Here is a 71,304-nt window from a genome sequence, read left to right as displayed (position 1 = left end):
TTGAAACAGGCAAAAAATACAGAAATTTTGGAAGGGGCAGTGGAAGTCATTGATTCAGTGTCAAAGGAAGAATGTGACTGGTCAATCGCTGTCGAATGTAACAGAGGCAACGGGACACCTGCAGGATAAGCATACTCAGGATCATCAGGCAAACCACCAGCAGTAGGCGGCATAGAAGGAGCAGTAACTGCATGCATCTCAACGGCAACCTCAGGCATGATGTTCGAGGGCGGCATCACAACAGAATTTCGCAGAATGGAAGGGCAAGAAACTGAAGGTGTCATACTATGGAGAATCGGCCACCCGCTGTAGCTTGACATTGTCAATCGAGATGTACCTGTTATCCTTGCGACCAGGAAGTGGAGGTAAAATAACTGTACGTGTACCCTGGACTCCAAGCACCGGGAGCGGTGCACGATAAGAGGGGCCAAACTCCTTCTTGTTCTCCACCTTCTCACGGACCAGGTCACCAACTCGAGGTAGCCAGCCGACTACCAGAATCTGGAGCTCAGCTTCGCATGTAGAGGGTACGCTTTCTTTTGCTAGAGTGTCTCTGGCTTCTTGAAGATTCTGCAATACAGCACAGTGATCATCTAGGTCAAAAGGCGCGGCAGCCGCCGCCATGTCTAGACCCTCAAGGTCCGGAACAAACATTCGTACTCCAAAGAGCATCATGTACGGGGTCCGCCCACCCAGAGACCTTCTAGGGAGATTATTAAGTGCACGTTGCACGTCATACAAGTGGGTTAGCCAGCTTCGGCCTGTACCTAAAACCCTTGCTGTCAAAGATTGCTTTAGGTCACGGTTTATTCGCTCCACAACACTATTGCCCTCAGGCCGGTATGGAGACGAAAATTTGACTTGGACCCCCAAACTTCTCATGGCTTCTTTGTAAGCCCTAGAGGCAAACGCAAGGCCCTGGTCAGAATGAAGGGTACCACATGCAAAACTCCCAATAAAGACGCGCAAATCCTTGATGACCGTCCGGGCATCAGTACTCCTTTGCGGCCACTGTGAGAAGTTGGCCTGATGTATGATGTCACTAGTTATAGTGTACACCTTATATCAGTCCAAATACCCTTATGGTGATTGGTTGTAAAGTCAACCTTCTAGACCAGCTATCCTAGTGGTAGCATGGACAAGAGCAGTCTTAGGCTAAACTCTGAATGGCATGTGAAGCCAGCTGTGATACCATATATAATCCCTTGAATACCAAATGAAAGGACACCACAACAGATATATATATAAAATAAAGTGTATTTATTCTAAGCAAACCCTCAGCACTCTTTATGAGTTTAGAGGTAAGTACAACACAGTCTTATTAATGCATACAGTAAGTCACACAGGTAAGTAATACAGTTAGGCCCTAGGGGCCACGCAAACCATATACTAAATAAGTGGTATAAGAACCACTGTCACGGAAATAGAATAGGCCTAGGCCTAGGGAATCGCTGGGGCTACACTACACTAGCGTTAGTTAGGAAGTGGGAGGCCCACGGGATTCGTGTGCAGAGTGGAAACACTCACGCGTAATGCGTAAAAGTCAATAGCAATGTTACAGTTTAGAAATAGATAGATTTAGGACACTTCCGGAGTAGCTAGGAAGTTGAGACTTGAAAACTAGACACTAGGATAGTCACTATCCTGATGAGCACCGGAGTACCCAAGTTACCTAGCCCACAGGCTGCGGGTGCATAGGGGTGAAGATGCGTCGTTTTCGTCGTCGACTCCTATGGATGCCTGAAGAAAGATGCTGACAGGCAGTCAGTGAAGAGTGTCCGGTGGATCCCAAGGCTGGGATCAAGAAGAGAAGAAACCTGCAAGCAGAAGGGACAGAGTCAAGGTCACTAGCCAGTGACCACGTGGAACCAGGAAGGAACCAGGCGATGTCGTGAAGAGTTGCAGGTGAAGGTGAAGCTTGTCGCTGTAGCCAGGAGGACCAGGAAGCGTCGAGGACGACCAGGACCAGGAGGCGAGCTGTCCCACGAAGGCTCTTGCTGTCGGCGGCGTCGAAGTTGGACTAGGACTCACCAAGCCTTGGCAAGCGGAACCCACGAAGAACAAGGGACTTGCTTCTGGTGCAGACCAGGAAGGTCTGGGGTGCTTCTTCTTTGCAGAGAAGCGGGAGCCAGTCTGGAGGAGCCAAACCAGCGCAGAAGATTTCAGGGAGCGTCGTCACAGAGGCCACTAGCCAGCGGGCAAGCAACCGGACAGACGCGGCAAGCAGGAAAATGCTGAAGGGCCCCACGCAGGACTCGTGGAGTGTGGGGGGCTGGTCTTCGGTGCAGATGGTGCTTGGGGTTGGGGCTTCTCAATCCCCGGTGCACAACTTCGAGGGTACCTCAGAAGCTGCGCTGTAAGTTACTAGCCACTTTTCCCAGGTAGCCGGTCCCACGTCGCTCGTCGCCTCCACGGATCTCAGCTCTGCTGCAGATGTGGATGAGGGTCGGAGAAGTCTGGAAATCAAGGCTCTGGTCGGGCTCTGCAATCGGTTCCTCGTCGAACGTTTCACAAAGCAAAGGGTAGTCTCTTGATGGTGCCTGTTTGCACAGGGTAGCCACTCCTTGGCTACAAGGGAGATTCTTCAGTCTTCTTCTTTCGTCGAACGTCGAAGGTCCAGAGTTTCTGTTCAGTTTTGCAGGTTCAGGATAATCTAAAGTCTTGAGGCCCAACTCCCACTCTTATACTAATCTGGGGGGCTGGGATACCTGCTAGGTCACGCCTTATGGGTGGGACCTGGGAGGGGGTGGTTACACCCACTTCCCTTTGTCCAGTTTCGCGCCAGAGCTGGGGCTGGAGTGCCCCAGCGCCGGTTTGAACTGGACTATGCAAGGAACACCTTGTGTGCCCCAGGCATGTCTCATTCCTTTCAGCCCACCCTGCCCCAATACACTAAAGGCTGTCTGGGGAGGTGCTAGCACCTCCCCAAGCAGGAAACCTATTGTCCAGGCCTCCCTGGCTGGGATCACTCCCAGCAGCAGGAGGTCAGACTTGTGTCTGTGGCAGCAGCATCCATTTTGTGATGCTGAGGCTCTGGTCAGAGGTTACACAGCAAAGTAGGATTTTAACATGTCTCTCCCTCTAGAAGGGAGGAATAATATCCTCATCACCAGAAATGGTATGGGGGTATTATTCCAAAGTGTTAGACACCTTACACGACATGTTTTGATACAGCCCAACCATAGTTACCATAACCGTTTAAGATTATAAGGCACTTTAAGAGTATATGGTAGGCTATATCATAGAACAGCTATAAGGACATGGTTCCGAAAGCTGCAGACAGGCTCAGCTCATGCTAGAGCACCATCTCACATGTTACCAAGCACTCTGCCTCCAGGATTGTTAAGGCCTGCCATAGGAGTGACTGATAGGTACACATGTGTCTATATATAAGTTAGGTATAGGAATACTACACCTAAGCAAGGGGTGATTACACGACCTTGCCCCAGCTGAGTGATCAGCCAGTTGTGTCTGATTGGAAGGCCAGCCCAGGGGTGGCATAATACATGCTGCAGCCCCTGGGAGGCCTAGGGTACACCTATGCCCTGGGTACCTAGGGTACACTGTACAGGGTCCAATAAGGTGATCCTTACCAATTGGTTATGCACCTAGGGTACATGGAGTCCATTTTAAAGAGAGAGCAGACAGCCTGAGACCCTGAATGGCAGGATCTCAGGCCAACTAAGTCGAAAACCAGCTAGACACTAGGCAAAAAGTTGGGGGTAACCATAGTCAGATATCCACCTTCCTACACAACCCCCCCCCAAACGAAAGGAGATAAGGCTGGCCTTGACAAGGTAAGCCTCTATTGCCTGAGTGGCCATATAAGGAAGAACCAGCACTGGCATGGTTACCCCCTGTCTCATGGTCCACTAAGCAATCCCTCATCCTAAAGATATCATAGGGTCTCCACCATAGGGAATCTCTACCTTTGGTGTGTCTTTGCAAAGTAAAAGGCTGGTGTTGAGATGGAGTACTGAAGTGAGTGTCCTCAAAGTGAGGCCTCTGCTTCCTCCAATCATCCTCCACCATGGATGCCTTTCTTTCTCTAACTGAGTTGCACTGTGCTCTCAGGGTCAGCCTCTGGCTACCTAAAGCTGGAGGCTGGGTCCCTTTTGTGGGCTTACTGGAGGGACAGGTCAGGTTTGGGGCCCTAAGGTCCCAGGTTTGCCTGTGCCCAACAGAATCCCTCTGGGGGAGGTCCCTAACTACCTGTAAAGGGGATCCCTCAGGAATGTTTTTACCCATCACCTGGCTAGGGCTACTAGCCAGGCAATCCTCATTCTTTTGATTGGGGGGTTCTTGTGGACAGGGGCCCTCTTGGGGTCCACTGGCCTCCCTGACCTCTGCAGCCCTGGGCTGACTGAGGCAGGGTAGAGAGAGGCAGGCTACCTGCACCAGACTGGGTCCCACCTTGGAAGGGGCCACTGACATCAGAGGCTCTGCCAGGCCAGGCCTGGCTACCTCTGGGGCAGTTCCTTCACAAGGGGTGAGGTCAGATCCCTGAGGAGGCTGACCTTTTCCTAATGTCTGGGGAGAGGGAGACTTTTCTTCCTCCCCACTACTCTCTGTTTGTGTGGAGTGATCCATAGTTTCAGGCTTCACTACACCTATGTCAGTCTGAGTATAGGCTGAGACCATTACAGCCTTGCCAACCTTTTCAGGGAGGCACTCAGTTTGGGTTTGAGCTGTGACTGTCACAGCTCTGCCAGTCTCTACAGGGAAGTCTGTCTTTGCCTGGGCTGTGGCTACCACTGCCCTTCCAACCTTTTCAGGGAGGAAATCTACTTGGACAGGGGTTGTGACTGGCACAACCCCACTACCCTTTTTGGAAAGGCCTACCATTTTAGAATGGGTGTCTTGTTCAACTCCAGCCCAAGCTGAGAGTTCTAAGTCATTCCCCAGCAAGCAGTCCACAGGCAAGGTTGGAGACACTGCCACCCTTTTAGGGCCAGTGACCCCTCCCCAGCTGAGACATACCTCTGCCATGGGATGACTGTTCTGTTTGCCATCAATGTTAGTTACCTGGTATGAGAAACCAGGCAAAAGCTGCTCAGAGGGAACTAGCCTATGGGCCACCATAGTGATGCTAGCTCCAGTGTCTCTGTAGGCCTCAGCTTTTCTACCATTGATGTAGGGTTCCTGTCTGTACCTACCCAAAGTGTTGGGACAGGCAGTGAAGTTGGCAAACCCCATGCCACCATCACAGACAAGAGTAGTTGCTGTAGGGGAATTGGCTAAGCCAGGATCCCCCTGTGTTCCCCAAGAAAACCGAACCAAATTTTTGGGGGCACTCCCACCACCTGGGGGATTACTGCTGACAGTAATAGGTGGTGTGACAGGAGTAGTTGGAGGAACAGTTTTGTTTTTAGCCTGTGGGCAACTGCTGTCAGTTTTCCAATGCCCAGGTGTTTTACACACATGGCAGTAAGGCTTTTTAACTGTGGTAGAGGAGGGAGCTTGGGACCCACCACCCTGTGTGGAGTTTTGGGGCCCTGAGGAAGATTTCTCTTTTGCTTTATCCCCACCCTTCTCTTGAGGCTTGGTGGTATCTTTCTTTTGGTCACCACCCTGATTTTTAGGCCTAATCCTGGTCCTGACCCATTTATCTGCCCTCTTTCCCAATTCTTGGGGAGAGGTCAAATCTGAGTCTACCAGGTGTTGATGGAGAAGCTGGTTCTGACAATTACTAAGGATCTGCTCCCTCATAATCAAGTTGTACAATCCTGTATAGTCCTGCACCTTGCTGCCATTTAACCAACCTTCCAAAGCCTTAGTGGCACAATCCACAAAATCAGACCAGTCCTGTGTCTGTGTCTTCTGGGTGTCTCTGAACAACAACCTATATTGCTCAGTGGTTAAGCCAAACCCATCTATCAGAGCACTCTTCAGGACTTTGTAATTGTTTGCATCCTCATCACTGACTGTGAGGAGCTTGTCTCTACCTTTGTCAGAAAAGGAGAGCCACAAGATAGCTGCCCACTGACTTTGGGGTACCTGTTGTACTTTGCAGGCCCTCTCCAAAGCAGTCATCCATTTGTGGATGTCATCCCCATTCTGATATGGGGGGACTATCTTGCTTAGGTTTCTATGGTCATAAGACCTATCCCTATCTCTAGGAATGTTGCTGCCACCAGTGGGTTCTGACCCACACAATTTTTGCTCTCTAGCCAGAGCAAGCTTCTCTTTGGCAAGGGCAATTTCTTCCCTCTGAATCCTCAGATTAGCTTCCCTCATTCTGGCTTTATGCTCCTTTCTCTCAGGTGAAGTCATTCCCCTGTGAGAGGAAGCATTAGAGATGCTAGAAACATGGGAGTGGATGGATTCCCTTGAAGGGGATCTGTCCCTCCTGCTTCTCTGTGAAAGCCTACTTGGGGGTCTGTATGGGGGGACCCCATGCAAACTCCCATGTAAACTTAGGTTAGCCTGGCTAAGTCTTCCTACTTGGCCCTGGCTGTCTACCTCTTCCTCTGAAGTCCCATCTGACTCATCTGTGGTGGGTAGACCCTCCTCTGTGCCTAGGGCACCTTCCTGAGATGCCCTCTGAGCATCATACTCCTCTAGGAGTTGTCTTAACTGAAGGAGGGTAGGGTTTGCACCCTGTTTTATTCCTCTGGAGGTACACAATTGTCTCATCTCCTGGAATGTTAAGGTATCATACCTAGAGGGGGTCTTCTGCAGACCTGACCCTCCTGGGAGAGCATCTACTTGATCTCCTCCCAGAGGCATGATCTAGTGAGGGTGTGGTGTGTGCACCTACCTACACTAGTTGTTTCTACTAAACCTCTCTAGTAGTTGTAGTCAGGGTGTGTTACTCCCTTCAACCTACCACTACTAAGTCCAGTAGGACTTAAGTATTATAAGCTATGTTATATGTACCTAGACAATATCTGTGTGATCTTTCAATTTAGTTATCTCAAGATTACAATGGTATTACAACAGCAAGCTCAGATCCCAACCGCTGCTCACCAATGTGAGAAGTTGGCCTGATGTATGATGTCACTAGTTATAGTGTACACCTTATATCAGTCCAAATACCCTTATGGTGATTGGTTGTAAAGTCAACCTTATAGACCAGCTATCCTAGTGGTAGCATGGACAAGAGCAGTCTTAGGCTAAACTCTGAATGGCATGTGAAGCCAGCTGTGATACCATATATAATCCCTTGAATACCAAATGAAAGGACACCACAACAGATATATATATAAAATAAAGTGTATTTATTCTAAGCAAACCCTCAGCACTCTTTATGAGTTTAGAGGTAAGTACAACACAGTCTTATTAATGCATACAGTAAGTCACACAGGTAAGTAATACAGTTAGGCCCTAGGGGCCACGCAAACCATATACTAAATAAGTGGTATAAGAACCACTGTCACGGAAATAGAATAGGCCTAGGCCTAGGGAATCGCTGGGGCTACACTACACTAGCGTTAGTTAGGAAGTGGGAGGCCCACGGGATTCGTGTGCAGAGTGGAAACACTCACGCGTAATGCGTAAAAGTCAATAGCAATGTTACAGTTTAGAAATAGATAGATTTAGGACACTTCCGGAGTAGCTAGGAAGTTGAGACTTGAAAACTAGACACTAGGATAGTCACTATCCTGATGAGCACCGGAGTACCCAAGTTACCTAGCCCACAGGCTGCGGGTGCATAGGGGTGAAGATGCGTCGTTTTCGTCGTCGACTCCTATGGATGCCTGAAGAAAGATGCTGACAGGCAGTCAGTGAAGAGTGTCCGGTGGATCCCAAGGCTGGGATCAAGAAGAGAAGAAACCTGCAAGCAGAAGGGACAGAGTCAAGGTCACTAGCCAGTGACCACGTGGAACCAGGAAGGAACCAGGCGATGTCGTGAAGAGTTGCAGGTGAAGGTGAAGCTTGTCGCTGTAGCCAGGAGGACCAGGAAGCGTCGAGGACGACCAGGACCAGGAGGCGAGCTGTCCCACGAAGGCTCTTGCTGTCGGCGGCGTCGAAGTTGGACTAGGACTCACCAAGCCTTGGCAAGCGGAACCCACGAAGAACAAGGGACTTGCTTCTGGTGCAGACCAGGAAGGTCTGGGGTGCTTCTTCTTTGCAGAGAAGCGGGAGCCAGTCTGGAGGAGCCAAACCAGCGCAGAAGATTTCAGGGAGCGTCGTCACAGAGGCCACTAGCCAGCGGGCAAGCAACCGGACAGACGCGGCAAGCAGGAAAATGCTGAAGGGCCCCACGCAGGACTCGTGGAGTGTGGGGGGCTGGTCTTCGGTGCAGATGGTGCTTGGGGTTGGGGCTTCTCAATCCCCGGTGCACAACTTCGAGGGTACCTCAGAAGCTGCGCTGTAAGTTACTAGCCACTTTTCCCAGGTAGCCGGTCCCACGTCGCTCGTCGCCTCCACGGATCTCAGCTCTGCTGCAGATGTGGATGAGGGTCGGAGAAGTCTGGAAATCAAGGCTCTGGTCGGGCTCTGCAATCGGTTCCTCGTCGAACGTTTCACAAAGCAAAGGGTAGTCTCTTGATGGTGCCTGTTTGCACAGGGTAGCCACTCCTTGGCTACAAGGGAGATTCTTCAGTCTTCTTCTTTCGTCGAACGTCGAAGGTCCAGAGTTTCTGTTCAGTTTTGCAGGTTCAGGATAATCTAAAGTCTTGAGGCCCAACTCCCACTCTTATACTAATCTGGGGGGCTGGGATACCTGCTAGGTCACGCCTTATGGGTGGGACCTGGGAGGGGGTGGTTACACCCACTTCCCTTTGTCCAGTTTCGCGCCAGAGCTGGGGCTGGAGTGCCCCAGCGCCGGTTTGAACTGGACTATGCAAGGAACACCTTGTGTGCCCCAGGCATGTCTCATTCCTTTCAGCCCACCCTGCCCCAATACACTAAAGGCTGTCTGGGGAGGTGCTAGCACCTCCCCAAGCAGGAAACCTATTGTCCAGGCCTCCCTGGCTGGGATCACTCCCAGCAGCAGGAGGTCAGACTTGTGTCTGTGGCAGCAGCATCCATTTTGTGATGCTGAGGCTCTGGTCAGAGGTTACACAGCAAAGTAGGATTTTAACATGTCTCTCCCTCTAGAAGGGAGGAATAATATCCTCATCACCAGAAATGGTATGGGGGTATTATTCCAAAGTGTTAGACACCTTACACGACATGTTTTGATACAGCCCAACCATAGTTACCATAACCGTTTAAGATTATAAGGCACTTTAAGAGTATATGGTAGGCTATATCATAGAACAGCTATAAGGACATGGTTCCGAAAGCTGCAGACAGGCTCAGCTCATGCTAGAGCACCATCTCACATGTTACCAAGCACTCTGCCTCCAGGATTGTTAAGGCCTGCCATAGGAGTGACTGATAGGTACACATGTGTCTATATATAAGTTAGGTATAGGAATACTACACCTAAGCAAGGGGTGATTACACGACCTTGCCCCAGCTGAGTGATCAGCCAGTTGTGTCTGATTGGAAGGCCAGCCCAGGGGTGGCATAATACATGCTGCAGCCCCTGGGAGGCCTAGGGTACACCTATGCCCTGGGTACCTAGGGTACACTGTACAGGGTCCAATAAGGTGATCCTTACCAATTGGTTATGTACCTAGGGTACATGGAGTCCATTTTAAAGAGAGAGCAGACAGCCTGAGACCCTGAATGGCAGGATCTCAGGCCAACTAAGTCGAAAACCAGCTAGACACTAGGCAAAAAGTTGGGGGTAACCATAGTCAGATATCCACCTTCCTACAGCCACACCCACAGAAAACGTGTGTACGAATCCACTGCAACCAAGATGTACGCAGTATCAGAGGAAAAAGGACCGCAATGATCTAAATAAACACACGCAAGTGGTTGATTAGATATATACAGCTGCGTTTGTGGTGGACGCGTGACAGAAGAAGGTTTAATCTGTTGGCAAATGTCACATAAAAGGACATAAGCCCGCGCTTGTTTGTACAAACCGTACCACCAGTAACGTTGCTGCAAAAGAGATACAGTCGCCGAAACGCCGGCATGCGCAGACGCAACACCTTCATGGGCAGCTGTAATCAGAGATGGTCTGCAGTCCGCGTTGGGAATCAATCTGTCACCAACGTCGTTAAACCTCACTAATGGGACCTTATCAGGACTTAAACGATAATGGTAGCGAGAAGGGAATCCTTTCAGAAAGCCCGTCCCTGTCTCGGACGCAGCAATAGCTGCCAAGATGTCATCATCAATCCTAGTTTTGGATCTTGTAACTGCTGCTACTAAATATGTCGCCACTGCGGTTTTTGCTGCCTCGTCAGCCAAACTGTTACCGACAGCATGGACACCAACTCGTTGGTGACCAAGAGTGTGAATTACATTCACGAGGAGCAAACCTTCTTTAAGTTCTGCCACTCGAACCCAAAGCGTTTTGTGCTTTACTGTGCTACCTTTCGAATCACGAAAGTCATTGTGACTCCAAAAGTGTAGATTCTCGTTGTATGATTGAACACAATAGTACGAGTCACTCACTATAAGAGTGGTGACTCGAGGATCAGCAAACTCCAGTGCAAGCACCAGAGCTCTCAGTTCTCCTAACTGCGCGGTACAATCACCCAATGACTGCGTATGCATGACATTAGACTGGAACTCACCGTTCACGAAAGTACCCACCACAATTGCGCAGGCCGCTGAATAGGCGTGCTTTGATCCAGTTGCGGGTTGCGCAGACCCATCAGTGTAAATGACACAATGGTACTCCTCGAGCGGGCGCAAAGTCAGAGGAGCCGGATGAACAAATTCATACTCCAAAAACTCCTGTGTCTGTAATGCCGCGTCAAAGATATATGTGACGTCAGGCGAGGTCAAGGAGGCTGCCCATTGTATCCACCTTGGATGCAAAGCCTTAGAATTTGGTACACTGGCTTTAGTGACCGCCTCAAGGGCAGGGTACGGTGTTACCACCAGCATGTGTTTCCCCTGTGATAGCGCTCGCTCTTTCAGGACCGCCATCTGAACTGCTGTCAGTACTTTTTCGACATCGGAGAAGTGCAGCTCAGCCGAAGTGTACAGATGAGATTTGTATGCAATGGGGACGGTGTCGCCCTCATTGAACGTCAAGTAGGTGAAACCCACTGCACCCGGTACGATTCTAATGACCAGGTTAGTGTGGTTATCACGAGTTTGTAAGAATTTTGAAGCAAGAAGATCAGACTGCAAAGATTGCAATGCAGCCGAATGCTCAGGCAGCCAGCAAGATTTGGTCAAAGTAGGTTGTACCAAGGCATAAAGCGACTTGATACGCTGGGCATAATCAGGAATGTAGCTATGACCGAAATTCAGAAAACCCAGCAAAGATTGTAATTTATCAGTGTCGTAGGAGTACTAAGGCGTGCGCATTTCTCAAGGAACTGCAGAGCCAAGCCTCGACCCTCATGATTGAGTTCGTACCCCAAGAACAACACTGTGAACTCGGCAATGTGGGACTTCGCAAAGTTGAACTTGTAACCGAAGTCAGCAAACATAGTTATTATGTCATCCACGCGAGCAAGGTGTGGAAGCAACTCGTAGTCCGTTAGGTAGATGTCATCTGCATACGAATATGCTTCCGGGTCAATCATCTCCAAGAGAGAGACCACACGAGCAGCAAAGACCCCGGGGCTATTTTTATAGCCCATCAGGAGCCTTTTGAACTTCTTTTGTTTGCCACCCGAGGTAAACGCCGTCCACTCATAGCTGTGAGGGGACAGATTATGGCTGTAAAAGCCATTGGAGATGTCAAGTGTGGTTTTAAACCGTTTTCTCACTAGACTGTCGACGAGAGCCGAACTATGAGTATTTTGTACCGCACATGTCCGGCAGTGCAAATTTAAGTGCCGGTAATCCAAAACTAGGCGGTACGATCCGTCAGGCTTCGTCACAGTGAATAAAGGATTATTCATGGGTGACACACATGTTTCAATTACTCCCTGATATTCCAATTGTTCAAGGATGGACGCGACGTGAGATCGAGCCTCGCGACGCATGGGGTATTGGGGCTGTGGCTGGGGTTCCGACCGCAACGGAATCGTATGATTGGGAGAAAATTTGTCCCAGCCCACCTGAGTACGGTATAACGCAGGTGCGAGCACCTGCGCCCACTCCCCGGCTAACCTGTTAGAATGTTCCAGTGGCACTGTGTGCCCAAAGGACGGGAGGATCACTACCTCCCCTCTAGGAGCCTCTAAAACGAAAGCCGGGGGCCAATCAGCCTCCGCCAAAAGGATATCATAGGTGGAGGTTAGATTATCCCAAAATACCACTTTAATTTTACGTAGTATGTCACCCTCAATTATAAGGATAATTTCAAACATCCGTTCAGGGGGAGATACGCGAGTATCAGCAGTTTCAACACTTACAAATGTATCAGTTGCTGTCGCCGCCAGAAATGGACGCAGCACTTGTCGCACTACTGTAACTTCCGCCGCGCTGTCTAGCAGCGTTAGTGCCCATGTCTGGTTCAGAAGCTGTGTCCTTACCAACTGAGGCATATCTCGCAGTCAGAGCAGCAACTTTTTTCTTCTGAAACGGGGGTCTTTGACGTGCAGATTCGTCCTGCTTGCTTTTACTGTCAGTCTGACGGGGCTGCTCACGACCTTGAGCACCCCTTCCCTTCCCACGATCTCCGCCACCGGATTGAAAAGTCGATGTTTCCTGTGAAGAACGAGGAGAGCGTTGTTCAGGAACCTGAAATCTATCAGGTGACTTAATATTAGAACGATCACGCAAATCATAAATGCGTTCACTTTGTATCTGCACCGGCGACGCAGAATAAGACCTCCGTTTCTCTTGCTGCTTCCCTTGTTTTTTAGCTCGCCAACTTTGTTTTGGAAAGTTGGGCTTCTCGTCTTTGGTAGACGAACTCACTTTAGGCTGCTGCACCACAGTAGGAATGATCACGGCAGGCTTCACACCCAAGGCGCTACGACCCACCATTCTGTAGGCTTTCGCTATAATTTTAGCGAATTCCTTTGGCCTGTCGCCCGGATCCACAAGTGCCAACATATTGCACACTTGGAATTGCATGGCATCTCCTTTGAGGTTGCCCATAACCATGGAACAAACCACATCGAAGCTGTCGACAAGCCTCATTCCCAACTCAATTGCTGCCTCTGCACCATGATTGTCTTGGACCTTCTTGATGACCGAGGGCAGAACAGACATAGACGGAGTGCCATAGCACTTCGCATAGGTCGCAGCAAAGACCTTGCCCCAATTGTCACAGTCGACAATATCTGGGACCAGGTCCTTTGGCAAAGTAATAGTGAGTATCCTGTGTTTATCCACAGGAGAAGTATGCGGAAACACGGCTTCTAATTGATCAAATTTTTCAGCAAGCCAGTAAGGAAATTCATCCCTATTTTTGGGGCGCCTGCCGACAACTGCATTAACCATAACAGGACTGATGACCACCGCGTGATGGTCAGTCGTGTGGCCCGCAACTGCAGGTGCTCCCACCTGTACATTGCGAGACACGTACTGCACTAACGCCCTATGGACCGTAATCAGGGCAGTGTATAGCACTCGTAACTCCGCCACCGCCACAGTCATGTAGCGGGGATGGGGTGTATAACCGGCCAGCACCGGCCATGTGGCCCCTGCAATAGACAACGGGCCAATTCTCGCCGGTACTACCGCATGGGGAAGGGCGCCATTAAACCAAATAGTATGCTGCCAGGCAGTGAGAGGAATTTCAAGTGTCCGATAAGGGGCATAGGCTGCAGGCATCGCTGTGTGAGTATATTCGTGGAACAAATTGTCGTTTGCATCCACTGCCTCAAACGTCACCCAAGAGTAAAACAACTCATATGGGAACGCCGCATCAGCACCTACCACAAAAATAACAGCCAACCCATCATCAGGAACCCCATAGACCCGTAAATGTGCGGTCAGGGGAACCCGACTATGCACGGCAACGTTGACCGCCATCAGGACACACAGAAGAACAACAACAAGCTCTACAGTAGCACTGGGGTTCAGAAAAAGAATCCTTTTTTAATTATCAAGCTTGAAAGAACCTTTAGTCGAAACCTAGGTAGGTTAAGCCATCACTCCCGTTGTCCGGAAACCAGAGTGAGGGCGTTGTGGACTAATAAAAGCACTACTAAGGCGTTTCAGACCAAAAGACCAAACGTTAGGTGCGCCATGTTGCAGGGATTCTGCTTATGCACAGAACTATGCGCAGGAAACCAGGACCTCAGAGAATTATGGTGTACCAGAAACTCCCCTCAGAACCAAGAACCCCTATCCGACTAGCTTAGTGTCACATTCGTTATCTGAGATTTAGCTCGGCGGTCCCAATGTATAGACAACCCAGAACAAGCGACTTAGATACTCTCAGGAGTGGTGGGAATCCGAAATACCCGTTGGTAGCTATATATCAGTCCACAACAGAATAACAAATACACGGTAAAGTTTAAAGAGTTTATTTTATAAACCTCGCGTCCTAAGATGCAGTACTTTGGCTAACACAAGCAGACAAATGGTTAGGATCAGCACCATCAGCATTAGTACAATACCATAGAAAATGAAAGGAGCAATCATAATAATAATGACAGTGGAAAGCGACCGCCCTCCTTTCTCTAGCAACTAATACGTTATTATTAGACTAATAGAAGGTCTCTTAGGCTTGCATGGGGGACCCCATACCTTATAGATCAGCTTAGTGGAATCACATCACAGGATCAGCTAGGCTCTCTCCTCCAACAGCTCTTTGTTTCGAATGTAACAGAAAACATGCTGCTCTGCAATATTAAAGGACTCGTCTTTCAGGTATTGGCAGCTGTATGTATGTTATGGCTAAGAAGTGGTACGATCAACCTGAACACAACAACCTGCACCGTCTAGTGACCCAGACTCGTTCTTTACACGGTGTACAGACCAAGGTCACTGCTCACTGTTAGGGATGTTAAAAAGCAGACGGTTCTCATGTGAAGCAAAGTCGAGTCAGCAGTTCTCGAATGAATAACATGTAACAACAGTGTCGCGTGCAAAAGCAGCAAAAGCGGCAAGCTGGCTTTCTAACAGCTGACGAGGTTATGCTAACTTAGCGTTGTACATAGGGAGTGGTTAACCCATACTACACTCTAGACTGGATGCAATGAATTATGTGATTTTAGAAATGTATGATTAAAAAGTATAAGCGCCTCACAACTCTCTTGGGTTGGTATGAGAATATATATAAACATAACAGGTCTAATATTATGGATTTTAGTTGTTTGATTTGTGATACGCTTTACCAAAGTGCCTTTTTCTTTGCTGTCTTTGTGCTTCATGGTAAACCTTTCCGCCAATAATTCATTGAATTGTGCAGGTTTCAGACCATGATCTACGGCGCTGCATCCAAAGCTGCAGTTCCATTTTTATTTTTGCACTTCACTGTTGTACCACGTATTGTTGATCTTAGAACCACTTTTTGCTTTAAAAACTGTTGATTATAGCCATAAATGCACTGCAATGTGGCACTGTAAGACCAGGCAGAAACTAGAGGCCTATTTTACAAAGAGATGAGGTTTTAGTGATTGATTGCAGATTAACCATGGAACAAATAGAAAGGAATTAATTTTTAACCAAATGGCAGTCTTTACAGATAAACATGGGCAATTGGCAACCTGTCTCGCCTACCTTTACATACAAGAGACAACAATGTGCATTGCCAATGCTTATATATAGTAGCCTATAGTAGTGTATCTTTCACATCCCTGCTGCAGTTTTTCTAAGGATCACTAGGTGGCATTGAAAGGTAGCAAACTGGTGTTTCAACATGGCTGTGTTTGCAATGCTGCGCTTGGAGCAGGAAGTATAGCAACTCTACAGACAGTAAAACAAAAAAGGTCCGGACGGCGGATCAAACACAGAAAGTGATAAAAGCAGTGGCGGTACCTCCGTTAAGGCGGAGGAGTGTCGCCCCACTGCTTTTTAGCAGTGAAGTTAAGGAAAAAGAAAATAACACGTTTACTTTATTTTGTCTTGATGTCCAGCAGCTTTGTGGGCGGGGCTGTTCTCACGACAGGAACGGGGAGTGGTGAGCACACTAAGTGCGCATGAACGTTTGTCCAGCCAAACATTCATGCGCACTTTGCATGCTCGCCACACAGGCTGCATTACAGCCTGCATGGAGAACAAGCCCAGGCACCCAGTCAGTGTCTGACTGCCGAGTGTGATTGGTTGACTGGGAGCTTGGGTGTGCTTCCTGTTCCGGCCAGAGCGAGGGACTAGGAGGAGAGACGTGGTGAAAGGAATATGCTACTTACCAGGTATGCATCTGTTCTTGGCATGTAGAGCTGCAGATCTACACACTTTTGCATAGATCGCCATCTGGTGTTGGGCCCGGATGTTTGCAGTATGTTTTTCCTCTTGGAAAGTCTTTGGAAGTCACGAGGTCGGTGACTCCTCCCTTGGTTCGTATTGCGCATGGGCTTCGGCTCCATCCTCAGATTGTTTTTCGCCAACAGGGAAAGATGGAGCGTAGTAATAACAGTGAAGAAACCCATGTGTGTTGTATCTAAATAAGATAGACTGGAACAGATACAGGTAGCCGGGGAGGCGGGTGGGCGTGTGTAGATCTGCAGCTCTACATGCCAAGAACAGATGCATACTGGTAAGTAGCATATTCCGTTCGAGGCATATGAGCTGCAGATTACACACTTTTGCATAGACTATATAGCAGTTCCCAACCTTGGCGGCGACCACCGGTAACTGTTGCAGTGGTTTGAAATAGTGTTTTTAGTACAGCCTGGCCCACACTAGCTTGTTGCTTGGTTTGCACATCTACACAGTAATGTTTAGTGAAAGTGTGCGGTGTTGACCATGTAGCTGCCTTGCCGATATCATCTAATGGGATGTTCCCTAGAAAAGCCATAGAAGTCCCTATCTTTCTTGTAGAGTGGGCTTTAGGGGGAACAGATAGCGTGCGTTTTGCTTTGTGGTAGCAAATTTGTATGCATTTTACAATCCACCTACCTATCCCCGATTTAGAGATGGGGTTGCCTTTATGAGGTGGAGAGAAAGAGACAAGCAGTTGCTTTGTCTTCCTGAAAGGTTGTGTTCTCTGGATAAAGTAAAGCAAGGCCCTTTTAACATCCAGTGTGTGTAGAGCCCTTTCTGCAACAGTTTGAGGTTGCGAGAAAAAAACCGGTAATTCTACCGATTGGTTTAGATGAATGGGTGAGATGACTTTGGGTAGGAATTGTGGGTTGGTACGTAGGACAACCTTGTTCGGGTGCATTTGGAGAAAAGGTTCTTGTATAGTAATTGCTTGTATTTCACTGACCCTTCTAAGGGAGGTGATGGCTACAAAGAAAGCTGTTTTCCATGTGAGGAATTGCAGTTCGCATTTATGCAAGGGTTCAAAAGGCAGTCCCATTAGCCTTGTGAGCACTATATTTAAGTTCCACACAGGTGAGGGTGGCACTCTGGGGGGAATTATTCATTTTAGGCCTTCCATGAAGGCTTTAATGGCAGGCACTCTGAAAAGTGATAGGTGCTGTCTGTTTTGTAAGTAAGCGGCAATTGCTGCGAGGTGTAGCCGAATGAATGTATATGCTAGGTTACATCTTTGTAGGTGTAGTAAGTAGCATATGATGTGCTGTATGGATGCGTCTAGAGGGTTGATTGTGTTGTTATGGCAATAAACAACAATTTTTTTCCACTTGGCAGCGTAGCAGGCTCTAGTGGTAGGACGTCTAGCTTCTCTGATAACATTCATACAGTCGGGGGGAAGGTTAAGGTATCCGAATTCTAGGATTTCAGGAGCCGGATCGCAAGGTTGAGCTGAGCTGGGTCCGGGTGTCTGATCTCTCCATGGTTCTGGGTTAGGTGGCATGGTGAGAGGTGTAATTTTTAGTGTGGCACTACTGAGAGTTCCAGCAGCGTGGTGTACCATGGTTGTCTGGCACATGTTGGAGCTACTAGAATGAGTGTGAGGGAGTGCTGTTGTAGCTTTTGCACCACTAATGGAATTAGTGGGAGAGGTGGAAAGGCGTATGCAAATTTGCCTGACCAGTTCATCCATATCGCATTGCCTTTGGACAATGGGTGTGGGTATCTGGCGGCGAAGCTTGGGCATTTTTTGTTTTCGTGGGTGGCGAATAGGTCCATCTGTGGATGCCCCCACATCTGAAAGAACGGGTGAAGAACCTGCGGGTGAAGTTCCCACTCGTGGATCTGCTGCGTCTGTCTGCTGAGCAGATCTGCCATGGTGTTTTGGACTCCTGGGACATGCTGGGCTAGGAGAAAGATTTTGTGTGGAATTGCCCATCTCCATATGCTCTGTGCTAGTTGAGAGAGCTGTGGAGAGTGTGTGCCGCCTTGTTTTTGGATGTAGTACATGGCGGTCATGTTGTCTGTGCGGATTAGGACTGCCTTGCCTAAAATCTGTGTGTGAAAGGATTTTAGGGCTAGAAAGATTGCCAGTAACTCCAGATGATTGATGTGGAGTAACTTTTGTTGCGGCGTCCATGTGCCTTGCACTGTGAGGTGTAGCAGATGAGCTCCCCAGCCGGAGAGCGATGCGTCTGTTGTCAGGATTATTTGTGGAACCGGGTCCAGGAACGGTCGACCTCTGGAAAGATTTGTGGTGTTCCACCACTGCAGAGAGCGATGGTTGCGACCGTCTACCAACACCAGATCTGTCAGTTGCCCCTGGGCCTGGTTCCATTGGTGCGCTAAGCCCTCTTGGAGTGGACGCATCTGGAGTCTTGCATGAGGCACTATGAAAATGCAAGAGGCCATCATCCCTATCAGTTGCATAAACACTCTTGCTGGCAGGGAGTGTTGAAGTATGAATTTTTGACGCAAAGCCTGAATGCTTGCAATCCTGGCCGGATTGGGGTAGGCTATGGCTTTTGAGGTGTCTATGGTGGCACCGAGGTATTGCTTTATTATTTATTTTATTTTTTCAATTTATAGGGCGCAACAGCTACCCAAAAAGGGTTTCCCGGCGCCTAGACACAGCTAGTTTGAGGACAGGAAAGAGGGGTAGTGGCTATTGAGTATTATTGTTCAAATAGCCAGGTCTTAACAGACTTTCTGAACCTGGTGTAGTTTTCTTCCTTTCGGATGAAGGGAGGGAGTGTGTTCCAGAGGGAAGGTCCCAGATGGGCGAAGGATCTGCCACCTGCTCTCGCCCGTTTGAATCTCTGTACGCAGAAAAAGGCTGCCTTCTGTGACCGAAGGTTGCGCTTGGGAGTGTAGAGGTAGGCGAGGGTTTGAAGGTATTTAGGTGCTATGCCTGCTTTAATTCTGAACATATAGTTCAGAGCTTTAAAGCGGATTCTGTTTTCGATCCTTAACCAATGGAGTTCCCGACGATGGTTCGAGACTCCAGAGTCTTTGGGAATATTGCATAGTAGACGAACTGCTGCGTTTTGCACCACCTGCAGCCGGCCGACAACAGATTTGTTTGCGCCCAAATACAGAATGTTGCCGTAGTCAAGCCTTGATGTAATAAGGGCATTGACTACGGTCTTTTGCGTGGACAGAGGCAGCATCCAGAGGATCTTTCTCAACCATTTCACTATGGTGAGGCATAGGCCAGTTAATTTACTGGCCTGTTGGTTCATGGATAGGGAATTGTCCAAAATGAAGCCCAAATTTCGAGTATGGGTCACCGGAGTAGGAAAGGCGCCCATCTGGTCAGGCCAGTGTACGGGATTCCACAGATCTTGATCTTTTCCCAGTACCAGTATCTCCGTCTTATCGCCGTTTAGTTTTAACTGTTTTTTTGTCATCCAGTTCAGGATGTTTAGAAGTCCATCTTTGAGTAAAGAAGGGGAGTGAGGACAGGATTCGGATAGGGAAAAAATAATTTGGGAGTCGTCGGCATAGTTCATAAGAGTGAGACCCGATTGTTCAACAAGGTCGGCCAGGGGTTTGAGATATAAATTGAAGAACAGAGGGCTAAGAATAGACCCTTGGGGCACTCCATGGGGTGCAGGCAGGATATCCGAAACGGCTCGTGAAGATGTGATCTGAAAGGTTCGGTTTTTCAGGAAGGACCGGATCCACTCCAGTGCCTTTCCTCGTACACCATTTTTGTGCAATTCTTTGATAAGTGTTTCGTGGGAGATGGTGTCGAACGCCGCGCTCAGGTCTAATAGCACGAGTGCGACCGTCTGACCTTGATCCAGTAGCTTTCGGATGTGTTCAGTGACTCCAAGCAGGGCGGTTTCTGTGGAGAAACCAGCCCTGAAACCGGATTGTGATGGATGTAGTAGAGAGTTTTCTTCTGCAAAAGTAGCTAGAGCAGAATGCACGTGTCTCTCCAAACATTTGGAAAATGTCGGGAGCAGGGATATGGGTCTGTAATTGGCGAGGATTTCCGGGTTTGCAGTCGGTTTCTTCAGAAGGGGCGTAACCATGGCATGTTTCCATAAGGCTGGGACAGTGGCAAGATCAAGGGAGGAGTTCAGAAGATTTGTAATGATCTCCAATGAGTTATCATCAAGTTGTTTGATGATTTTGATGGGGATGGGGTCCCTGGGGAGCCGGATTTTATGGTCTTAAGAATTAATTTCAGTATGTCTACTGAGAGAGCAGGCCAAGATTCCAGTAAGTTGTCACAAGGGGAAGTTGGTACCGAGTCAGAGGGAGAGGATGGTTTTGTATTGTTTGCCTTGATATCTAGGATGATTTTATCAATTTTTTCAGTGAAAAAGCATGCTAATGCCTGACATTGTTGAGTATTTAATGGGGGTGCAGCAGCTGTAGTGTGTGCACCAGCCAGTTCTTTAACTTTGTTGAAAAGGGTTTTTGGCATATTAGTGGCTTCCATGATAGTTTTTGAGACGAAAGCAGCTCTTGCTTTTGCGCAGGCCGTGTGATAAAGTGATAAAGCTTCCTGGCTTCCTGGTAACTTCTTTTCGCATCAGGGGCGTAATTCTTACGCCATTTGCGTTCGAGCTTTTTGCATTTGGATTTTTCAGTCTTTAGGGTATCATTATACCATGGAGCGGGAAAGCGGTGTCTATTTCCTTTGCTGCAAGAAGAGGGCAAACATTTGTTGGCTGCATCGCTAAGCCAATTTTGCGCTTCGGTTGCTAGGCAGTCCATGTTTGAGCTACAACTTGGTGGGTTTTCTTGTAGTGCCGAGTTTAGCAGTTCCAAGTCTACTAGCTTCCAGTTTTTCCTAGATGAGCCTTGAGCATCATCAATTTGCAGGTTAGGGGAGGGTGGAAAATTAATGCTGAATTTGATAAGGTGGTGGTCAGACCAGCTTATTGGCAAGGTGGCAATACAACTTAGTTCATCGATGTTGGAGATTATAGGGTCCAGCAAGTGGCCAGCTATATGAGTAGGGCTAGAGTTGATCAGGGATAGGTTTAAGGCCTTCAAGAAGGTTAGAACAGGAGGGGATGGTGGGGTCCTCGAGGTGCAGGTTCAAATCACCCAGCAGGGAGAAATTACTTAAAGTGATATAATAAGGGGTGATAAGATTGGCTAAGTTGGATACCCATTGAGAGGGATTTCCTGGGGGGCGATAAATCAGAATGCCTGACATCGTGAAATTCGGGTTCAAGGAAATTTTAAAGAGACCCGCTTCACAGTCTGGAATAGCTACAGGTTCCAGGGTACATTTTAGTTCTCTCTTAAAGATAATAGCTATCCCACCACCTAGCTGTTTGTTCCTGTCTATTCTGACAATGGCGTAGTTGTCAGGGAGGGCGGTAGCAACATCCGGCCCGGCGCTGTCGTGCAGCCAGGTCTCAGTTAAGAAAAGGGCTCTGGGACCGTTTTCAGCTAAGAGGTTGAAAATATCATATTTATGTTTTGGCAGAGATCGGCAATTTGTACTGTAAAATACGTAAGTTAGAGGTTCGTTTTTACGCAGTATTTTGCTTTTCCTATGTCTTCTGGAGGTGTCAGGGTGGGGTTGACAAATTGAGGCGGACAGTTTACAGTCCACGCAGGAGCGTATTCCGACTTTGTGGAGGTTTAATATTGAGCACCTCGGATTGGGGGTAGGGCGCAGCGCTTTCAAATCAGATGACGATCTTACCAGCCTACGAGATGTAGGGGGGGCGGGAGCCTCTGCCTCGTGCCCCGTCCTGGCACGGACGGGCACAGACGGGCTAGTCTTTGGCGTGTCTTCGGCGTGCTGATGGTGTGCCCGCTGCGCTCGACCGCTGCGCTCTCGAAGAGTGAGCATGGTAATACGGAGGAGGGGGGGGGCGTGGCCCCAAGTCACGTGGGTGGTGACGCTAAGGAGGGATATTGATCTTCCCACTAAAGCGCTCGTAAGGTGCAACAATTATTACCACAGTTTAAAGTTCTAAAATCAACAGAAAACAGTGTGCTAGAAAGACAATTTTAAAAAACAGTCGAGGAGCAAACACCCCGGCTTCCGCCTCAGGGTAGCTAGCAGGTCAACACCGGCTGCCGACTCAGCGCGGTGTTTTGTACTTCCTGGAGTGGGCGTGGCTACATGGGAGGGGCGTGGCCCGAGTCACGTGGGTGGTGACGCTAAGGAGGGATATTGATCTTCCCACTAAAGCGCTCGTAAGGTGCAACAATTATTACCACAGTTTAAAGTTCTAAAATCAACAGAAAACAGTGTGCTAGAAAGACAATTTTAAAAAACAGTCGAGGAGCAAACACCCCGGCTTCCGCCTCAGGGTAGCTAGCAGGTCAACACCGGCTGCCGACTCAGCGCGGTGTTTTGTACTTCCTGGAGTGGGCGTGGCTACATGGGAGGGGCGTGGCCCCGAGTCACGTGGGTGGTGACGCTAAGGAGGGATATTGATCTTCCCACTAAAGCGCTCGTAAGGTGCAACAATTATTACCACAGTTTAAAGTTCTAAAATCAACAGAAAACAGTGTGCTAGAAAGACAATTTTAAAAAAAACAGTCGAGGAGCAAACACCCCGGCTTCCGCCTCAGGGTAGCTAGCAGGTCAATATGTGGGATGGTGTTAGCTGGGACTTTTGGTGGTTCACCGTGAAGCCTAGTTGATGAAGTAGTAGGATTGTAGTGGCGGTGTGGTGTACACATTGGTTGTAGGACGCGGCTTTTATCAGCCAGTCGTCCAGATACGGGAAGACGTGAATGTGCTGTCGTCTGAGATGTGCCGCCACTACCGCTAGGCACTTGGTGAATACCCGTGGTGCTGTTGTGACCCCGAATGGGAGCACTTTGAACTGGTAGTGTTGCCCGTCCACTACGAATCTGAGGTACTTTCTGTGGGCATGGTGTACCGGAATGTGGAAGTATGCGTCTTTCAAGTCCAGTGTGGTGAGAAAGTCATTCTGGGAGAGGAGCGGAAGTACCTGCTGAAGTGTTACCATGTCAAAATGGTCCGAATGTATGTATGTGTTTAGAGGCCGGAGATCTAAGATAGGTCGTAGAGTCTCGTCTCTTTTAGGTATCAGAAAATATAGGGAGTAGACCCCTACATTTTGCTGATCGTGGGGGACCTGTTCTATTGCGTGTTTTTGTAGGAGGGAGATTACCTCCTGTTTTAGTAACGTGGAATGTTCTTGTGACATTGGGCGTTGCCAGGGTGGAACGTTGGGGGGGGGTAGATGTGAGTTCTAGGCAGTACCCTGAACGAATAATTTGGGTCACCCACTTGTCTGATGTGATGGACTCCCAGACGTGAAGGAAATTTTGTAGTCAGCCCCCGACCGGAGTGGGATGGTCTGGGGGGAGCAGGGGAAAGTCATTGGGTAGGCGGTGTGGCAGAGCGGGGGGTATTTGTTTTGCCTCTGCCTTTATTGTTATTGCCTCTATAGCCGCCTCTTTGATAACCTTTTGTGAAGGTGGACTGAGGAGGGGATTTGTAGGACGTGGACGCGCTATCTGAGGAGTAGCCTCTGCCCATGCCCCGAAAGGAAGAGCGGCGAAAGGAGCGCCTAGGAGGGTGTGACTGTAGGGCTCCCATAGATTTCGCCGTATCTGTGTCTTTTTTCATCTTCTAGAGGGCCTCATCTATCTTTGGACCGAATATAAGTTCCTGATCGAATGGATGGTTTAATATGGAGGCTTGTACCTCAGGTTTAAAGCCTGAAACTCTCAGCCAAGCGTGTCGACGGAGTAGGACACTGGTGTTAATGGCCCTGGAGGCTGTGTCTGCTGCGTCTAAGGCACAGCGTATAGAGGTATTAGTTATGGTCTTACCCTCTTGAATTAATTCATTGGCCCTATTTTTATATTTTTCTGGGAGATGGTGCATGATGGTTTCTAGTTCATCATAATGCGCTCTGTCGTATCTGGCCAATAGCACTTGAGTGTTGGCGATACGCCATATATTGGCTGCCTGTGACGCAGTGCGTTTTCCTGACGCGTCCAGGAGCTTTGATTCTTTGTCAGGTGGTGGTGCTTCGCCTGACGCCTGGGAATTTGATCTCTTTCTTGCGGTGGATACCACTAGGGAATCCAGTGGCGCTGGCCCTTTGATGTAGGCAGGATCTGTGGGGGCAGCTTTATACTTTTTCTCTATGCGTGGGTTTAGGACCCTAGCCCTGACTGGGTCTTTAAAAACCTCTGGCGCATGTTTTATTACCCCTTTGAGCATAGGTAGTATAGCAGTAGACCTATGTGCAGTATCAAAGGTGTCTAGGAGGAAATCTTCCTCTACTGGGTCAGTGTGTAGCTCTACCCCGTGGTAATGTGCCGCCCTCTGAAGTAGGTGGTGAAAACCTAGTGAGTCTTCTGGTGGAGATGGCCTGGATGGATAGAGGTCATCTTGTGGGACATCTGGAATGTCTGGATTATTATAATCATCCCAGGGGTCTGGGGATCCTGTAGGGGTGGGGTCTTGTGGCACATCTGCTGGGTCGTAGTATGGGTCCCCCTGATCATCATGGTCTGGAGACGGGGTCGGAGAGCGATGAGGTAGGGGTGGAGAAGGTGGAGGGGGTGGAGGTGGAGAGGGTGGAGGAGGTGGGGAAGGCACTCTGAAAGGGGAAGTAGCACAGTCCTTCCTCTTTGGAGGTGGAGCTGGTTTGTCTTTTTAGAAGACAGTGCCAAATGTCCAGTTTTTGGATCCTTGGTAAGTGTCTTTTGCAAAGGATCCGGTGTAAAAAGTTCTTGCGACACTGGTTGTTCGGTCGGCGCCGACGTTTTCGGGGCCGACGGCTTCTTAGGCTTGTCTGTGCCGTGCTTTTTGGGAATCTCCGATTTTTTGTTCGGTGCTGAGACAGTCTTCGGCGCGGGAGTGTTGGTGCCGAGGGCCTTATGATGTTTGGTCGGCACCGAGAGGCTGGGTTTGGACACCGAGGGCTTTGGTGTGGAGCTCGGTTTCGAGGTAGAGGCCGATCTTTTCTTCGGTGCCGAAGGGTGTTTTTCGGCACCGCTGGCAGGCTGGCTCGAGCCCGAGCCGCCGGAAGGCTTACTTGGCTTCGTCACCGGGCCCGAAGGTGGGGTGTTCGAAGCAGTGTCTTTGGTCTGGCCTAGGCCCGAAGGCGAAGGCGTGACCGAAGCCTTTTTGGGTGTCGGCGCGAGTGTGGGAGGGGGTATTTTACTCACGACCCTCTGCGCCGGAGGTGATGTCCTCCACATCCGAGTCGTCGGCTTCGGAAGCACTGACGAGGTCCTCTTCGGTGTGCTGGTGTTCCGGAGCTTCGACTTCGTCCCCGAAGATGTCGACTGGAACGGAGGTCGAGGAGTGCACCATTTTTCGTCTGGCCCTTCGATCTCGAATAGTCTTTTTGGATCTAAAAGACTTGCAGGCGGGACAGTCTCGAGCCTCGTGTTCAGGGGAGAGGCAGAGGTTGCACACCTCATAAAGATCGGTGTGGGGGAATTTGGTCCCACATCGAGGGCACTTGGAGTTCTTTCCATCAGCCGGGACCGAAGCCTGGATAGGCCCGAAGGTCGCCGTCGATGACTGGAATCGAAGGTGCGTCGAAGAAGAAGGTGATTGAGGGGATCAGTATCTAAACAATACCGCGGAGAGCGAGGATTCCGCTTCGATCGTCGAACTGGAATGTTCGGAACCGGAGCGCGAAGTATTACATCCGAGCCCGATGGCGGAAAAAAACAATCTGAGGATGGAGCCGAAGCCCATGCGCAATACGAACCAGGGGAGGAGTCACCGACCTCGTGACTTCCAAAGACTTTCCAAGAGGTAAAACAAACTGCAAACATCCGGGCCAAACACCAGATGGCGATCTATGCAAAAGTGTGTAATCTGCAGCTCATATGCCTCGAACAGGTAAGTTCTCTTTTTTTAAATTTACACCAGCTTCTCCCACATCGCCCCTCCTGCCCCCCACCCACAATCTGTGCCGGCCGCCACTGTGAAAGCAACAAATCACAGCAATGCAGCTGAGAATGATGTGAAAGCCATCCAATCTCCAGCAAGGAATGGCACTCTGGAGTATGATATACATTGCTGTCCCCCAACAGACACCTAGAGCTGCCTGTAGTGAGATTGCAAGGGAAATAGAAGAGGAATAAAAGATATAGCATGACAAACTTTTTTCTGATGTAAAGAAGACCAGTGTGGTAGAGTGCTCTATGCACTATGCAGTGTGACTTGAATATAACCCTCTATTGCTCTGAGTGGTCACTGTAATCCTGTGATTTTTACAAAAGAGCCTGCACCAGTAAAGGAAGGGTTTGTGACAGGCTAGCAGGCAACAGAGCTCCCTCCTGTGACATTAGCCTGCAGTTCACCTCACACGTTTCAATGTACCCCCTGCTGATTCTGCAGGCCATTGAAAAGCACTCCTGCCCCCTCCCTCCACTACACTCTTATCCATCGACCCCATCTGTCTCTTGTTCACCCCTAAACCCCACCATGTCTCCTGTTTAGGTGGTGCTAGAGCCAGCGCATGCGCTGCTCTGCGAGACATTTAGTAGGGGCTTTAAAAAGTGCTACCACAAGCTGCTTTGGCTGGCCTAGCGCTTACGTTCAGGCGCGCAACAGCCAGCTTTCAGCGCACGATCAGGCGCCATCTGTCTTTCCCCTCACTTGATTGCTTTCACGCTCCTCCACCCCTCCCCCACCGCATTGCGCTAGTTTCGCGCGCGGCCGATGCTTGTTGATCTTATCTTTGGCTTAAGGTATGAGACACGTGCCGTGTAATGGATGGGAAATATAGTTGTGCTGTTCATCATAAGAAATGTTTATATTTTCGGTCGTAACCATAACGTCCCTTCAGCTGGAGTTGTTTATAGGATTTTCCGTATTCTCTTTTTCATAACAAACCTTTTTCTTGTCAGAGTGCCTAACAGTAATTTCCCTGTAACAAAGTGTTTCATTGATTTTTCCTAGATTCTGTAACAACATCTTTCTTTGCCCAGCCCATGTTCCCCAGAGAAATTACTGCATTTTGCTGTGTGCAGCAGGGTGTAGTTGCCGGGCATGACGGCAGTCATGCAAGGTGGGCAGGTAAAGCCTTTGCCCAGTAATTGCTTAGTTACGTACCCCCACCCCTCACCCAGCCTCAGGCAAGGCGGGATAGATTTTGTTTTCTCCACTCTCCACTGACATCGGCATTGATTGATCTGAAGGTTATGAATCAAAATCCTGGCAAGACAGACTCAGACTTCGCTACTTCCAATATCAGTTATCGGAAAACTTAGTAATCGCGTTTGTTATTCACAGTTCTTTGAAGTGGCAGAAATGCAGGTATTAAACGCTGCAGGAAAACAAAATGTCATCGCAATAGCGCTACCTGTACACTTCCAGGTGCCAGGTTGAAACTTTAGTGAGATAGCTCGGTGGGTGCATGTGGTTATTGCAAATATTCTTCTGCCCTCGCAAGTCACACTTTCCAGTCATGGAAATACTTCTGGTTGGGATTTGTTTGAATCCTTACAGGAATATTTTAATCCAGAATTCCTTGACCATTGATTAAATGAATCTCATTGCTCCGGGTAACAAAGCACACCTTTCAACATGGGGTATATTGAATATTATTGAATGGGCATGTTATGTTTCAAGAAGACAGGATGCAACACATATACCTATTTTAAACTGAGTCCGTCTTTGTTTTCCGTAATGTACTCCTGAGTCTCCCAGTAGGATGTGAGTACCAAGCTGTGGCCCCTTTGAATTTCGACCTCTACATACGGACCTTCCACGCCCACAAATTATAAAGTAAACAGAATTAAAGGCTAACCTAAGGGCTATCAAGGTGGAATCAAGCAGACCAAATAGCCCCTGCAGCTCTCAATGTGGGCTACGCCAGTGACAGCACCTTTCTTCCAGTAGGTCCCAGGTGTAAATCATTTTACTCCGTCTGCCTGGACTGTTCTAGTGACGTGCGTCTTGGCGCACCTTGGAAGTGTAGTGACGTCTGCAGTGGGATCAGAATGCTGCGGCTTCAATTCTTCTGACATTTTTCCACGGAGATTACATGTCTCTGGCATTGTTCAGCTCCCATCTGCTGCCAGTGTCCAGTGCGGTTAAATTCAATTAACAATGCATGGCTCACCAAGCTTTTCTTGGAGGCAGTCCTTCTTTTATGTCTACACGATGTCGTGGTCTCAGTGCAAACAAGCATTGGCATAGCCAATAGGTCTCGCCTTTGGGACCTTATAAGTGTTTAGTTATCCGCGACAATATCCTTGGTGCAACAACATCAAGTGTTGCATGGCTAAACAATTATAAGGTCCCTAAGGCGAGACCTATTGGCTATGCCAATGCTTGTTAATTGTAACTACCTGTTTCGTGCTGAAGACTACAGTGCTTGTTTGAGAGACATAATAGCACCAGCTCGTGCTAGATAAACATTTTGCTACACCACTAACTTTTTAGCCATCCTGAACAGTAGGCACCCTGGTATACAACACTGATAAAACAAATTTGCAAAGTCAATAGCTCTCGAATGATAGGCGAGATCTATTGGCTATGCCAATGCTTGTTTCCAACTGTTATTGCTGTCCGATCAGAAGATTTTCTCAGCAGCGCCATTTGATGGTCACACAAGGGTTTTGGCACTGTGAACAGTACAATATAAACAAAGACTAAGTTGTGTCACGCCAATTCATTGAAAGCGTTATTGAATTGGATAATGAGAACTAGCTATAATGACTTCGCCATCTTAGAAAAGAACCTATACCAGTTATTCCCAGGCAAAATAAATAACAAGCATTGGCATAGCCAATAGGTCTCGCTTTTGGGACCTTAGAAGTGTTTAGCCATGCAACAGTTGCATAACTAAATACTTATAAGGTCCCAAAAGCGAGCCCTATTGGCTATGCCAATGCTTGTTTCTGTTTATTACTGCTCTGTAGTAATGGCGGCACCCGTGCTTTAGCTTAAACATCTTAAACTAAAGTCAGGTTCCGAGATTGCTTCAAAAGTAAAGAATTGTCTATTTCTTTACTTTTGAAGCAATCTCAGCACCTGACTTCAGCCTAAGATGTTTAAGCTAAAGCACGGGTGCCACCATTACTACATAGAAGTAATAAACAGGAAAAAAAAAACCTGGCTCACGGAGAATATCACGATCACGATCGTGGTCAACACATCAAAGCGGCCGCGAAAGTGAGGCCCGCGCACATGCCCTGTAGCTCTAGGCTACAGTGGTAGCACTTTTTTGAGCCCTCACAAAAAGTCTCGCCAGACCAGCGCATGCGCTGGGTCAGGCGAGACCTAAAAACAGGACTAACAACTTTGGCAAGGGACTACAGAAATGAATGGACATAGAAAAGGAGACAACTCGGAAGTCGGCCACCCTAGAGGAACTAGACAATCTTGCTTCATAATACCGAGTGCCACAAGTGCCATCTTGGAGTGGCGGTAACTTCCCCAAACCAACCAGCAAATAACTGTCGTATTTCCTTAAATGGATAAACATTTCTATAGATTATTGACAATGGAAGAAATCGAACTCTCTTTATTGATTCACTCCACCATCACGTGGCCCCAAGGTTGTACAAAGGTTCAGGGTCACTCTTCGTGGTTAATTTTCTCTGTCTGGAGCGCACAGTGTGGGTACCTAATTTGTATTGCATGGTATTACAATACCTAATTTGTTCTAATTTGTGAAAACAACTTGTTGGCGTTTCCTGTTTCTAATTATCCGAGAAGAGCATTTGTAACAAACGCAGAGATTATGAATACACAACAGGGAACTAAACCTCCCATGATGCACTCTTCTTTTGACGTAGAAACGCTCAGCCGCAGCACTGGGCTCTTTAAACTGAAACTAACATGGAGTTGACCTGGAAAAGGCACATCAGAGCCGAGCTGCAGAGGAGGGACAGGAACCAGAAGGAGACCTTTTATAGCCTAGAAACGTGTGTTGCCATTTCATGTTTTTTTCACTTGCTCAACAGGACATCTCTTTTCCATCCTTGACACCCATGCAAACAATATGACAAGCACAGTCTTGAGCCTGTTCATTTCTCGCCTCCCTTCCAGATTTTCGATGGAGTCTCTCTCCAGACTGGCTTGTGTGATTGGAACAAGTGCTCTGAGTTCTATTGTAAAACTGCACAGGTGGACACTTTTTATCTCAGAATGTTCCATTTACAGGGGCCGATTCAGCTTTTCTACCAGTCCCATCAGAAAAGAGTGCTGTAACAACTGTGGGCCGGGTGAGGCTATAGTCTTTCTTTGGCAACTTTTCAAATGCAGCCTGAAACATGGAGGGGAGGGGTCTGAAGTGCACAGAGGCCCTAATCAGGCCTCCAGTAAACAGGTGTAAAGGTTACAGTAAGCGTCGCGAAGCCCTTTCGACCTGCCCTGGCCCCTGAGAAGGTAAGTGTAAAGTGGTCGTGAGATTCCAGCTCCAAGAGCTCTGTCCAGCACAATGAGCGAAGCAGCCTTTGGTGCACAGCAGAGGTATAAAAAATAAAATCAAGTATATGGAAGACTGGTTTATGTTCTTGATTTATGAGCAGAGAAACTCCTTTCGATCAGAAACGCACATCGCCATCATGGTCCATAGGCGGGTGTGTGCATTTCTCACACAGCAGGAGGAAGCAGAGTTCAGGAGCAGCACCAAGTCTGAACTGGGAGGGGAAAAGACGAACAACAAGAAATGTATCATACCCCTGGCTAAGGGAACACACACCGTATGTCAGACGCCTACTATCTACTACTACAATAGTGGGTGGTTCGCCATCTTCAGCTTTTCATTGCGTCACTGCAGTTTCGAACTCGGAGTGATTTGACAGCACAAGTGATGGAAAGGGCTCGGACCTGGGGCCCTGCACAGGGTGGTTCAAGTGTCACTCAAAGGCTGATCAGCAGATTGGAGGTTCGAGCTGTGGGGTAGCAGGATATGGTGTGACAGACTGCTCAGCGCAACACTGATTACTGATCTGAAGGTTATTACCGGTCATTTGCAGTTATGGCCGTTGTCTCGGCAGCGATCCCAGTGGATTGGTGTCAAGAGGGGAGGAGGTCCTTGGGTATGTTCCACAGAGTGCAGGCAGCAGCCTTGTCGTTGGTACAGCCCACCCGAAGACTGCGGCAGTACTCAAGTCAAATGAAGACCAGTGACGTCAGGAGCGGGGTGCAGATCTTCCGCATCTTAAGCCATCGAAAGAGGGGGCACCTGCAGTGGAGATGAAAGCCTCCATCTTCCTACATGAGCTGAAGAGAGCACCAAGGCTTACAGCTGAGGAGACTAAATGCAGTCAGTTAGAGGGAAATAGCAAGCCAGGCGGGCGAAGTGGTGGCGGGAAAGAGCAACGCTTCTCTTTTGGAGCGATTGTAGGGCCACGTAGTGCCGCATGGTTATAGCACAGAGATGAGGGCTTGCAGATAAGCGAAACAATGGGAGAAGATGATCTGGGTGCTTCTAAGAGCAGTGATATGAGAAACTGAAAGAGGAGGCATTACAGAGAGAGGATGTGTAGTGGAACAGACATAGGCCATCGACTGATACTTGCGGACACGCACTGGCCGTGGGTGCAGGTTTCAGTGTCCCTGGTAATTGTAAACGTGCTGCTGGAGAGGTAGAAGGTGAACCAGATTGGAGCAAGGCCAGTGACGCAAGAAGAGAGTAGTGTGTGATGGCCAATAGTGTCAAAGGCAGCGGAAAAGTTCAGGAGTTTGAGAATGGAAGTGAAATGGCTGTGATGTGCGGTGGTGAGGCAGTGCAGTTTCTGTGAAATGTAGCGTGTGCGAATGCGCACGCGAAAAGTGAAAGTAGGCTGCGCACGCGAAAGTGAGTGATCGCGGCTGTACATATTGCAAAGCTGCCGGCTGCGCGCGTGCACGCTCGCGGGAACGCAAGCTTGTCGCCAGCCAGCAGCACTTTCAAAACTCGCATACTAAATGTCTCTCCGAGCAGTGCATGCGCGCTGACTCAGCGAGACCTAAAAAGTATACGAACATGTGATGTAGGACAGAAAGTAGTGGGCGTGTGAAAAGTGATAACAAGGTGTGGGCGGGGTGGCTGTAAAGAGCAGTGATCCCGAGTAAATATTCACCAATTAATTAGCAATACCATACAAATGATCAAGTGCCAGAATGCAAAGCTCTGTTAGAAAAAAATCCAGATCTGGATTAAGGTGTCACACAAAGAATGGGGCCTTCTGTGTTGATTTTGCAGGAGAAATAGGCAGTCGCCATGTTTGAAATGGCGAGATCACATTCTTGAAGGTATCAAAGGTGCTTCACAGTAATGGGGAGGTAACAGAGAAGTTCTTTCAAGCCAAGACCTATGCATTTAAAATGCTAATGCTAATAGTCAAACATATACACTATTCTGTAAGAAAGGTTGTTAGATACAGTGCTTAATTTGTCTAAAAAATAAATCGTCAGGGGCCACCGCAGCTTGCACCACACACTGCCCCTGCCATACTGCCAATTATAGTAAAAACACAGCTACTAACCCTCACACTCCTACAAGTGTGACAATTCAGACTATTCCAGGCCCCCACCGCTATATCAATGGCTTGGGAGGCAGGTATTAGTCATTGTTAATGTATATTGAATTAATAATTAACTGTTGTTGTGGACTTCTTTAAATTAGCCAGACTGACATAAGCGCCGGTGTTTGCAATTAAGTTCCAGTGCCGAGCACTGGTAACCACCGGCTCAAATTAAGCACTGCTTACATACAAGCTGAAGTGCCCGCTACAGTGAGAGCTCTCAGGGGGCCAGGGTCCTATTTATAAGAGCCCCATTGAAGATTTGAACCTCCTGTGATAATGTCTGCAGCAGAAGCAGTGTGTGTGAGAAAAGGAATCCTCTGTTCTGGTGCTCCTCCTGCCAGCTGCTACTCTGGCTCCCTTCTCCAGGTGCCCTGGCACATTGGCACCAAGGTAGTCCTGATTGGTTGATCTAAGCTGGGCTGACCAATCAAAATCCGCTGAGGTTCACCCCCTTCATTTGAATGAAGTTCATGGCACTCTTTTGATGGCATCATGGTGCTTCCAATCTCTATTTCTGGCTGCGGCCCCTTCCTCTGCCGTCTCTTTTTCACGGATGTGCTCCACCTGAGCTTCTAGGCACCACGCTAGGTTGCAGCCTCCGATGCCCCCTATGTGGGCAAGCCTTAGCCATATCCATCAATGACAAGCACTGGCATAGCCAATAGGTCTCGCCTTCGGGACCTTATAAGTGTTTAGTGATCCAGCAAAATATTCTTGGTGCAACAACATCAAGTGTTGCATGGCTAAACACTTAGAAGTTCCCAAAGGCGAGAACTATTGGCTATGCCAATGCTTGTTTTTTCTTTCTTTCATTTGTTGCCCTGAAAACGCAGGTCGTCTGATGACAGATAGGGTGGGTTTCATATTGTAATCTGCTCTGTTTGGCATCAGACATCCTCCAATTTGAGGCGCTGTGAAAGAGCACAGGCATTGCTGTATTTTTGTGGTAGGCACATTTTTTGCCTACTGCAAAAAATACATCGGATTTTAAGGTTGTGGGCTGCAAATTTCTTTTTTTGACCACAAACTTTGACACCCACAGCCGCAAAACCCTGGCGGGGTCTGTCTAGATTATAAAGACGCCTGTATAACTAGACATCTTTCTCTCAAAATGGAGAAAGGGAAGGCTTTCCTCAGAGATTTAAAGAGGCAAAAACAAGTTGAGTTCACCTCGTTAACTTGAGGAGTGATGGCAGGTTTGGGCACGGTTGGCATATGCACCATAGATGGCCATAGGTGAGGTGATGTGTGCAACAACACCGTTGGAGGAAGAACTGGCCTGATGTACAGATGTTGGGTGGGAAGAAAGTGCAGAATCGCCCCGCAGGCAGCGTAGACAGAGTAATACATAGTCATGTGAAAAGGCAGCTGAAGTAATGAAAGATGGGAACGGTCATTGCCTCCACTCCAGCCGCTTCCCCTTTTCTCATTTTCAACCTTGCCCAAGACCCAGCCATGGACAGTAGTAAGTAGATGAAGACTGAGGAGCATCAACCCCTATTCCACCCCCCCCACCCCCCACCCCCCCGTGAGGGAGTCTCATAAAGCACAGCGGGGAGGGGTACAAAATGGGTTAATGCACATACTGGGTGGGAACTGCAGCGGTGATGGCTGCCAAGGGAGCGCCCTTGGCAGCCATCGAGTAAGACAATCACCTGAAAGAATGGAAGGGACTGAACTGGGACATAGCATGCCCAACAGATCACGGGGAGCCTGGTCAGACCTGGTGTGGTGGGCTCTAATGTAGAAGATACAGCAATGCGGATAGAAAACAAGAGCCAGTAATTTAACCATGCTGTTGCGCTCCCCGTTCGGAAAAAACTTACTATTGACCCCTTGATTTTGGATAACCTCAGACCCGTGTCTCTATTGCCCTTCTCTATGAAAATTTGGGGAAAACGTTGATTATCAACTCACCCGCTTTATTGAAGAAAGAGAACTACTTCACCCCTCTCAATCCGGGCTGCCCACTCGACAAAATCTGCCCTACTTCTCGTGACTGAAACGCTAAGTCACAATGCGGACAACGGTCACACCACAGTCTTAATACTTCTCGACCTGAGCGCAGCCTTTGACCCCGGATCCCACAGCCTCTAGATTCAGAGGCTATGGGAGTGCAGTGTTGGCAGCCTGGCCCTAGGATGGCTTTCTTCCTTCTTGTCCAACCACACCTTTCAAGTCGCTCAGAAGCCTTTCCTCTCCGAGACACTGACTCTCCTGCAAGGAGTTCCCAAGGCTCCATTCTGAGCCCCACTCTATTTAATATTTACATTCGCCCCCTAGCAGAGCTCATTGAGAGACAATGTCAAAGTAGTATCACGTGCTGACGAGACGCAATTGATCACGATTCTCTCTCAGAATGAGGACGGTTTGGTTCTCCAGTTTAAATCCTGCCTGGTGGAACTTGCCTCTTGGATGACGGAGACCTGCTTAAAGGTAAACGCCAATAAAACAGATATAGTGATCATTGGCAAGACTCCTCTATATGGTCAACGGCGTGGTGGCACCGGACATCCTCGGCCAGTTCCCTGAAACGCAGCCGAGAGTCAAAAACGTAGGAGTTTGCTTCAATTCTAATCTTTCGAACCCCAAATCAGCTGTGCAGCTGTGAAGTGCTTTGGCACTCTGAAAATGCTAAGAAAGACACTGGACCTCCTCCCTAACGAATCACTTAAAATGGCGATTCATGCGCTGGTTACATCCCAATTAGACTGCTGCAATTAGCTCAACCTGGGTGCTACTAAAGGAAGCTTTAAAAAAAAAAAGCTCCAAAGAGTGCAAAATGCTGCGGCCCGCCTGGTCCCCATCTCCCCAGGAGGGCTTCGGCTACAGCGGCGTTAGCCACTCTCCAATGGCATCCACTAGAAAAGAGAATCCGCTTCAAGGCTCTGTTTCCGCCACAGGAATCTATCTTCGAAAGGATCCAAATATCTAAGCCCCCAGATACAGCCCTATTCCATGCAGCGCAATTTGAGATCCTCGAAGGCCAATCTTGTGCAAGTTCCCAAGATCCTAAGGGCCAGCATGGGGGCACGCTCCTTCCTTGAGTAAAGTTTGGAACTCCATCCTGACACCGTTAAGAGCCATACCCGCCGAGACTTGGTTTAGGAAACTGTTAAAAACCTGACTCTTTAGTTCCGCATAATTGCCCTCTTGACCTTTCTCTTCTGCTGGGCCTTGCAGACGGTATAGAAATACATGGTCCTAGACTTATTTAACCCCTTCAGTGCCCGCCCCTTTCCCCGCCCAGTGCCGGCCGTTGCATTAGCGGGCGGGGTCTATGACGAGCTGGACTCGTCATGGGCACAGCGCCACCGCGGCCCATGACGAGTCCAGCTCGTCATGGGCACTGAAGGGGTTAAGCTACAGTTCAGTTATGAGATCCTTCATTTTACACAAACACATCATACACGTATATGATTAGCACAGGGTCATTAATGCACACAAATCTTAAATATGCAAGTATATACATCCTCAAATGACAACGGCACTCAGTGTTGCTCCAATGGTGACTTATTTCTCAATTACTTTTATAACAGATCACCATATTAAATGCTTCAACAGAAAGGTTGCTCCAAAGGGAGTGTGAAAGGGAAAACTTGCTAGTGAATAGAACAGATATGAAAGAGGGGAATCAAGTCAGGATAGAATTCAACAATAAAAACTGGCTATGGTTTATAATGGCATTAGTTCACAACTAGGCCTGTCCCTCAAATTGTTCCAAAGTGTTGTTTTTCGATTTTCTGAAGATGCAGAGTTTATCGTCTGTGAAATGGGCTGGGGTGGTATCAGGTACAGGCCCACTCGGGGAGAGTGTCAACGTTTCGACCCTGGCGCATGGAGGGTAATTTACATCCTCTGCTGACGGGTCTTCCTCAGGACAAGGGGAAGGGCGGCAACCAGGGTGTTACTAGTTAGAAACAATGAATGAAAACTAGTAACTAATATAAAGGAGGCGTGCTTACTCACTGACCACAGCCTGGGGGATCCATGCTGGACTTCGAGTCAAAGACTGCGAGTGAGTCAGCGCGACTAGAAATAGATTAGTGAGCTGTCGGAGAGCGCGTGCACGTTACGGATGTGCTGTGTCAAACAGACACGTATCAGGCTTGTGTGAGGACCAGGGGCCGGCATGGAAGACAGACTGTCCCTCTAATTCCGATAGAAAACATGACAGAATGTGTAACTACTGAAAGTGACCAAGTACTGTAATATTTAGATGAAGACAAACATACCATTACAGATTATAAACAAACATTACAAGAAAAACATTGTTTGAAATACCACGATGCAAGAAATTATTACAATAAAGGCAAAGCATATAACTGCATGGTAGACACAATAATTCAAAACTGACGCCTTGTCAGCGGAATAGGATGGGATGATTGGACTTGGTACAATAGATCTAAAGCATTGATGTAGAGCATAATTGTGCAATGTGAAAAATTACGCTTATCCATATGAGATGATTGGGCTGGGTACAAAAGATATAGAGCATTGATGCAAAAAGTAAACCGTTGTGCAATCATAACGCGTCCTCTGCATAGAGATCAAGTGTATTATACATAGGTGACATTACAGTAAGCTATGCACATGAAATAGAGAAAACCAGGTGTATAATACAATATATACAGTGATCGGGGAAGATGCATGTACTAATCAATCCTTTTTCACTCCACATGTTCATCGCTCAAATTCCTATAGCAATTCATCAATAATCCTTTTCAGGCCCTGGAATAGTGTGCTACTCACCGAGAAAGCACTTAAGACGCCTCGTCAGGGGTAGTAGGCGCTATATAAATGCAATTACAATCACTGCCTCATCATTACCACCTCCGTTGTAGGAGAATGGCCCTCTCCTGGATTGCTTTGTATGTCTGGCCTGCTATCTTTACAGTTGCCATCAGGCTTTTGGGGAATACATCATGGCTGCGGAATGGTAAGTAATCAAGAAACCCAACAGTACTGAACATATTTGAGCAGAGCCACTGCTATGTGTATGTAAACAACATCATGTTTGAGAAAGAACACAACTATTTATTTTTCTTCTTGTTGGATCTGCACTCAAGTTCATGTTGAATTGGGTGCCTTTCATTGGAGTACCTTTCAGCTAACATATCCAAGTGTTGTATGCACCTTCTTTAGCTTCCAGAAGTAGCTAGATCACATTAAGGATAGAGGTAACTAATGAGAATCAAGATGGCTTTGATTTCAACTAAAGTGGCATCTAGCTTTGTCAGGGTGATCATGAATTTGTAATCTATTGCAATCATAGTCATAATAACGTAATATGTGCTGATTAAACTGGAGTACGTGCATCAGCCAGAGTGCTTGCAGTAATGAAGGCATTACCCCAGCTTATTTGCTTGAGACTTTTGAGGATGAAGAATTAAAATAAAAAGTAAAGGCTGGAGCAGCTATAGCTCCTCCACAGAAAATACTACAGAAGAATACAGCTCTAAATATTGAAGGGCAAAGGTTAACTAACAATAGCATAGGGGGATGCGGACAGTTGGGGGAAATCATCTTTACACATTATGGCACTGTCCTACAATAGTATGAAATTGGCAAAGCATAAGAGATGCTAGTGGGGCTACCAATAGACTGAGGAAGAAACCATGCTACTGCTCATCTGGAAAGCAACACACCAGACTACATACCCAAAACTGTTTGAACCACATTTTGCTATGTTCAATGAGGACGCTGCCAAAAAATGAGCTAGCCAGAATTACCGACTTCAGAGTGGACATGCAACATTGACTAGTGTATGTAAAGGGATCACAGTTGTCCTAGAAATTTTAGAAATTCTGGGGAAACCGGGCAGACCAACCGTGATAGCTAAGAGACACTGACAGACCTGATGGAACAATCCCACTCAACGACACCACTGGTACCAATGTGGGAGCTATGAAAAACTATCTACATGCAGCTTGTAAGTAGGGGTACAATGCAAAAGGTGATCGAATGCACCCCTCCTTGAGCTAGTCTTCAGTCTCTAATTGTGTAATGGCACAGACTGAAGCCGTGATTTGTCTCAACTGTCACAGATGTATGATTAATGGTACAAATGGCACGTACCTTACACGCCAATCAGTCGCACTGCCTGATGCAATAATCACTTTCCTCACAATAACCAAATATTGGTCTTGTACTCCACTTTTAGCCCAAATGTTTGCCATTGAAAACTTCATCCATTTATTTACACTCACTTCGAAGGCAGTGTAATTTCACATTCTTTTCACATTTTTACAAATACCATCTGCATGCCCATCCGGGCCTGGTCAGCAACACAAGACTTAACAGTTCATCTTGAAGATCCTCATGTTGCTCCACACATTGCATTTCGAGCTCTCTAGCCCTTCCTCAGGGGTAACTGCAATAACAAGCTTTTGCAACGCAATAGGTCTTGCATTTATGCGTTTGAGCTATAGACATTGCAAAAATTCAAAGCTTTTTATTTTTGTTTTAAAAACAAAAATAAGGCAGTCATTTACAATGCCAATAGCTTAAACTCTCGTAACTGCGAGAACTATTGCATTGCAAATGCTTGTTCTATCTTTGCCCCTTCTTTATCTCATTACCCTTTTTCTTAGGGCCACTTTTGAAGGTGCTTTGAGTGAAAGAGGGGAAAAGAGAAAGTGGCACATTTTAAAAGACAGGGCACAGAGAGCGTAGGGCCTTTTGTCTCCGCTCCTTCCTCTCGGTGCTCCTTCGTTTAGTGCCTCTTCAGAAGGCATGAGAAAAAATGGGCACTAAGACAGAAAAGGGCAAATGGAGAAAGGACAAGGTGAAGGAAGAGGCACAGAATAAAAGAATGAGAAACAGATGGGGTAAAAAACATGAGACGGGACAGACAAAGAAGGGCAGAGTGACAAAGACGGGCGCTGAGAAAAAGGGACAGTGAAAAAAAGAGGGCAGAGAAGAGCAGGGAAGCAAACAACTGAAAAGAGACCACTGAATGGGCATTGCGAGACGAAACAGGAACGTAAGAAATGAAGGCTGACTACGTAAAAAGCAGAGCATGAACAGAAAGACAGATGGGGCACAGAATAAATAAAATGACTTAGAACGAAAGAAGCAGCATTGCGAGACAAAAGGGGTAGAGACTCCAATAAATCAAAGAGACATGCATAAAGGGCACCGAGAGGCAAACACAAGGAGCTCAGACAAACTACGAGAGACTGATGGAGCAGAGGCAACACACAGAAGCAGAAAGTTCACAGCGAAGTAGGAGAGACAGAATCATACTAATCAGAATGGGTACTGAGATGAAATGAACACAGACAGACACAAACAAACGGGAGCATGAAGAAAGCAGTTTAAGGTCAGTCTAAATCGCAACAATTGGCCAACGTCCCCACAATGCCATTAGACCGCGAGATCACTGCTGCAAGGAAATCCAGTAGCGCAAATAAACCAGCATTGGCTGCGCGGCCGTGAAAGTGATTGCTCGCGGGCTGAGGAAAGCCAGATGAGTAGGTGGCGAAGAGGATGGTAGTGGGTGGTGAAGGGGCGGAGAGACCGGCAGGAGGAGGAGAGAGGGCGTGTTCAGGAGGCAGAAAGAGGGCGGAAGAGGAGAGGTGGGAAGAAGGGGGCGGCCTGGGGGCACGCAACAGCAAAAGTGAAAGCAGGCTGACGAGTGGTGTGCGATGTGCACGCACCATGACGAGAGAAAAGTCAGATGGCGCCTCTGCTCATCATTGTGACCGTAACCGCACGCTCTATGTTAGACAAAAAGCTGTGGTCAGCTTTTTAAAGCCCACACTAAATCTCGCTGGCTCAGGCGAGACCTAAAAGCACTATGTCTACTCAATAAGAACCACCCATGTCACCAGTATGAAACATGCTGTACAGAGCAATATCCCGAGGTTTACCTCTAACGGGTCCCTAAGTAAAGTGCACATGAACAATCATGGTGATGGTTCCCCCTGCAAAAAAATACATACCCAACCTAAATTACATGCTGTGAAAGCCAAGCATTCAGAAATATGTGGTAAAACAACCCCCTTGTTATTCACTGTTTAAGTTCAGAGTAATTTCCTGGAATGTGAAAGGTTTTATTAACCCTATCAAACGCCAGAGAATTCTTTCCCACCTTGCTACTTACAATCCTGACATAGTTCTCTTACAAGAGACGCACCTTTCGGAGACTGAGTCCCTCAAATTAAAACGTGGGTGGGTGGGTACGGTTCTATTTTCCCCTTCTACCAACAAGAAGAATGGTGTAGTTATTCTATGTCATAAAAAATTAGTATGTAAAGTCTTAACACAAGAGTCGGATTCTGATGGTAGATGGATTCTAGCTAAATTGTCAATTAATTCTATCCCTTTAACTGTGTTTAATGTTTATGGCCCTACGCAACCTGATGTACTTTTTTGGCCTTTAATTACTAGCAAATGTTTTCAATATAAAGATGACCTCTTCATTCTAGGTGGCGATTGCAACCAGATCGTGGACCCCTTTATTGATCGTAAGTCAAGTGTTCGTTTCATACCCCACAAACCCAACAAACAATTTCTCGACACCATTTCTCAAACATCTCTCATTGACTCTTGGAGGCTTTCGCACCCTGACACTCTTGATTATTCCTCTTTCTCTCGTCTCGATTATATTTTTCTTTCTCTTTCCTTGTCGCAAAATTTGCTGTCTTCCTCTATTGAACCTATACTTATTTCTGATCATGCTCCTATTGTAACAGATCTTGACCTTCTCTCCCCTCCTCCCAGATCCTCTCGTTGGCGCTTTAACAACTCTTTACTTACTGATCCCCTTTTCTCCTCTTCCTTCCGCTCCTTTGCTACTGATTTCTTTCTATTAAATGATGTTTCTAATATTTCCCCCCCATCTTCTCTGGGACTCCTTTAAAGCCACTGCGCGCGGATTTGTCATTGATTTTGTTTCCAAGAAAAAGAAACGTTTTCTTCAGAAGCGGAGAGATACATTAGCTCATATTAAGTCTCTGGAACGCCAGTTCTATTCTTCCTCTAAGAATTCCGTTCCTCCGGAACTTATTCGTGCCAAACTAGATTTTAACAAATCAACTACCGATAATGCCTCGTCAATGCTTCTTCGGAGTTCTGCCCGGTTTTATGGTGGTCGCAACAAAGCTGGGAAGCTTTTAGCCAATTATCTCAAATCACGCAAAGAACGTTCATTCATTGACTCCATCTACTCCTCTGATAATACTTTATTGCATAAAGCTCAGGATATTCTTGAACAATTTCAATTATTTTATCGTACCCTTTATACACCTGAGTCTTCTCCCTCTCCCTCTCTTGTCCAAGCCTACCTAGATAAACTTCCTAAGCCCTTGACGTCTCATCTTCATCTCCCGGATCTGGAAGTTGACCTTTCTTTACATGAGCTCTCCACGGCGTTGGCTATTCTTACCAAGGGCAAAACTCCAGGTCCTGATGGTTTTTCAGTTGAATTTTATTTACATTTTTCTGATCTGTTACTTCCTAAACTCCTGTCTCTTTTTCAATCGTTTCATTCATCGGGGAGAGCGGAAGGTACCTTTCAAGAAGCTACCATCTGCCTTATCCCTAGACGGTCGCGACCCTAAATACTGTAAGAATTACCGTCCGATTTCTTTAGTGAATGTTGATTATAAGCTGTTTGCCAAAGTATTGGCTCTACGCCTAGATCCCTTAATGCCCCATCTCATCGGTAGGGAGCAGTGTGGCTTTGTGAAGGGTCGGTTGACATCTGATAACTCTCGTCTCTTCCTTAATGTACTAAATAAAGTTCCATCTCTTTTTATTCCCTTAGCGGCAATCTCGGTTGACGCAGAGAAAGCCTTTGATAGAGTTGACTGGTCTTTCCTATTTGCTTCATTGCGCTGGCATGGCTTTGGTCCTCGCTTCATCTCTCTTATTTCTTTGTTATACTCTGCCCCTAAGGCTTCAGTTCTGGTCAATGGTCAAGTTTCTTCGTATTTCCCTCTTCAGCGAGGGGTTCGTCAAGGTTGCCCTTTATCTCCCTTGCTTTTTGTTCTTGCCCTTGAGCCCTTTTTGTCGTCTATCCGTAACAATAATGCCATCACTGGTTTTCCTTACGGTGACAAGCAACTGAAACTATCTGCATACGCAGATGATATTCTTCTTTTCATCTCCGCTCCAGAAACATCTATTCCCCCATTGCTTTCCGAATTCGACTCTTTCTCACAGGTTTCTGGTTATAAAATCAATTCGGATAAAACTGAAATTCTTCCCCTTACGAAATTTTGCACTCCTCATGCCTTTGCCCCCACGGGCTTTGCTTGGAATGGCTCGAAAATTAAATATTTAGGAGTATGGTTTTCTAACTCTATTTCTTCTTCAATTGCTCTTAATATGTCAGCGGTTTTGTCCCGCATTGAACGTTTATTTTCTTCTTGGAATCCTCTTTTCCTTTCTTGGTGGGGGAGATTAGACTCCATCAAAATGATGATCGCCCCCATTTTAATTTACGTTCTCTCTATGCTACCTGTTCACATCCCTGCAATTTTCTTTAAACGTATAGATTCTTGTTTGTCTCGCTTCCTTTGGAACAAGAAAAGATCTAGAATCTCTTTGGCATCACTCCGTAAATCAAAGGCCAATGGTGGGGTCAACTTTCCAGATTTCCGCCTGTATCATAAATCTTTTTCCCTTCGCCAGGCATCTAGATGGCTTGCTTCTGCCCCTTCTACTTTTGCCCCTCTTTGGCTTTCCATCGAGCATATATTATTACTTCCCTTTTCTTTTGGGGAGGTTATTCGCTTCTCTGCTAGGGTTCCACACTTGGCTCTTCCTTTATTTAAGCATACTTCTTCTCTTCTAAAGCCACTCTTCAACCCTACACCTATTACTCGTGAGTCCTTCTTGAACTCCACTGTCTGGCATAACTCCCTTATTCTTATAAGGAATAGACCCATCTTCTGGAGGTCTTGGAGATCGCTGGGCATCATTTGGGTGAACCAGTTTTTTGACGGAGCATCCCCTTGTTCTTTTCCCCAGTTTCAGATGACCTTTCGTTGTCCGCGCTCCTTCTTGCAGAAGTTTGTTGCCTTGATGACGCTTATCCTGGATGTTTTTTACTCTCTTCCCCCCTCCCCTTCTTCACTCTCCCAAGCACCTCTTCTTAAAATTCTCTTAACCTTACCCAAGGCGTCTCTCATTTACAAATTCTTTTCATCCCCTAATCCAGAGCGCCTTAAAACTAAGGTAGAACTTGCTTGGGAGGAAGACCTGGGTTGTGCTTGGTCCGTCGCCTTGTGGGACAAACTCTGGTCTAGGTCTTTAAAAATTTCTCGTTCGGCCTCTCTTACTCAATCTTTATTCTACTTATACCACAGACTATATCTCTCTCCACTCTCTCTAGCCCGTTTTTCTTCCTCTTCTGATTCTAGTTGTTGGACTTGTTCTGCCCCCAATGCTAATCTTTTTCACCTCTTGTTTTTATGTCCCTCTGTCTCTCAATTCTGGAACTCTGTCTGGCTCTATATCTCTCGTATTTTCACTCTCCCTTCTCCATACTCAATTTCTACTCTCTTTTTAGGCAGCTTATCTGATTCTTTAAATCTCCCTCTATGTTCTCATGGTCTTTTTGACCTCATGCTTGCTCTCGCCTTTCAACACATTTCCTCTAACTGGAAAACCCTGTCTAACCTTTCCATCCGTCACTGGTGGAATTCCTTGTGTCACTTTCACAGACTAGATACTGCCTTTGCTTCCCTCTGTAATCCTACACATAATAGGGATCTTTTTTGGCTACCTCTTACCACATACTTAGATCGGATGGTCCCGAGGAATGTTCCCGCCATCACTTCGGAAAACTTCAAACCACCTTGAGGGAGTTACTCCTCCTTCTCCTACTTTAATAATATCTGACTGGTTTATGACACTATTGGGTTTGCTATGTAGCATTTTGATTGTTGTATTGCCTACAGCTTTCATTCCTTCCTTATAGCAAGGTTTTAGGATCTTTTATTATATAATATGTTTTTGCAGTTTCCCTTTTTCCCCTTTTGATTTTCCTGATCCTCCTTCCCCCCTTCCCATTTTTCCTTAAAACTCTATAAAATGCTTTGGTCTATCTTTTAATGACATCAGCTTGTTCAATGTAATTTATTCCATTTATCTTTCTCTTATTTTGTGGCTGATGCCTATGTATTTATTCCTTCTTGAATAAAGCTTTTCAAACATAAAAAAAAACAACCCCCTTGCCTTCTATACACTAAAAAAAAATCCAGTGAACCCAGTCCTGCAAAAATCACCTAATTCCACAATCCCTACCAAACACCTGGTGCTAAAATATGTAATAAATGCCCAGTAACAAACCTCTTCAACAATAACTTTAAAGATGTATCTGGCAATCCAATCGCCTCCTCTACGTTCCATTCGGCCACCATCGTTGCGTGCCTCTTCCCCTTCACCTTTCCATCAAGATTCTCACATGTGAAAGCAATCGGTTTTTAATCTCATGAAGGTGTGGCCCTGTCCATGACCCAGTGCCGGTTTGGTCTGTGAACCTTAGAGATAACATCCAAACCCTCCGCATGATGGTGAACACTATGTAATAAATGAATACTGGTGCAACCCACGTACAAATTACTTACCTCATTACGATCTACCAGCCACGTAAAACAAAGTGAAAATAATCTGTTTCAACAGTGCAAAGAACATTCAATGAAAAAAATAATTTGTAAAACAGTATTTTTGAAAAATGTTTTAAATACCCTTCATGAAGTGTGTTACAGTTCCTCAAGTGCAGTTCATACATAACATGGGCTGCCTCCGGATCATATGGTGTCCTCGTGGTCTTGGAAGTGATATTTAGTTTGTCTAATGCTTTGGTTTTTTTTAATCGTTCGGGTGCAAACTGTAGGGCTGACCACACTCACCTTTCTGAATGAAGGATCGGGATGTTGTGAGCACACTTTATACCATGGTAAACAGTTAAAGTACCTTGCAAAACGTTTCCCAGAAAGTGACCATAAGCAGCAGTGTTAAAAGGTAGTTCCGACCATTTTAGCCACCCGGATTTCACTTTTTGAACACCTAATTGTGCGAGTTTTTACTGTGGGAGAGCCTCAAGTTGGGACTCACCCACAGTGACTCAGGATGAGACTGCATGTGGATTTTACTGGTGAGGGCAGGCTGCTGCACTGCAGCTGGAGTAAGGGACACCTGGCTGGTTACATGCAGACGTGTGCACATGCACTAGCATTGAGGCTGTGCAGGGAAGATTCCTGGCGTGCGTAGCAGAGGAGCCGGTAAAGATAGAATTAGGTGGCAGGAATTATGCAGTGTTGGGTGGTGACATGGAGTACTTTATACTATGGGAAGACACATAACAAATCCAGTTGGCCGCACACTGCTAGTCACACCAGCATGTTGCCCCAAGGAACTCTGGTAGATGTAGTGGCAACGGCGAGTACGCCTATGCCAGTGTTGAAAAAAAGTATGTGTTGCATTAGCCATCCCTGGACACGTGTTGAGGTAGTTGCCTCTCGTCAGCAGGGAGTAGGTAAGTGTAAAGGGGTGCCGCGTGGACTGCCAATAACGTAAAAACAGGTAGAGTACCTCTCATGTCGCGCAGGCGCTGGTCCAGAGCTCGTCAACCCAAATGGCTCAAGGGAGCCTTTATATAACTAATCCAGTTGGCCGCACACTGCTCGTCACACCAGCATGTTGCCCCAAGGAACTCTGGTAGATGTGGCGACAGCGAGTAAGCCTATGCCAGTGTTGAAAAAAAAGTATGTCACATTAGCCATCCCTGGACACGTGTTTCGAGGTAGTTGCCTCTCGTCAGCAGGGAGTAGGTAAGTGTAAAGGGGTGCCACATACTTTTTTTCCCAACACTGTGGCATAGGCATACTCGCAGTCGCCACTACATCTACCAGAGTTCCTTGGGGCAACATGCTGGTGTGACGAGCAGTGTGCGGCCAACTGGAGTGGTTATGGGAAGACACATGTAAGGGAAAGTCAGTGTGCTTTACTGTTTCCACTGAAGGAACACTCCATTATTTTCCTATGAAGATGGGACCACATGGGGTACTTTCACTTAACTAGGGCCGACAAATTCCATACACGCACCAATGTTCACTGCAAGTTGGTTGAGTGGAAGTATTCTGCAAAGTCCAAAGCAATTTCTGTACTGCTTAAGGGTCATCCAGAAATGTCATTCCTGTGGCTCATTAACCAGAGCCAATCTGGATTAATGACCTTCCGACCCCAAGCTGTAGCATCAGAGGCCTAGCCCTTCACTGCAAGCATTCCAAGGGATGTCTCCTCTCCAAGGAGAGAAGGTGGGTGGAGCTGCAGATTATCCATCAGCAGCTGCCAGGCACCAAGCTCTGGGGAGAAGGCAGTAAAAGGGGGCTTTAAAGAGACAATCTGGCAGGAGACCACTGCACCATTTTGAACAATCTCGGAGGTCTTGCAAAGGAAGAGGAGCTCTGCTGAGAAAAACTGGTGCTGGAGCCTGGCACCATGGGCAGTTGGAAGGAAGAATCCCCGGACTATCCCAGGACCTTGATTTGCGCCAGGTGAGTCCGGGACCAGTGAGCAGAAGCCTGGGCCTCGATGCAAGGAGAAGAGAGGCCCAGGAGAACAGCCAGGTGAAAGGATGGCACAAGGAGCCAGTGAAGACAGCTCCCTGCAGAGGTTACCCTCTTGGAGGATGAAGGAAAGTGCTCAAGATGACTAGGGTGGCTCATCCAGAGCAAGAAGCCAAAAATGTGAAAATTGTCTACCTAGGGGAAGAGATATGCCCCCCAGAAGGTAGGTGACCTTTGACCTCCAATTTGGACAAATGACGAAGTGCGTGGGGCTCCGCTGCCGGTCTCACAATCCCAGGGTGAATCAGGTCCCAGAAGAGTACTCCCCCGGAGGCCTTACTGGGCCAGTGGAAGTCTTGGTGTCTGCCCGCATGTGTGCGCAAGGCAGACGGGGAGCCAACAGGAGCAGCGGGAGTGGGCTCAGAGCTGCCGTCAGCTTCACGTGCCAGGAACAGGGTGCAGTTTGGACAGGGGCCACATTAACGAGCCAATGCAGCAAGAGGCTGCCAGAAGTGGCAGCGTGGCTCTCCCCGTAGCAGCAGGGAGCCACTGCTCTATGCACAGGGCAGGAGCACCTCGCCCCCTAATGCCTCGCATGCAAGGGAAAACTGCTAGTTGTCAGGGCATGGTAGCCCCACGAGAACGGGAGACACAACTAAGGGGATGCAAGGAGAGCTGCAAGAGTAAATCTCTCCCAGCATGAGGAAAGTCCCCCACCCCCAAGTCTGAGAACTCAAAGGAAAAACCAATCAGGGGCTCAGCCATTTGCCAATAGCACCTGCGGCTGGAACATTTGTCCTTCAGCCAGGGGGTGCATTTGGTAAGAAGGGCATCCCCTGGAGACAAAGGTGTAATTTTACAAGAAGTGCATTATTAAATGTCATTTCTGTTGAAGGACTAAGTCACACCTGTATGAGAAGTCAAAAGCAAAGTGGGGTTATGTTGCGGGACATTCCTGCTAGGGTGTCTGGCTGTATATGCTTAATCCTGTGATTATAACTGATGCCTTTTAGGGCATGTTATTAAAATGCATTGTAACGCATCAGCCATGATCAGTACGGTCATCGTAAGTGATGCTTAAACCTGGATTCTTGCTGCTGCATGAAGTGTAGAACCACCCAGACCGTTAGCCCTTAAGATGTAGAGGTGTGTATACTGTATGGTCAGTATGAGATGCTCAGTCAGGGTTATAAGTACCATAACAGGTGTGCCCATTTGAAATGCTGGAGAAAGTGGGTGGGTAACCACTGGGGTGGTGCCATTGGGCAAGGCCCTCACCCCAGGTTATGGTCAACCTACTGCATTGGGGCAAGATGTGCATACATGAGTGGTTGTACTAGACCCACCCCCCCTTGTAGGAGGGGTGGGTATGTTATGCCACAAAATTTCAACAGCATATGTATATTTGTTGAATAGTATTGCGTTTATTAAATATACTTTATAAAGCAAAGTACAAAGCAGAGTACAGACGGGGCAAGCAATCAAGGGTTATTTTTGTGTACTTGTAAATATGGCTATTACAAGCCCACACCATCTCCCTTGGGTAAGCACTACACTGCCCTGCAATGCTACCCTCGGAGAGTCAAGCGCTACAATTGGGTGTTTGGTTCCCAGTGAAGGACAAATGTAGTCTGGTTATTTGTGCAGGCCTCACAGATCCGGTCTCGTTTTCCAACACCCTTTAAATGCAGTCCATGCCCTGGGCATAAGAGCAACTCCTGGCACCCCGATCTTGATGACTGTAAGGGGGACTAAGAGGACTGCCTTGCTGCATCAGAGAACTGGCAAAGAGTCTACACCAGCATGGACTCTGCCTGCAGAGAAGTAATCTCCATAGGCAAGGGGTCAGTTGGCTGACCTATTTGAGCACAGGGACACAACAGCTGAAGAAATCGGAGGCTAGTCTTGATGCAGCACCAAAGCCCAATTATTTCTCATGCTGTGGCCGATTTGTTTAACTAAATACATTTGAAGTGTACAACTAAATAAATGTTAGTGTAAATGGTTTAACCAAATGCTTCATTAAAGCGATGAGTTGCCTTTTAGGTCCAAGACTGGTAGCTAGTAGTTGGTCTGAAAATGGTTTAGTGTGATCTGTTAAATTGTTGATTCCTCCAAGAGATCTTGATACATTGTTGGTTTGAGGAAAAATGTAACTAGTGGGGCCACTCTTAAGAGTGCGCAGTCACTGCTGAAACGGACTGCCTTGAACAAGTTTAATTAATCTATGAAATGTAATATCCAAAACTGCTTAATCCAAGTTCTCTTCCAATGAATGGACTTACAGGTCCTTACCATCGCTTTAAAGATAGTCCTGCATGAGATGAATCTTCAAAGGAAACTAAGTAACCGGAAAAGCGAAGGGTTTGCACCTTGACTGAGAGAATGTGATGTAGCTTTCGAGTGGGTGAAAAAAGCATAAAAACAAAAGTAATGAGATTGATGTGGAATTACAGTACAGGGATGGATGAAATGATGGCAAAATGGATGAAGTAAAGAAAATGGGTTGAGATGGGTGGAAGGATTAAGAGAAAAGGATGTTTGTGAACAGATAAGACAAAATCCACAGGCAGAGGTAACAATTGGACCAAAATAAACACATTTTCGCAGGGAACCAACCCAGCGCGCCGTGCAAGATATGGTACAAAATGGGGTTTTTCTGGCTGTTACCCGCCCAAAGGGCATGATACTGCGCAGTAGCTTCAGCTTATTGCATGAATTGCCAAATACCCTTATAGAACAGAAGCCCTTGGGATTCCATATAAATGTCCAACAAATACAAAAGGCTCTGAATGAAGTGAGGTTCTAGCATTACAATCTCCATGATTAAGCGTGAAACCCTCTAAAACCGCAATAGCCTTGCATTATTTGCTTGCTTATAGGTTATTTTGCTTTAAAGGCAGGTTATACTGTAAAGACCATCGATAGTGATTTTTATTTTCAGTCTGTGGAAACGAGTCATTGGGATGGTAAAACTTCCTCGTGAGAAACTATGCAAACATTAAACTTTTACTTCACACAAATCTTCTTGACAATGGTTTATTGAACATTTAAATTGAGCCAGTCACAATGTTTGACATTTACAGATGGTACATAGCTACAGCAATGCAGACACCCGTGATGACATCCAGTGGGGGCAAGCAGATCGTATGCATCAAGTGTGCTTAGTCGATGGACACCCAAGCCAAAAACTCTACAAAAAAACAAAACCACAGTTTAAGCCACATTGCAGACTAAAGACCGGCTGCTGAAAGCATGGCAAACAGGTTTCTCAAGTGCTGGTGAAGGAGTTGTGGCCCATGCTTGTTTAATACTCACATTTACTCAGGACAAAAACCTATATAGGAGCATTTGGCTATACTGTACATAAACTGTCATATTTGTGGGCATTTTAAATCATGCACTATTAAAGTAACTTGTGTACAGTCAGTTTCAGTTCAGAGTTGTGGGCTCAGTATTGAAAGTCGTTGCCATGTATGAGACCAAGCGTCCCTGTCTGCCGTGGAGACAGAACAGACAGGGATAGTATGAATCAATTTAATGTTTGCAGGGGGAACGACAACGCAGCACTTTTAGCTACATTGTAACTAATCCTGCACCACAAAGGGGGCAATGACAATGGTAAGTAAGGGCAATGCAGAAGTGCAAGACAGACACATGGACAAAGGCAAGCGAACAAAGGCACCTAGATATTCCGCAAGTAGTAAGTGAAGGAAGCTGCGGCCATTCTTACCAAAGAAGTCTGCGAAAGTCCAAAACACTACGCGTCCTAGAAGAACACAAAACCATTATCAAAAGAGGAACATGTTCATGGTACACAAATTACAGAAGTGCATAAAGTGTGTTGCACCACCTTTTAGACTTGGACACTGGACATTAAGAAAGAGGTCCGCCCAAGTCACCTCAGCTTGTGCTTTTACTCTCCTTCCTGTGTCTACCCTGCTAGCATCATTAATAAACCAGGAGTCAACCTGCTTGGTAATTTTAGCACGGTGCTTGAACAGGAAGAAGCCAATACATATTTAAAAATGCAATCACATGCCTCCCACTGCCAAACAGGAGTTGGTAAATCTTGTTTGGCTGTGGAACTGCACAAATAATGACAATACCAGGTATAAGCTACCAGGCTGTACAGAAACAGCCTGTGCCCTTGAGAAACATAAGACAGATGTGCTCCTGGGCTTTAAATACACAATAGTTTTAAGTGCTGCTTCCATCTTCACCCATCCCTAACACAAAGCCAGGCATTAAGAGTAGATACAAATACACCCCAACCCCCCCATCCCATTTCACAAATCTGAGCCATAAATAAATTTAAGAGAACCAAGGAACATTGCAATCAGCCCAGCATTAATCACGAACACGTGGGCCCTGGCCAAATATTTAAATTGCCTACCTGGAAATGCGTACACATTGGCTCAAAACTTCAGTATTAACATCTTCACTTCAAGTCCCTGGTAGAAGAAACAAAAGTTAGCTACCAAGAAGCCACGAGCTATCCACATAGTCTGAAGCATTAGTGTTGATTGACCTTTCATACCGAGGAGGAAGGGCCTAGCGTGAGGGGATGTTTAACACAAGCTGCAACTACTTATTACCTGGTAGACAAGACCTAGCTTCCCTATTATGCGATTTAAAGTCAGTCTATGCTCTTAAAAAAACGTACATTCAATCACCAAGTGACTGCATAATTAACTTGCAGTATTTTTTGGCAAGATGGCCAAGGTTCCCACCCATCTCCTAAAATTAAAGTCATTGGCCTGTCCAGATTACAAAAGAATTTTAAGTTGTGTTAATAGGCGAGCTAGACAGGCCAATTAGTTCACCCACTGTCCCAAGCAACTGCCACACAAGACTTCCGGAACAAATTTACCAATCCAAAGTGGTGACAAAATAAACATTCCAAGTTGCAATGGCAGGGCATTCTGCAAGCATGCACTACCTAAACATGCTTGCAGAACGCAACCAATACACAAATGGTATTTCATGACAACCCTCCCCTGCCACCCCACAAACTATGCACATAATGTGGCTTAAAGCAAGTTAGGTTTTAGTGCCCTGTTTAGATGTAGATACAAACAACCCAGGTTTTGCAGTGCAATGAACAGAAACTACTACAAGTGTGCCAACATGCAAGCAATAATTGTTTGAGACCAAGCGTCCCTGCCTGCCGTTGCATCAGAACAGGCAGGGATAGTAGGAATCAATTGCTTTGTGCAGGGGGAACGACAACACAGCACGTAAAGCTGGGCTGTAACTTATCCTGCATGGGTTATTCAATTCAAAGGTGCTCGGTAGAGATCCAGAGAGCAGATACTTGGCAAGTTAAATATGGAATAGAAATACAACCTCCTAGAGTTACCCACAACAGTTATCCCTTTGGCTTTCAACAGGATTAAGAACCCGCATACCAGAGCAATGGATACATTTTCTATAGGCTTGCAAGATGTGACCTAAGCTCCCGCAAGTTGTTCACCGACACTTTTACTGTATTGAAAAGTAAATAACCATCAATAGACTATCCAGATAACACAAGTACTTAACGGTTGGCGCATGACCACTGTCGGGGACTTCAACATTTGCAAACATGTCAAAGATTCAGGGCGTAATTGGGAACAAGGTGGACGACCAAGTAAAAAACCTACAAGGACAAGAGTTGGCAAAGTCAATAGGTCTCACTTTCGCAAGAATTGGAGCTACTTGCATTGTAAGTGGCCAGTAGTTTGGAGGCAACTACAAAGTAGGCCAAATGGTGACAGTATCAGAACGTAGCTGGAGGACCGAGGGCCCATTACCTAGTTTAGGCTGCATGGAATCTACCCTTCATGGACAACTTGTGCCGACTACGCTTACCAATGGTTATTTTGCAAACGTCAGAACCAACTTCATTTTATTAGGTCTAGTACCCAAGAGGCCCATATGAGGTCCATTTGTGAGCAGAATTATTAAAATTCTGCAGGCCAAGGTGCTGTAAAAAATGCTTCTTCCCGCCCGCTGCGGGACAGGGTGTGCTACGAAGATGTGGGAGCATTTTGTAGGGTGTTGACTAAGATAGAAGAGGGAGGGCCATTCGTATCATTAAAAAGTACTTGGCGGGTATGTAGCTGGTGCTGTTAGGGGGGGTGGCGCGCGCTGCAGACTAACATGATGGGTGATTATCTCCCGGTCTACAGGTTTTAAGCCTCACCCCCAATACCAGATCCATGCACATACAATGCCTTGCAAAACTTGTTAGGGGGCCACAGGTAAGGCAATTTTGCAAGGTTGCAGCTTTAACAACTTACTATAAGCACCTCTTCCTTCCTGTGCAGCGCTCATGTGGCTTTAAGGAAATAAACAATGTATTATTTCAAAGAACATACAAATTAGGTTTTGTATGTGCATTGAATTAGTATGTAATCAAAGTTTTAGCATAAACAGACCAATAAGATTGTTAGGAGTGGTACAAGGGATCATTTGTTCTGGTCCAGACAAAATGTTTTAGGGGCGAGGCTAGAAACATGTAGAGCGGGAGATAATCACTCAGTAAGACCATTCCCTCAGCAGGACGGGAAGAACCAGATGAACCATGCCATCTTGGGCCACTTTGGTGGTAGTTATTTTAAGAAAACCGTTTACCCGAATGATGATCTACAGCGAGTTTTTGTAACATAGCATAGGAAGCAGTAAACCCCATTTTCACTTCTTGGGGAAACTTAAGGTAAAACTTTAATTAAACACAAAGTTTCAAGCATGCTATGCAGAAAGAGGCAATTAAAGTCGCATAATCCAGTGAGTTACACACCATCTCTTCGCCCATCATCATTCAGGACTAAAGCGTTGTGGCCAGTCAAAGCAGCTTCCCACCTACAGAAATGCAAATTGAATAAGTTAGGATTCAAATGTAATGCTATACACAACTACAATCACAAGTTACTTCCATCTGAAGCTGATCAGTCTAGCTGTGCCCCTTAGCAAGAGCTGAATACTAAAACATTGACTGAACCGATGAAATGTTAACCACATGGTAAGTGTTATGAGACGTTATATAAAACAATATGCAAGGTTGAAGCAGCCCTGCTGACAAAGTAGATGTTTCCAAGGACCAACACCCTGAGCCATAGGTCACTCAAGTATCCCTTCTGCAATGAACAAGTACACAGGCTTAAGTAGCCTCACCGCGTAGGCAACAGTGGAACTGTATCCTGCATGGTTTGTCTCCTCAGTCATGGTCCAAGGACTCTGAGAAGTCGTAGGAATATACAGGACGCAGCTCAGCAATCCAACGGCTGCGAACAAAGCTGGCTCTCCAACGGCGTGGAACAGGACTGTACGTCATGGGCCCGAAAGCCTACGCTCCCATATGCCACTAGGACAGAGCCGAGGGAGAGCAACCTCCCCCAGGTATCCCCGTTGGGTCACAAATGGCGTGAAGCATTACACCCCACGGAAAAAGAAATCCCATTGTCAAATATGAAGCATACATTAACTTAACCTAACAAATTCGTATCCCAGCTCACTTGACTACAGAACCTAAAGGCGCGTTTATGCAGTATACAGCAACCCTTCCGACTAGAAACACAACAGCACTTGTAGTCTACGCAGCACCACACATTAGTTGAAGTCCAAGTAACAACTCAACACGGAAGCACGAAAGAGACAGTAGGTTTAAGCTGTAAAGTAATTACACTAGGACTTTGGGGCCTGACACTTACCCAGAAGTATGAAGATCGTTGAGCTGAAGAAGAAAAGGACAACTATTAATACAGGCAAAAGAATCACAAACCATATTCCCCCCAGCATCAGGGCTATATTACACCACATCCACCCTCGCTTGCACACATCAGCCACATGATGCATTGTGTGCCCTGCATGGTGTGTCTCCTCAGTCATGGTCCGAGGACTCTGAGAAGTCGTAGGAATATACAGGATGCAGCTCAGCAACCCGAAGACTGCGAGCAAAGCTTGTTCTCCAACAGCGTGGAACGGGACTGTACGTCATGGGCCAAGGGCCTACGCTCCCATATGCCACTAGGACAGAGCCGAGGGAGAGCAACCTCCCCCAGGTATCCCTGTTGGGTCACCATTGAAAGGCCACATTACAATCCAAATGAACTAATCACAGCCAGCAAGCCACAGCCAACCCAAACTTGTTACTACTTCAGTGCAAGCGGAGTTTCAAAACAAATATTCAGCTTCTGTACAAGGTAAATCTGGCACTGTTCAATACATTTAGTACGTTAAGGTCCTTTACTCAAACAGGTGTATGTATGCTGGTGATATACAGAATCCAGGTACCTGGTGGTAATAAATAACTACCAAAATCTATGCCCTACTAATAAAGAAACAGCATTTTGTAGATTTCAAAGCAGAATGTGATACTAATTTAAAGGCCTTTCCTCATAGAAAGATACATAAAGCCAGCGAGAGTCACTCCTAGCTCAAAGAATCGCTTCTTGTATGCGCAACGATAAAGGCTGCAAAACTTGCTTAAGACGACACAAATGTGATGTGATAAGTGCCACTTACCAGATTAGGCTCAGACGTGTTCACACCTATGGAGAAGAAAAAAAATTGATTTTAAAGACAAAATGAGTTAAGACTGCAGAAAGCCACGTGGAGTTAAACGTATCAATGCTATGCTCCACACCCCGCTAAATACTACGCGGGGATACCGTAGTCACCATGATTTGATGGCGAATCCGGTCATAATCAGATGAAAAGATTTGAGGCAGTGCTGAAATAACATGGGGTGAGGGAGAGCAATAGAGCGGGGGTGTGGTCGCAGTGACAATCCAGAAAAGAAACATTTATGGTTTGTCTGATCCACTAACGTAACGGGCAGGGTCCGTGGGAGAGAACCGAACACCAAAAGGGGGTGCAAAGTCAAAAGCGGGACTATAGAAAGGCAAGATGGTACGACGAGCAAATAAAAGGTAACCAATGAAAACGATGGGTGTGCACAAAGGAGACACCGCATGACTAAACTACAGCGCACTGCCTAGGCTCGACCGGAAAAGGAAACCAAATGCTTCCACCGTACGGAAACTGAGCGCTAAGTCATAGCAGTGATTTAAGCAAGCACGATAGTTTAAATCAATTACAATGATCTCTGAATAGCATGTTGGCCACAAAGTAGTGATTAACTACAACTGTGTAGTCATCGTGGAGTGAGGCCTATAATATACCCCCTCAAGAGTCTGCAAAGTTTAAGGAACGTTACAGAACTCCAGTCTTTTAGGGGAGGTCTGAGGTGGTCCGATATTTACCCGCAATTGTGCTGTGAAGAAAGTCTCCCTCTAGAATGAACTGCGCATCCCTCGGGCATCGGAATGCTGTAAAAAAAACAAAACAAAAAAAAAAAACACACAAATGAAGTTGTGCAAAGCCAACAATCAACATGAATTTCGTTCTGCTAAAGAAACTACAACAGCAGATGGAAGTATCTAGGAAAAAATGTCGTTCGAGAGAGGCTGCGATACCATATGAATTATTAACGCCCAATACTAGCAACCGGGAAATTACCTACGAAGCTAGTTTAAAGGATATGCCGAGGCGCCAAAAAGCCAATTCTAAATTGTGTTGCTACAGTTTATATGAAAAAACATGCCCATCCTGGGACAGGCCTCAAAATTCATCAAATATCTATCCTACGTGAAGGAGCTACATAGAGACGCTAAAACACTGCCCCCACCACTGTTTGTTTTAAGGGGAAATTACGACAGTACACAGCTAATTTCTTCGCTGAGAAATGCCCTAGAAAGACCTACTTATCCACCAATCATAACAACGACATGCACAGTATGATGGGTTACCTGGACGGGGGGCACAAAGTGATCAGCATTACGTTTTATCACCATTTGGTTGTCTGTCCCGAAAGATGTTTAAGCCATCATTTCACTTTGCCCTGCGTCCACACGTGATGTACCACCCTCACTGCCCCGGGTCACAGGCCATGTTTTGGCACCAGGACAAGTTTTGCGTCAGGGTCGGCAATCCGCTGACCCCCACAATAAAGAGCGAGGAATTACCTGAATTTCATCTTTCACTGATCTTGGGTTCCACTCCGTCCGAAAGTCTACCCCTGTAGGAGACAAAAAGCCGCCATTAAATCCGTGTCTTAAACAGAGACACGAGCAACACAAGTCAGTTTTAAGTGATCAGCGTAAGGTTTTGTCATCATTTGGTTGCAGTCCCGAAAGATGTTAAGCCATCATTTCACTTAACCCTCCCGGCGGAACGCAGCATTTCTAAAGTCGCCGCATAATAGGAGAACCAGGTTTACATGCAGCAATTCGAATAAACTTTAATTCAGATTGCCAAAAAAGGCGTACTTACCAGAGACAGCGCATGCCGATCGCCCGTTTCATGCTCCATACAAGTTACTTTGCGACACCCCCTTCAGAAAACACAAAGGAAACAATTTAACCGCTATAAATAGTACAAGCGAATACACTAACGCATCAGAGTACCAGCTAAACTACAAGTTAAGAAAGTCTGACACGAGACATCTGCAAGACCCACTTTACATTTAATTGCGTTTCTAGGTGTCGGCCACAATATAGTGATGGATTACAACCGTGTAATCCACTGTGGAGAGCGGTCCTTGCTCTACCCCTTAAGAACTGGCTGCAAAGTACATAAAACTTTGCACCAATAAAAGTCTCTAGGGTACTCACATTTTGACGCAATTAAGTGATCAACGTCTTAAATGGCAATCATGCTCCACCGCCCCCTAAAAATGGCGACTATGGCGCGCAACCACGTGACAATGCGCGGGCCACGAGGCCCACATACAGTACAGCTCGCGTCCGTCTTAGATCGCAACAAATGAGGTTTGTTAACAAGCAGATGTTTAGTTCACAATGTAATATTACCTGTAACTGTAAAGAACGGAGGCGTCTGGTCCCGGTTTGCCTTCTTTAACCCCCATGTCAACGAACTGGAGAATAAACAAAAAGTGCGTTTTAGTCGTAGACCAATTCTGTAAGAGTTAAAGCGTGTTTGAGGCCACGAGTCAGCCGTGGCACCACCGCAGGCGTGGCAGGAATCAAGTGCTCTCTGCAGGCCGTACGACAGCCTAGCACTGTCAGGCTATATAACCACTCCTGCACGAAGTATCTCAAGAAAAGTTCGCACAACCTGGCAGTTAGCGGGAATGACGAGGCTTTGCCGGCATAAAGAACGCCAGGGTTAATAGCAGCATTCATGTCAGGCTCCACCGTGATTATTATCTATAGCGGTGCAAAGTGTAGCACTCTTAAAATATACATTTATACCAGCCTGTAAGCAGGGCCAATTGAAACACAAGGCATGGTTTACACCAAGTGATGCACCGTGTTTAATGATAACGCGTGAAAATTGCGACTGAGTTAACGCCAACACTACCTGGGCAAGTAGCACGTTAGTATCTCTCGGACATGAAAACGAAAAGAAAGGCGGCCAGTTAATCTTCACGAAGGACCTTCCATTGCACGCCATTTTAATGAATTTAATGAGTTTAGCCAGAGGCACTTTTTTTTGGGGGGGGGGGCCGCATTCAGAGTACACCATAGTTTAATAAGTAAATCTATAATTACGTAGAACATTCCACAACCTCGCATAAGTGGCCCTCGTCTGTAAGCGAAGCGCATTGGGCCCGCAACCGGTTAAGATCAATGTTTCCAGCATGTATAGAATTAAATAACCGGTTCAACACAAATGATATGGTATAACATCCTTTAAAGTTGCCGGCCAGCCATTTTTCCAGAGTAAAAGTAAAACCACCGATGCAACGCGTTGTATGTTTAACTTACATTTCAGCTAGAGCCGAGGCTAAACTAAAGCCAATCAGCAATCACTGGTGAGAAGAAAAAGCGATCTACCAACAAGTTATTTACCCATTCAATAAAGCAGGAAGTTAATAAAGCAGGGCTGCGCACCGAGTACGTGTTTCTTAGAAAGAAGATGTGAAAGGACGGCGGGGTAACGACCGCGTGGTCAAATATTTACCTGCTCGCGATGAGGACAGCTACGTCTACGAACACCACGCGTACTCGAAAGACAGTTACGGGACGCGAGTTCTGAATTTATACCACCGGAACTACTTTCAGCGCTGGGCGGGATCTTAGTTTGGGACTCTTTTATGGGCCGCAGCCGTGACAAGTAGTCGGCGAGGCTCACGCTTTCTCTCTTTTCTTACCACGAAACGAAACAATATAACGTAAAGTAACATTAATAATAAAAGAATCCAACTGGAATTTTCTTTCACCTACGTGACCACTGGCGGAAGGGTACTCATGGACGTTCCACCCTCAACTCGTCACTGGAAAAGTACAATGTTCAAGCTCCGCCAACACGTCGTGCGCTGTGGCGCTGCGTGATGACGCAACTGCGATTCTACGTGATTTACACTGACGAGCCGGGAAAGCATACATGCTGAAACAGCATGTGTGTAACTCAGGGCTCGAGTCGGGGTACCACGCGGGTGGACGGCGTCCCCCCACTTATTTTACCAGGTTTTTCCGGGTGGACGCCGCCCCCCCTGCCCAAAAGCTGGAGAGCATTGTGTGAGCAGAGAGCCCGGGTGGGAGGGAAGTTTCCCGTAATTTGTAATTGGAGACTTTAAGAGGCACCGGTGGTGTGTGCAGGCTGGAGTGATTGGGAGGCGGAGCGAGCAGGCGTTGGCGGTTAACGCTTGGAATGTGTGTCCTTCTGTATCTTGTGCACTTTTGAGCACTTCGTTGTGCAACTGGGGCACCCCCTCGGGGGAGTGGGGGGGTTGCAAAGGACATCGAGGAACAGACCAGGGGTAGCAGTGCTGTGAAATGCCCCGTCATCTAAAGGCATATGAATACTCATGAGATTCCTGTTGTGACGTCACTTCCGGTGACAGCGCCCCCCCCCCACTTCTTTTCATGAGATTCCTGTTGTGACGTCACTTCCGGTGACAGCGTCCCCCCACTTCTTTTTTTAGGACTTGTGCCCTGGTGTAACTTGTTATTCACGTGCCATCAATCTGGTTTCCCGAGCGCATCCCCCGCGCTCTGTATACTTTCGTAATGGTAGGCTGATTCCAGGGTTTCCGTTGTGGCTGCCTGTAACTGCTCCTCAGGCAGTTACATCAGGAGCCCTGGATGACCGGTTGTGGGGTTTTCTTCTGTGTATCTTGCTTGTGGAATAAACATCCATTCTTGAAATACTACTTCCAGGAATTCATTATTTTACTTTCCACATTTGGCGATGTGGTAACGGAGCCATCCGGCCCGTTCCGCTACGCTGGACACGCATCCACGCACCCGGAGGGCGGGCACGCCCGAAGGTATAAATAAACGGGCGCAAGACCGCTCGTGGTCTTTGGCCCACACGAGTAACCCTGGCTGATGTGTCCCTCATTGTTTGCGGCGCCTCACTACGCTAGGCCTGCCTCCCCCCCCCCCCGTATTCTACATTGGCGACGAGAGCGGAGCCCACCCGCGCATCGCCCCTCCCAAGTACCTGCAGTGCGGCGATCCCGCTGTCGGCGTTCCGAGCAGTCCGCGGAGGTGGGACAGTCCGCGTGTCGTCACACGCGCCCTCGCGCTGACTGTCAGGGCCGATCGTGAAGTTCTGGAGCCCTGGAGGAGGATCATCGGCCCGCCCACTGCCGGTAAGCTCGCCCCGGAGGGGGAAATCGACCCTCGCGAGCCCGGGCTGTGTCTGGCTGGGGTGGGGAGTGCCTTTTGGTCGTCTGCTGTGCAAGGCCCCCACCTGCCCTGAGAAAGTGTGCGCGAGGGAGGAGAGCTGCAGGGGCGTCCTCGGCAGTGCCTGCCTGAGAAGCTCAGCCCACCGGAACAGACTGTATTGAAGGGAGCAGCCAGTGGTCTCGCCTGCGCGCAGCGCCAGCCAGGCAGCTACATTCATCCCAAGCGGGGGAGGATAGAGACAGTGGTCTCGCCCGGAGAGCGGACCGGCAGCCACGGCCAGAGAGGAGTGTGGTGACGGAGAGGTGCAGCAGGCATGACCACCCCCAGCACCAGTGGAGGAGGCACCCCGCAACCGCCACAGCAGCGGGCCGCGCAGCCAGCGCCCGCCGCGCCTGGACATGGCGCAGTAGCCCCGCTGCCTCCGTTTAGCGAGCTTTCGGACCCCTCTACGGCGGCAGTGCGATGGCGCTCATGGATCGGACGGTTGGAGCACTACTTTGTTGGGGTGCGAGAAACGGATGAAACAGTCAAGAGATCTCTCCTCATGTGCTACGGTGGCGAGGAGCTGTACGACCTCTTCGAGACCCTACCAGACAGAGGGAACGCCAACGACTATGCGGGTGCTATAAGGGCCCTAAATCGCCATTTTGACCCCCAGACCAACCCCGACTTCGAGTGGTTCAAGCTCCGCCAGGCGCGACAAGAAGAAACGGAAACCATCGACGTCTTCTATGCCCGCCTTCGCAAGCTCTCGCTATCGTGCACGCTACCGGACCAGAGAGCAGAGATTCGGGCGCAGCTCATCCAGGGTTGCCGGTCGGTCCCACTGCGGCGCCTCATCCTACGGCAGCCAGGCATCTCCCTTGACGAGATCTTGATTCTAGGCCGGTCCCACGAGCTATCCAATGCACGCGCGGACGCGATGGAAGCGGCCCTCAACCGGCCGGCTGCAGCCCCGAAAGCGCCTGCAGTCAAGGAGGAGAGAGTGGATGTACTGCAGAGGCGACCGACCCAGCAGCGCGGAGCCACGAGGGCTTTCCAGAGGGACGCCTGCGGTAACTGCGGCCTAGACCACCCTCCAGGCGGACGGTGCATCGCGAGAGGACAGACGTGTCTGAAGTGTGGACGGGCGAACCATTTCGCGAAGGTCTGTAGAGGCGGAAGAGTGCGAAGCGGTGCGGGGGGCACGCGAGGTGCAGCGGCGAGTGTGCGCCAACTGACGTTGGAGGAATCCACCGCCCAAGGAGACAACACCAAGCTGGAATTCGAGGGCGAGGCGGAGGATGACGAAGTGTTCTTCGTCTCGTTCGTTGGCAGAGAAGGCACGAGGCGCAGGCCGCCGCCCATGTGTGACATCACGGTGGCCGGGTCTCCGGTGAGCGCTCTCATCGACACTGGGGCGTCGGTGAATGTAATGGATAGCTGCCAGTACGAGAGACTATCGCCACGACCACCCCTGTGACCCTCCAAGGCCCAAATCTTCACATATGACAGCGACAAGCCACTGTCCCTGCGAGGGGTAATCGAAGTTGAAGTCGTTAGTGACGGCAGGAAACTGGCCACGACGTTCCACGTGGCGGAAGGAAAGCGGGGCACCCTGCTGAGCTGTCACACCGCCGAAGATCTGGCGCTGGTGTTCTTCGCGAACCAGGTGCACGACCTGCACGCCAGGGAGATGTTGAAGGACTTCCCCATGCTGTTCCGAGGTCTTGGATGCCTGCGCGGGAAACAGTTCAAACTACACGTGGACCCTACGGTCCGGCCCATGGCGCTCCGGCACCGGAGGATACCATTCCTCCTGAGACCACGAGTGGAGGAGGAGTTGAAGAAGTTGGAGGACCTGGGGGTGATCGAAAAGGTGTCGGGCCCCACCCCGTGGGTGTCCCCCCTCGTTGTGGTGCCCAAACCCAAGCAGCCAGACGCCATCCGCTTGTGCGTCGACATGCGCCTCCCGAACAAGGCAGTGAAGCGCGAAAGACACCTCACACCCACCATGGACGATATTGTGGCCGACCTCAACGGCGCACAGTGGTTCACAAAACTGGATCTCAACGCAGGATACCATCAGCTAGAGCTCCACCCGGACAGCCGCAACATCACCACCTTCTCCACACACGTTGGCCTACGGAGGTACAAGCGGCTGAGTTTCGGGATCTCGTCAGCTGCGGAGGTGTTCCAGAATGCCATACGGGAAACTCTCTCCGGACTCCAGGGAGTCATCAACTTGAGCGACGATATACTGGTATTCTCGAAGACTTTGGAAGAGCATCACCGGCATCTTCGAGACACGCTGCAGCGGCTGGCGGACAGTGGCCTTACCCTGCACGAGGCCAAGTGCTCCTTCTACCAGGAGTCGGTCGAGTTCTTTGGCTACGTCTTCTCCAGGGAAGGGTTGAGAGTCGATCCGAAGAAGGCGGAAGCGATCCGAGCAGCCCCGAGGCCCACATCTGCCACCGAGGTCAGGAGTTTTCTAGGGATGGCAACCTACTGCGGACGATTTATCCCTAATCTCGCGTCCTTGTTGGAGCCGCTCCGGCTCCTCACAAAGAGCGGCCAACCCTGGACCTGGGCAGCGAAGGAATATCTAGCATTCCAGGCGGTCAAGGACGCGCTCATCGACGACAAGGTCATGGCGTATTTCAGGCCACATAGGCGAACAGAGGTGGTGGTGGATGCGAGCCCCGTCGGGCTGGGGGCAGTCCTGATGCAGGAGACGGAAGCGCGGGAGTGGGTCCCCACCGCATATGCCAGCAGGGCCCTGACGGCCACCAAAATGCGGTATGCGCAAATCGAGCGAGAGGCGCTGGCCATCAAGTGGGCCTGCCAGCATTTTCACCTCTACCTGTATGGTCACGACTTCCGGGTGGTCACCGACCACAAGCCCCTTGTCCCGCTCTTCGCTGGCACCGCACGACTGGGCCCACCACGGATCGAGAGATGGGCAGTCCAGCTGCAAGCCTACCGGTTCGAGGTAGTCTTCCGACCCGGGGCCAATAACCCTGCTGACTTTCTGTCAAGACACCCGGGCCCAGCCCAATCGGGTCCAGATCCGTCGGATGCGAGCTGCACGGAAGAGTTCGTCCGAATGGTGTCACAAGCGGCGTGCCCGGTGGCACTCACGCTGGAGGACATTGGCAAAGCCACGGAGTTGGACGAGTGCCTCATCAAAGTGAAGCAAACGCTGGTGAACCGCAATTGGCGGAACTTCCTGGACGGGGTGCAAGCCCTCACTGAAGACGAGAGAGTTTTTCGGCAACAGTTGTGGAAGGCGCAGAGTGAGCTCAGCGAGGGGCCACAGGGAGTGGTCTTGAGAGGGGCCTCGCTCATCATTCCGAGGAGTCTCCAAGGAGAGGTGGTTCGCCTGGCTCACCAAGGGCATCAAGGCGTCTCCAAGACCAAGGCCAGGCTACGCAGCAAAGTCTGGTTTCCTCGGATGGATGCCATGGTAGAGGAAGTCGTCCGCAACTGTCACTCGTGTAACATCACGGGGGGTGAGCCGGCACCACATCCGGTGATCACGGAAGACCCGTGTCTAGAACCCTGGTCCAAGCTGTGTGTGGACTTCGGATCTTTCCCAGATGGGCGACACACCTTGGTGGTAGTGGACTCGCACTCCAAATTCCCGGTGGTGGAAGTGGTGTCGCCCACAGCATTCAGCCAGGTGAGATCGGCGCTGGACCGCATATTCGCCATGATGGGCCTGCCCGAGGAAGTCCGGTCGGACAATGGGCCGCCCTTTCAAGGAAGAGAGTTCCAAGAATACCTGGCAGCCCGAGGAGTCCGGCACCGGAAGATCACCCCGCAATGGCCCCAGGCCAACGGAGAGGTAGAACGGTTCATGCGCACGATGAACCGGGCGCTGAAGATAGGAGTGGACCAAGGGGAAGACGCGGATCAATGCCTCTCACAGTTCCTCAGTGCGTACCGCCGGACACCTCACTGTACCACTCGGTGCGCGCCTGCGCACCTCCTATTCAGGAAGGCCCCCAGAGACAACATCCCGGCGAGTCAGGCGTGGCAGCCTCGGCCGCTGGACCAAGGTGCGGCTCAGGACAGGAGGCGGACCTCCAATGAGAATGCCAGTCGGGCTCGGAGGGCCCAGGCGAGGAGTCTCCGGGTGGGGGACAAGGTCATCATGAAGGACCGGTATCCCAACTGGAAGTATCGCACCCCGTTTGAACCGGAAGTGTGGGAGGTAGTCAGGGTGCAGGGCACCATGGTGTCGGTCCAGAGAGGAACACGAGTAGTGACACGAAACACATCCTGGTTCAAGCAGGTCACCACGACCCCACGAGAGACTGACCCGCAGGAGGAGGAACTGGATGCCGGAGAAGGGGGTAGCTCGTCCGGAGGGCATGCAAGCCCACAGCGGAGCACGCCCCCACCGTCTGGCGTGGAAGAACGGGAGAACGGGTCCTCCGAAGGTGCGGGGGTACCCAGTGGAAAAGGAACCTGTGGGACCGGACGAGGAGACGTCCCCCGGAGCCAGCAGTATGGCCTCCGGCCGAATCCGGCCCCTAATCAGAGACTGAGGGACTTTGCGTGGTGTGCGCAAGAGAGCCGAACTGTTCCGTAGCGAGTGATCTCTATATCTGAAAGATTGGAGGGATGTGGTAACGGAGCCATCCGGCCCGTTCCGCTACGCTGGACACGCATCCACGCACCCGGAGGGCGGGCACGCCCGAAGGTATAAATAAACGGGCGCAAGACCGCTCGTGGTCTTTGGCCCACACGAGTAACCCTGGCTGATGTGTCCCTCATTGTTTGCGGCGCCTCACTACGCTAGGCCTGCCTCCCCCCCCCCCGTATTCTACAGGCGACAAGGATTATTTAAAGAAAACCCACCGACCCAAGACGAAATTGAAACGTTTTCAACTCACCGTTTCAAAAGAACAACGCGGCAGCAACTCTCCGCCTCTACTCCACGAAGGATTGTTGTATTTTAATTTTGGCACCTCCTCTCTGACGTCGTTACGCTCTTCGCGTACACGGCTAGAGGGATTAATTTGATGTTTACACTGTTTTGGGCTTAAATGCGCTCCGTTCACACAAGGAAAGACTGTGTTGCCTAGCAACGGTATAAACAAAGACTTTTCTTCCGTTTTCAAGCGCTCTACAATGAATCTTCGCCCTGATTTCAACGCCAGGAAGATCTAAAAGGCGGTAAGACTTGCTCATCCATCGGTGATGGGCACACCTTAATCTAAGCTTTATTTAAAGGAAGTTTTATACATTTTTAATCTGCATGACTTTAAAATTTAGTTTATGGGAGCCAACAACTCGCATTTCTGCTTGCACATTCAGTGACAAGCACACTTTTGACAATAACATTTGAAATTTAGCACATTTAACCAATATGGCGTCAAATGGGAACTTATTGAAAATTTCAGAATTTTTACCTTCACCAGGAAAACCAATTGTTCCATGGAAACATTGGCTAAACTTATTCCAAAATTATCTGGTTGCAAATGACTTTGAACCAAAAAGAAAATTCGCACTCCTATATGGTCACCTGGGTTTTGAAGGACAGAAGGTATTCTGTTGTATATATGTGCTTTAGTTTTGTAATTTTTAAGAGTTGAAATGCAAATGGAAAATTGCAAAGTAAATTAAAAGTTGGTTTGAAAGACTGTATTTTCACGAGATGAAATGCAAGTGGAAAATTGCAAAGTGGAATTTCTATTTAAATATTTGTTTAGGGAAGATATGGCAACCCTAACCCTGTTTCAGGGAAAAGTAAGGACTAAGGAAGTGAGCCTTGGACCACTACCGGGAGAGGACAATGGTGTCCCAGGACCGGCAAAACCAGAAACTGCGAGAGGACAAAGGATGTCCCAGAACCGCAAGGAGATGAAGACAAAGGAAAAGAGAGTAAAATGGAGAACTAAAGTTCCAACCTATCTAGCGGGAGACAACAGATGTCATAAAATCAGTACCGGGATAGGAAAAGAAAGGAGAAATGTGTCCTTTGTCCAGGAGTGTTCACGACCTAGAGTTGTGACGACAAGAGTTCCAGAACCACGAGACAAAATCGTGACATGGAGGTTCTTTCTACCGGTACAAATGTTCCGCGACTAGAGCCGGGCTTTTTAGCCCTTAGTACTGAGACAGTTTGTCAACAAAGAAATTTAATTTTAAGTCTTATGTAGAGGCCCGAACTACATCGTGAGGCCTGTAACCCAAGAAAAGTACCAGAACGTCGTTTTTGGACTGTAAGAACTCTGGCTAAAATTTTTCTTAGGGAGCATTCTTCCAGAACTATTGAGCATTTGAGGCTCAGATTTCTTCTTTTCTTGGTGATTCTGTAGGTTTCTTCATATTTTTGAAAAAAACTTCATCCATTCAGCAGGTTTCGCTTAGTTTTGCGGCATACCAGAGGTATCTTGTTTCCTTTTCTAGTTGGTTTCAGCCACAGATGGATGACAAGGTGTCTTGGGTTCTTGATGCGAAGTGTTTCTCGTGCTGCGCTGTGCTTCTGCCTTGGTCTGGTCAGTCAATTCGTCGCCAAAATGTTGTAAGTAGATTAGGTAGGCATCAGGACACGTCTTCAGGTTATAAAATAGATTTATTAAGATAGCACAGCAGAGATAAAGCACTTCGCTAGCTGACCAGACCATCAACTGCCAAGACTGGAACATTCACAAACCAGATAGAACACTCATAGGTAGTAAGGGAGGTTGAGAAGACATAGACACAAAGAATGGACTACTGACCCCAAGTAGCCATAACAAAGCAAGCACATATATACAACATATTCAACAATTTACCACAAGTCCAACCCCCAGCAGGAGCTCAAGAGGGTTGGAATGTGTATGCTGAAGGCTTAGCGAGGCTATCAAGGAAATTTACGAAGGAACCCAGTATACTTCTTGAACGATTCAATCTTATGAAAAGAAAACAGCACATAGATGAATCGGTAGAGGACTACATTTCAATATTAAGACATTTAGCTTCTACATGTAATTTTGGAGCCGTTTTAGACACATGCCTTAGAGATCAATTTGTGTATCACTGTGCGTCTAAAAAAATACAAGAGAGACTATTAGGGTGTAGAGACCCAACTTTGAGTGAGACAATAGAAATAGCAAAAGGTATTGAGAGGTCCATAGTCTCTTCAAAGGTGATCTCTAGTGATCTTCAATCACAGAGCCCTTCAGTATCAATAGTGTCTAATGATGATGTCCAGATCTCAGCCGGAGACACCAGAAACAGGTTTAACAGAATTCCTTTTAGAAAACCAAATAATTTTTGTTTTAGATGTGGTTCTCGGAATCATCTAGGCAATAATCAAAGCTGTCCAGCTTCATTTAAACGTTGCACAAAATGTGGCAAATTAGGACACTTTATGTCAGTCTGTAAATCTGGTAAAAATGTTGTTAAAGTGAGCTCAGTTGAAATCACACCTAATTCATGCGCACAAGATTTGGGTCAGATGTTTCTCACAATTTCAGACGACAACATAGAAGACATAACTATAAAAGGACCGTATTGTCAAGCAACCATACCTAACATTCCTCTTGAGATGATGGCTGATTCAGGTGCACCCATCACCATCATTTCTGACATTTTATTTGCAGGAAAGTACAAAGAGAGACAACTCTCTCAATCAGATGTTAACCCAAAAGCATTTGGGGGTCAAAATATTGATATGTCTGGTTATTTCATTGACATCCTTTCATGTTTGGGCAGGAAAATTACGACGAAAATATATGTAGCAATTAGAGGGCAAAACATAATTGGTTGGAAGGACTTGGCTAGATTAGGGATTATGCTTATCCCTGGAGCTGAAAACCCAATTGTTCTGGCTGAACAATCTATCAATTTCATTGAGAGCGATTTTGATAATAATGTTACTAATGTGATCAACAAGTTAAATGAGGTATTTTGTGATGTTATTGGCAACATAAAAAAGTTTGAGCATTTAATTAAACTCAAAGAGAATGCATCTCCGGTGGTACACAAGGTAAGATCCGTACCCCTCAGTGTCAGGCAGGATCTCAAGACCTTACTTGACAAACTGTGCAAGGAGGGTATCATTACAACCACTGATTCATCAGAATGGGTCAGTCCAATTGTAATCGTGAAGAAAAAGACAAATGAGATTCGTTTGTGTGTAGACCTTCGCACGCTCAACAAAAATATTGTGATTGATTGTCACCCTTTGCCCAAGGTTCATGATTTATTAGCGAATCTAGGCAAAGCAAAAGTATTTTCTTTACTTGATTTGAGATCAGCGTATCATCAGATACCACTTGCCAAAGAGAGCCGAGATCTAACAACATTTATCACACCTTTTGGCGCTTTCAAATATCTGCGCATGCCTTTTGGTCTGGCCTCCGCAGCAAGCGTATTTCAAAAATTATGGAGACCATTCTCAAAGGCATATCTGGAGTACAGGCATTTCAGGACGATGTCCTCATTTTTGCTGAGACAAATAGAGAACACAATCTTATTTTAGAAAGAGTGTTGTCTACTTTCAGAGATGTTGGCATTACCCTGAGAAAAGAGAAATGCAGGTTCATGGTGGACAAGTTGGACTACCTAGGCCACAGTATCTCTAAAGATGGTATTAGACCAAAACTTTCTCTCATTGCTGCTATCAGAGATACTTCTGCTCCCAAAAATAAAGACACTCTCCGGTCCTTTCTAGGACTTTGTGAATATTACTCTCGATTTATTCAAGGTTATTCGGTTATAGTTCAGCCACTGAGAGAATTATTGCGCAAAGGAAATACTTTTAGTTGGTCTGAAGATGCACACAAGTCTTTTGGAGAAATCAAAACTTTAATTACTTCCGAACCTATCTTAGCACCTTTTATTTCTGGTAAATCCTGCTATGTAACTGTAGACGCCAGTCAATTAGGGTTAGGTGCTGTCTTATCTCAGAATTATGAAGGTAAAGAACACACTATTGCCTATGCCTCAAGATCTCTCCTTTCACCAGAAAAAAACTACAGCACAATTGAAAAAGAGGCACTGGCTTGCACATGGGCAATAGAAAAATTCAAAACATTTCTCTGGTGAACTCATTTTTACATTTTTACTGATCATAAGCCACTCATTTATTTACTTAATGGGAATGGCACAGGAAAGGCTTCTGCGAGACTAGTGAGAATTCTTTCTAAATTGCATGAATACAATTTCTCCATCAGATACTTACCTGGTGGTAAGAATGGTCAGGCAGATTGCCTATCAAGGATGCCTATTGAAGACACTTCATCAAGTATTCAAGATGAAGTGGAATGTGTTGTGGCCCTTATTGATGACATTTTGGTGAAGAATCCTTTCGTTACCAAAGACTCATGGTTAGACGCGCTCTCTGGTGACACTATTCTTCAATCTGTTATGCTTTATATCAAATCAGGTTGGCCTCATGAAAGGAATCTACCTGCTGACATTAAACCCTATTTCCAGGTATCGGATGAACTGTCAATTGTGAATGAATGTTTACTCAGACATGATTTTTTGGTTCCTCCCACAAATTTTAGACACCTTCTGTTCAAGAAGAGTCATGAAGGACATATGGGGGTGTCTGCCACCATTCGTAATCTTAAGCAATTTTATTGGTGGCCTGGTTTAGATTCGCAGGTGAGAACATGGATTTCAGATTGTAATACCTGTCTTGTGTCTGATAAGCATTGGAGAACAACGGAACCCAACATTCACATGGTCCCTTTACCAGAGTCACCCTGGGATAAGGTTGCGTTAGACTTTGCTGGTCCATTTGAACTGCTTCCTGCTAGTAAGAGATTTCTTTTGGTATTGATTGATTATTTTTCTAAATGGGTCTATTTTGATTTGGTGTCATCCCCTGATACCAGCACTGTTATCAAATTTTTGAAAAAGGTGTTTGACATTGAGGGCCCTCCAAGGCAAATTTTCACAGACAATGGAACACATTTCAAGTCCCACCAAATGTTAAAATTTGTGGAGGATTTTCAAATCAAACATCTCACCGTGGCACTTTATTCTCCTTCCTCTAATGGACTAGTTGAACGTATCAACAGGTTCTTTAAGGAAGGAGTCCAAACTGCTCTATCTTCTGGTTTACAAGTTGAGGAATTTTTAAAAGAGAAACTGTGGACGTATCATAATACCCCCCATAGTACCACAAATGTTTCTCCTTTTAAAATGTTACGCAACAGAGTACCAATTTCACATCTCTGTCCCCATTGGGTGAAAGATATTACTAACACGGAGGTTACTCATGTGAGGAACTTGAAGAGAATCCAGGAACATGTTAAGTGTAAAAATTATGCTGTTTCTTTACATCATCATGATTTCAAACACACCAAGGATGTCCCATTTTTTGTTGGTGATTGGGTGCTAATTAAAAAACCAAAGAGAGTCAGGAAAGGAGAGTCAAGATTCACATTACCTGT

At 47.4% G+C, this 71,304-nt stretch overlaps 1 protein-coding gene and 7 non-coding genes across 8 annotated transcripts; all 8 read right to left on the bottom strand.

Moving 5' to 3' along the window:
• Positions 1 to 50,302: 50,302 nt before the first annotated feature.
• Positions 50,303 to 61,780, bottom strand: LOC146785934 (uncharacterized). The gene is made up of 12 exons (XM_085633122.1): positions 61,768 to 61,780; positions 59,250 to 59,434; positions 58,136 to 58,200; positions 57,597 to 57,657; positions 57,290 to 57,342; positions 56,528 to 56,593; positions 55,788 to 55,813; positions 54,974 to 54,996; positions 54,064 to 54,125; positions 51,676 to 51,733; positions 51,013 to 51,048; positions 50,303 to 50,472 (listed from the first exon to the last, which is right to left on the bottom strand). The coding sequence occupies exons 1-5, from the start codon at positions 61,778 to 61,780 to the stop codon at positions 57,337 to 57,339; spliced, it is 330 nt and encodes a 109-aa protein (XP_085489248.1). The 3' UTR covers positions 50,303 to 50,472; positions 51,013 to 51,048; positions 51,676 to 51,733; positions 54,064 to 54,125; positions 54,974 to 54,996; positions 55,788 to 55,813; positions 56,528 to 56,593; positions 57,290 to 57,336.
• On the bottom strand, positions 50,752 to 50,878 carry LOC146785941 (small nucleolar RNA SNORA63). The gene has a single exon (XR_014971279.1). It is a non-coding gene; the product is annotated as a small nucleolar RNA SNORA63 (small nucleolar RNA).
• LOC146785940 (small nucleolar RNA SNORA81) lies at positions 51,119 to 51,289 on the bottom strand. The gene has a single exon (XR_014971297.1). It is a non-coding gene; the product is annotated as a small nucleolar RNA SNORA81 (small nucleolar RNA).
• On the bottom strand, positions 52,423 to 52,548 carry LOC146785939 (small nucleolar RNA SNORA63). Its single transcript, XR_014971283.1, has one exon. It is a non-coding gene; the product is annotated as a small nucleolar RNA SNORA63 (small nucleolar RNA).
• Positions 54,455 to 54,675, bottom strand: LOC146785938 (small nucleolar RNA SNORA73 family). Its single transcript, XR_014971290.1, has one exon. It is a non-coding gene; the product is annotated as a small nucleolar RNA SNORA73 family (small nucleolar RNA).
• LOC146785937 (small nucleolar RNA SNORA73 family) lies at positions 55,118 to 55,337 on the bottom strand. The gene has a single exon (XR_014971289.1). It is a non-coding gene; the product is annotated as a small nucleolar RNA SNORA73 family (small nucleolar RNA).
• Positions 57,090 to 57,161, bottom strand: LOC146785936 (small nucleolar RNA SNORD2). Its single transcript, XR_014971474.1, has one exon. It is a non-coding gene; the product is annotated as a small nucleolar RNA SNORD2 (small nucleolar RNA).
• On the bottom strand, positions 57,413 to 57,482 carry LOC146785935 (small nucleolar RNA SNORD2). Its single transcript, XR_014971473.1, has one exon. It is a non-coding gene; the product is annotated as a small nucleolar RNA SNORD2 (small nucleolar RNA).
• Positions 61,781 to 71,304: the final 9,524 nt, after the last annotated feature.

Source organism: Triturus cristatus, chromosome 11 (assembly GCF_964204655.1).
Source record: "Triturus cristatus chromosome 11, aTriCri1.1, whole genome shotgun sequence".
NCBI classification, from domain to species: domain Eukaryota; kingdom Metazoa; phylum Chordata; class Amphibia; order Caudata; family Salamandridae; genus Triturus; species Triturus cristatus.
Note: the sequence above shows the minus strand (reverse complement) of the source record. Positions and strands in the feature narration are given on the sequence as shown.

Bases quoted from the DNA above. Each gene is read 5' to 3' on its own strand.
- LOC146785934 (XM_085633122.1), bottom strand. The intron at 58,201-59,249 runs GTAAATATTTGA...TTTATTCTCCAG, and splicing joins GCTGTCCTCATCGCGAGCAG to TTCGTTGACATGGGGGTTAA. The intron at 57,658-58,135 runs GTAATATTACAT...TGTTTTCTGAAG, and splicing joins TCCGTTCTTTACAGTTACAG to GGGGTGTCGCAAAGTAACTT.